Source organism: Hirundo rustica, chromosome 2, assembly GCF_015227805.2.
Source record: "Hirundo rustica isolate bHirRus1 chromosome 2, bHirRus1.pri.v3, whole genome shotgun sequence".
Taxonomy (NCBI): domain Eukaryota; kingdom Metazoa; phylum Chordata; class Aves; order Passeriformes; family Hirundinidae; genus Hirundo; species Hirundo rustica.
In genome coordinates, this window is record NC_053451.1 from 27,736,653 (window position 1) to 27,797,772 (window position 61,120).

General features: G+C 41.1%; 1 protein-coding gene across 1 annotated transcript; it reads right to left on the reverse strand.

Annotated features, from left to right (window-relative positions):
• Positions 1 to 13,042: 13,042 nt before the first annotated feature.
• On the reverse strand, positions 13,043 to 52,245 carry WARS2 (tryptophanyl tRNA synthetase 2, mitochondrial). The gene is made up of 6 exons (XM_040057329.1): positions 51,943 to 52,245; positions 31,669 to 31,926; positions 20,461 to 20,541; positions 18,801 to 18,886; positions 16,078 to 16,196; positions 13,043 to 14,057 (listed from the first exon to the last, which is right to left on the reverse strand). Exons 1-6 carry the CDS (start codon positions 52,243 to 52,245, stop codon positions 13,609 to 13,611), a joined length of 1,296 nt encoding a protein of 431 aa, XP_039913263.1. The 3' UTR covers positions 13,043 to 13,608.
• Between the last annotated feature and the right edge of the window lie 8,875 nt (positions 52,246 to 61,120).

A 61,120-nucleotide genomic window follows, 5' to 3' on the forward strand; every position in this document is an offset into this window, starting at 1 on the left:
CAAGCCCCAAAACCTCGCTGGAGAGAAGACACCTCGGCGGCACCACACGAAGCGTGAAAATCGAGTGTGTCACCAGGTCTTGGGAGCTTTACAGCACCGTCCCGTACGGTTTGCGGCCGTAAACCCGTGCGGAAACTGCAAGAAGAGCTCGACCCCTCCAGTCTTTGCGCATTCCCTGTAAATAATCATTGTAAAGAGCAAACTTTTCGGGGTCGGGATCTCAGCAGCTGCAGTTTCCCTCCTACACCGTTTCCCGGCTAAACGCCGAGAGGCTCGTCCTTTCGGAGAGCACCTTTTCGTCAGCGTATCGCCATATCCCAAAACATGTGTGTCTAGAAACAGAACTAGGTTGGCGGCATTAACTCTTCTGGTCCCCTAACCCTGATCCCAGATTTAGAAAATGCTCATCTCCCGTTTGCAATGGCAGATACATCACAGAATAGGGGGAAACCCCAGGGGGGAAAAATGATTTCAGAAATCAGTTCAGGATTATTTCCGGAGGAAAAGATCCCAAACAACAAATCAACCAACAATAAACCGGTGACCTATTTCAAATATGCCTATGAGATCAATGTTACCTCTTTTCACATAATCGGGGTTGACACCTCGTTTACACGCCGGCGCAGCTTGAAAGCTTTTTTGGGTGTGTTCGTTTATATAAATACAAATATATTTTCTTGAGAGAAACCCTCTGAATCTTGAGCACTGTGATTGGGTTTTGGTTTGGGGGGCCAAGGTGCTCAGGAGGGTGGTGAGACTTTCCTTGTCTAATTACTCAAATAAGAACGAATTCGCGGGAGAGGGAGGGTTGAGGGCAAACTCACCCCAAACAAACTGGACAGGACTGGACACATACTTGCCAATCCGACCTGGGTTGCCTCTCCCAGAAAGGTCAACCCCAAAGGAAGACAGACCGACAGATAGCTGGACAGACTGTCAGGAAGGGACAAGAACAGATTTTGCAAGTTAGAAAAGGAGCTTGAGTTCAGCCTGGAAAAGGGATGGCACAGTTCTGAGAGTGGAGTTCACTCGGATTTATTTGTTTGGATGGAAGTATACATCGCTTTTGCAGGCATTGCTTTGATCGAAACAAAACCGCACCTACACTTCCCTGTCAGGTTCAGAGGAAGAAGGAGAACGCGGAGTAAACTTTTCTTTTTCAGCTGAAGATAAAGACCACACTCCAGACTAGAGGGCCCGGCGGCTGAGACACAGCAGAAAGAGGGGTCACAACCAGGGGCTCATACTCACCCCCTCTGCTCTGCCAGCGGGTCCCGTGGACACCAGGGACAACACTTCTAGATGCCTTCAAACAGAAAGCAGGCACGGACGGGCAGCCCGGCGCTTCCACACACACAGAGAAGACGCTCCCCCACACCCACACCCACACATACACACACACAGCGACACACGCGGCATGGGAGGCGGGCGAGCCCCTGGGTGCAGGCTCCAGGCTGGGATAAGTTTTTCGGGAGCGGCGCGGGCAAGCCAGGCAGCCCCGCTGCTTTCCCGGGGCCGGGAAAGAGGGGAAGGTTGCAGGGACCCAATTTGTTTCGGCCGCGGGGTTCCCCAAAACGCCTCCCCAGGCAGGGAGTCGCCGGCTCCACCAGGGCTCCGAGGAGGCCGTACCTGGGGGTGGCTGCGGGCAGGCTGCCAGAAAATTCCCCCCCTCGCTTGCCCTCTGCCTTCACCCCTGCAGGGTACGCGCTGCACGCCAGACCCACGCCCACAGCTCTCCCGGCTCTGCACGCATCCAGCTGTCTAAGAGGCTCTACATGTACCTTCCTTCTATCTTTTCCCCCCATATATACATATATTCCCCCGCGCACACACGATCTTAGCTCTTATTCTTGATCCATTTGCCATGGCAATTGATGGCTCCGTGTTTAGTTTATTTTCAGCAACAGCAATAAAAATGTCCAGGGCATTCTTGGCTGTGTCTTAAGGGTAGACTTCTCCGCAATCGGCTTTAACAGTGCATTTGCCTAGACTTAGTTTAATCCCCCTGCCCAAACACATCTCCCAAACCATCCTGCACCGTTTCAGTGTATTAGAATGTGCAAGGAGTCAAATATGTGTAAATACGCCTTTCCCGGCTGAAAGTTGCCCAGCTCGCAGGAATCAGGGGGAAAAAACCTAAACCATATGTGTACAACGCCACATTCTGCATTGCACTATAAGATAAAGAGCTTTGCCGCATCGATTCAAATGGAAGTCAGTAAAAAGAAAGCCAGTGAAGATTATATCCGTGTTTGGGAAGAAAATGCTTGTTTAGAAAATTTATTTGGGATAGACAACGTCAGGTGAGAGTTTGCGAGGCGCTAGCAGAATTGGTGATGGATGAGGCTCAGTCGCCTGGAATAAGAGGTTGAGAAGATGCTCGGCGGAGCTGATCCCTGGGACCTCGGGAGAAGACGGGAACGGAGACTCCCCCGCTCGGGGTGAGCACCATGGGGGCAAGGAGAGAGACCCGCTGCTCCGAGACGCAGGAGTGATGTGCTACTCGCCCTCGGCACTGCCACGGGCTGCGAGACACGGAGCCTCCGGCGAAAACGCGGGGGATCGGCGGGACTCGCCGGGCTTTGCCGAGACGAGAACGAAAACCAGCAGCTGGATTTATCTAACGCACCCAACGCCGCACCCTCCAAGGAACGGTGCCGGACGCGCAAGGCTTTATTTCTCGAAACGTACCAACTCACTCACTAATTGTTTCTATTCTCTTTTCCCTCCTAACGCGGTTTTCGTTATATAGAAATTGCTGCAATTTTCCCCGCGGAGACGCTTGAAAAGAGCGAGCACTGCAGCCCGCCACTGTTGCTTCCCCCGCTTGCCCCACGCCCGTTGTCTCCGGGGCACTTCCACGTGAACCTGGAGTTTTGCCTCTAACTAATCCCGAAGTGCTCAAACTGTAGGCAGCAATACACGGCGGGGTGCTCGGGAACTCCCAGACTTACTCCCCGCCTCGGCAGAACACGCTGGCTTTGCCCGTACCAGGACGAAGGCGACCACTGCCTTCCTTTAAGCCCTCCCCGGCAGCCCGTGGATGGGAACAGAGGCGTGTAACTCTGCCCAGCCACGGGCTCGGAGCCCAAGGGGGACAGCAGATGCGAGGGGCTGCGGACTCGCCCCTCTGGTCCGTCACCTCTCTGCCTCGCCGGGGTCTGGCGACTTGCGGAGGCGAGGCGATGCAGGGCCAACGAGAGCTTTAACACCGCGCTGCAATTCTGAGAGAGGCTCAAGGTTGGGGTGCACGGCCGGGATCAGAAGCGGCTTTCCAAACCCCACGTCTCCGCTTTTATTTCGGAGGCAGCCCTAGCAGAGGTAGCGGGGAACGAATAAAAGAAAGAAAGACGAAAAGGTCGGGTATCGGAGCTCGTACTGCAGCAAAAGGCGGCGGGCAGACCTTTTTATCTGCCGGTGTGTCCATGCTGTTCTCTCTCCAGCTAGCAGCATCAGGTGTATTTTGCCCTGTCGCTCCTATTGCCGACTCTCGAAAACAAAATCATGAAAGCTTTCCCGGGCATCGTTAGCACGCTTCTCCCTCTTTCCCCACGTTATGGAGGTGACGGCTCGGGCCAGCCCTCGGCTCGCCTCGTATTTTCGGTGTTACAGGAAGCGGGGAGCGCTAAGTAAATAACCCCCGACAGCAGATCTGATCGCCCCTGCACAGTCCTCTCACGCATCCTTTTAAACCATTCGGTCACCGAAATCATCTCCAGCTTACGGCTCGCATGAGGGAAAGCGCTGGGGAATTATCGTCGGGAAAGGGACGGACCGAGCCAGCCTCCTTTTCCCTGCAGGGCTTCACTACCCCGCAAGTGGAGCAGGGACTGCCCCTGTTTCTGCTCTAAAATCTGTTTGAGGGAAAGAGCTCTCCGGGACTCAGAGAAGTCGGGATAGCCTTCAGTGCTGGGGCTGCATTCCGTGCAGCAAGGAAGCACCGCTCCAGAGCGAGGGAGAGAGAGGCTAAGGGGCTCAGAAAGGCCCTTGACGCTCCTGCTCCCTTTTAACCTTTGGGAGGATGCGGTGAGCGCCCAGAGTCTTACGAGGGGACACAGCCCCCGTACAGAGCCGCGCAGTATCGCGGCACAGGGCTCATGCAATGCTCCCGCACTCACCCCGCAATACGGGCTGAGCCGGGTTCCTTCCCGGGGGGACCGGTTCGAAAGTCTCCTTGAACCCGCAGAGCTCGGAGTCCACTCCCTCGTCCCGGTCAGCGCAGCGGGACACAGGCAAAAGCAGTTTCCGGCCCGGTGCCATGAGGAAGCAGGGCGTTGTGTGAAGCCGGGGAGCCCCAGGACGCTGTGCGAGGCCTCGGAGCGCTGGGCACCGAGCAGGGATGGGGAGCGGAGAACACCGGGCCGGGATGGGGTGCACAGGGCGCCGGGCAGGGATGGGGAGTGCAGAACACCGTGCCGGGATGGAGAGTGCAGGGCATCGGGCCGAGATGAGGAGTGCAGGGCACCTGGCAGGGATGGAATGCACAGGGCACCAGGCCGGGGTGGGGGGCGCAGGACACCGGGCCGAGATGGGGAGTGCAGAACACCGGGCGGGGATGGGGGGCCCAAAACACCGGGCAGGGATGGGGGGCGCAGGGCACCGGGCCGGGATGGGGGGCGCAGGGCACCGGGCCGGGATGGGGGGCGCAGGGCACCGGGCCGGGATGGGGAGTGCAGAACACCGGGCCGGGTTGGGGCGCGCAGGGCACCGGGCCGGGATGGGAAGCGGGGTCCGTTGCGGCGCGGGCGCCCCCCGGCCCGGCGCTGCCCCCTGGCGCCCGCCGCCGCGCACTGCGCCCCCGCCGCAGGGACCCCGCGCTCCCCCCGCGCTGGGGAAGCGCCTTCCCGCACACGGAGCCCGAGCAACGCTCCCCCACCGCCGCTTGGCTCCCGCGGCACCTTCCCAGCTCGCTCCACTGGCAGCTAAGTTTCGAGGTGGGGAGCGGGGAGAGGCCCGCAACAACAGGCAGGGATGTGCCGTCCTCGAGATCGTCCTCGAGATCCCCAGCAGCAGTGGGACGGGCAAGAACGGAGGGACCAGCTGCCTAAAAAAACCCCAAATGCCAACCCAAACTGTTTCCTGTTCAAGAAATCTAGTAATTATTTTTCCCCTCCCTGTAGCAGATTTACCTTTCTTTGGATATTAGATCCTTGAGAGGCCCTTGTGTTCACACTGCAAGGAAGAGACAAAGATTACGAGACATTTTCAAGTATTTTGCAGCACGACAAAGAGTATCAAGGTAGAAATCAACAGCCTACAGGTTTCTGCGAAGGACACAACTTGGATGCTTTCACTAAATGCGTGATTTATTACTCTATACTGAACTGTCTGCCCTTCAACACTTCTCACTGTTCACTTACACCACAAGCATCACTAAAAGAGCACTTCAGGAAGAAATACTATAACTCAGTGCCAAGTGAGGGCATCTTGAACTAGAAGGCTCAAAATGCTTGGTAAGTATTAGTTTAGCCTCCCAATACATGTGTAATGAAGTCTCCTATGCCTAATTTATAGTGAAGAAACGGAGGCAAAACATCTTGCTCAAACATCCTGCTCAAATGCACAAAGAAATAAAAAGTAAAACATGTTTTTAGATTTTCTTTGCTTAACCAAAGAGCAAAATTGATTTTGCAGAGAAAGTAGTATAGGAATAGAAAACTGCAAGGCAGACAACAAAGGCTCAAATCAGATTAAAGACAGTACACCAAAATGGCCTTGATGATGTACATTTTGCTGTTTTCTATGAAGCTGTAGCAAAACATTCAATAAAATCGATAGGGAATATTCAATATTCTCTATTTATTAAATTGTCATCTGCAACAACATTACACTTTAAAAAACAAACAAACAAACAAACAACACCACCATCCCCCCTTGCAACAAATGAACAACAACAACAACAACAACAACAACCAAAAAAAAAAAAAAAACCCCAAACCCAAAACCTGAAGAGAGATAAAACACACTCCCCAAAACCTTGCAGCGTCCATTAAATCTTCTCAGGCCACCCAGAGATCTCCCTTGACAAACCACTCATCATCCACAGAAATATCCTCATAAGCCATAAAGACAACATTCACATTCAAGCTAATCCACCTCCTCAAAAGCAAGCAGAAAGTAGAGAGAAGCCCTTTGGGTCAGAACCTGGTCAGCTTGAAGAAGTAAGCGGAGTTTCTACTCCTGCCAGAGTGTGATGCTGGTAAGCAAAGTGGATTAAAACAGCAGCAAATCTCATCACTTCAATTTTGTTGTTATGTTACACTGATATTTTGGAACTCTGAAGTTTACCTTAACAATATCTCTGCAGGAATTAGGCCCATTAGATATAGGTCACCCCCCAAAAAAGCACATTTAATCTTCAGGGGAGCCAGAACAACCCACATACAGATCAGCAACACATCTGAATCACAGAATGGGTCAGGTTGGTAGGGACCAGAGTGGATCAGCTCCTCCAACCTCCCTACTCAAGCAGGGGCCTCCCAGAGCACACGGCACAGGACTCTGTCCGTATGGTTCTGGAATATCTCCAGTGAGAGGGACTCTACAACATCTCTGGGCGATCTGTTCTGGTGCACCTGCACAGTAAAGAAGTTCTTTCTTGTTTTCAGATGGAACTTCCTGGGCATCAGTTTCTGTCTGTCGCCTCTTGTCCTAGTGCTTGGCACCACCAAGAAGAAGGGTGTGACTGGATGCCTGGCTCCATCCTCTTGACAGCCTCCCTGCAGATACTTCCAGACATTGATGAGCCCCCTCTCAGACATCTCAAGGCTGAACAGCCCCAACTCTCTCAGCCTTTCCTCATAAGAGATTTGAGATCTTCAGAATCCCAGGGGCATTTTGGCAATGTTTATTAGTGATCCTTTCCCAACGGGTCACACCAACATTACAGAACCTGCAGCACTCATGCGGTGTACACAGTAAATTCATGCACTTGACAGCTTCCTTCTAGGGGGGTTCACGTTGGTGAACTTAAGGTAGGAGTGTCTCAGTTTGGAGCAGCTCTCTCCATGGTGACAGGAGTAACCCTCTCCCAAGCAGCAAGGCCCTTTTTCCTCAGGGAAATGCCAATGTGCATGCGTAGCAAAGACACTAGCTCTGAGACAGAAATCGGTTTAGTCATTCACGTCCAGTGCTTTTTCCCCCCTGAATATCCACACAATTTCAACCTTGGGGATGTGCAAACAGATATATCACTAAGATAAAGTTAATGAGGACTGTCTAAAAATAATGGATGCCGCACTGCCACTCGCAGTTTACATTTGGCCTACAACTCTAAGGAGAAAATTTCTTTTTTTCCCATTCTTGCTGTAGGAACATCTGCCAGACAGGTCATGAAGGAGTAAGTGTGGGCAGAGCAAACCCCAACCCACTCACAGCTATTTCTTGGCTTAAATACTCAAGAAGCACTTATTGAAATCTTTGTTATTCATTCAACAAACACCACAAAGAGATTCTTCAAATATATTTGACGAACTGTTTCCAGTCACAATAAAAAGTCAGTCTCACAACATTCAACATACAGGTTTTACTTTACTGAGAGAGAGATGTGGCTTAGGGGAGGAAGCATGAAGGTAAACAGGGTGAATGAAGCCAGAAACCACCTACACCAGAAACTCTGGCAGAGAGTAGCCTTGTTTTGATAAGTTTTTTTCTTATTTGGCTTAACTATTTCTTTCTATAAATCCTGGGGCATCAGAGATAACTTTTCACCAAAGACAGTAGAGAACATACATCCAGTGTTTCAAACCAAAGTTCCATCAATTTCATCAGCATGTGACCGTCATTTCACATTGACGGATGACAATAAAGTCATGCCACACTGAGACTGGAGGAATTGCAGTCATAGATACAATAGCACGTGGGACAAGTGACGCTGTCCATGCAGCATCTTCTCTGTGCTGTGTCCCCACCTGAACTGTGAGCATCTGGTTTCAGAATGGTTTAGGACACAAGAGAGGTTTGGTACTACCTTGCTCTGCCATAAGCTATTATTTCCCACCTGCGAGGGTTAATCCAGTAACCCTTCAAATTAGACTCATACTGTCTTTACATTATTGTACTGAGGAAGCAGATGGCTTACCTTATGGCCACCATCACACTCAGCTCTGTGACTGCTCCTGTCAGCTCTCTGAGTAAGGCTAAGACCACACTATCCCAGGCTTTATAAGCCAAGCTTTACAAGCAGGCTCTTACTTCCAAACATTTAATAACTTTTAAGGATTTTTTGTTCTGCAGCTCTTGTCTTGACATTTCATCTTGCAGATACAGCAAATGTAGCACATCTGGAACTGATTGAGCCTTCTGGTGTGGCACAGATTTGCTCTGTTCCTGTCTCACAGCCATTTGGAATGCTGAGAGCACGACAGCACAACAGATGTTAAGCTCAGTGCTTAACTTTATGTCCACAGGCAGCGCGAGACCACTCCTGTAGGGGATAATCTCATCCTCAGTCATGGTGTTCTGTGACAGCAATTTACAACAGTGGCAGAATATCTTCCCAGGTGTTAAACTGCTTACTTTATCTGTGCAGGAGGTTGGCATTTTGTTTTAATATAAAATAGCTGCGACACCAAGGCTGCTGCCTGCAAGTGAAATGATCAGCGAATCTTCCATTTCCATAATGGGACTGTTGCAGGTAAAATGATTTCTTATTGACACAGAATAAATACTTACCTGTCAAACCTTCCACAACATGACCGCTAGCACAACCAACAGAATAACAGAAAAGACAGTAAGAATCAAAGCAGAATCTTCTGTGATAATACAGAGAATTTTTCATTACTTCAGATCTCAACTGGACAGGACTATGTTATAAAAAACTTGGTTAGGAATTCAATACTTAACAAGTCTTCTTTCACAGCCTAGTGAGGAAAACCAAAAACAAACAAACAAACAAACCCAAACCAAACCACAAAAGTTTAAGCAGATAAATTAATGTCACCTATGACTACAGTTTTGCTGCAGCATTTTTCCCAAAACTGGCTGTTAATGGTAAAGTCCCACTACATAAGAGACTTCAGAAAAGATGAGAGATGTTTGGGACCTTCCAAGGCTTTCGACTACACAATACATTGACATTCTTCTTGCAGCTACCCTCAAAGTTACCTAGAAAGAATGAACAGATCAAATAATTTAATGGAAATTAGACAGTCCAATACAGCAGAAAGAAGGGTTTTGTTTTCTTGTCAAGAACAGATAATACATTTTCTGAACAAAACTCCATTTCCACTAGACTTCCTACACCAGCTTGCTAGACTATTTCTTTCTGTGAAGCAGTCCATCAGTCATAAAAAAAACAGGTGGGCAGCATCCAGGAGCTTAAATGCTCAGATCAAAATGGTGAAAGACCCATCTGTTGTACTGAATGTAAATCTTACCAAGCTGGACTGCTGAAAGAACACACTTTCATCAGCAGTATTTACTGCTACACTGTTGTCAGGATCATGATGGCCCTAACCAAGGGTAAAAAAACATTTGCTTTGATAACCTACGGTTCCCAAAACATTTAGATGCAGGTCAGTCCCCAAGGATCCCATTTCACTGTCCTTCCTTAGACTTTCAGCTCACTTTTACGAATTCCCTAGCCTTTAAGGGATGCAGCCATAATGCTGCAAAGGAGCTTTGCTTGAATTGGTTGTAGATAAACACACACTGAATCAGAACTATGCAGAAAGCTTTCTGGGGAATCTGAGAAGCCAGGTCATGATGTTTGAAAACTAAGTATACTTCAACCACATCTTTAGGAGTTACAACTAAATTCCAGAATAATGTACAATATCCATGCACTCCGCCTGTTTGAGGCAGGGATGTATGCTGGAGCAGTCCCAGAGTTAATTTAAGGAGCCAACCATCATTTGGAATCTCTGCTGCAGAAAACATTGTTCCTGAATCTAAAATTCTCAGTAAACTCTATGCTCTAAACCGAAAGCACAGAGCTGAGACTCACAACGTGATATCATGACTTCCTAGGAACAACTAGCTGGAAAAATAAATATCTCAAGTGTATAAATGTTATATATGTAATTTTTTTTTCATTAGATTTTTGCAAGTAATTCACTGTGGAGTTGATGTTTCATCTCTAAAGGTGAGTGAGTCTTACCAGGAGATGCTATGCCCGATATATGTATAGTATAGTGTGTGTGTGTGTATATATATATATGTGTATATATATGTGTGTGTGTATATGTGTGTGTGTATATATACATGTGTGTATATATATGTGTGTGTGTGTGTGTGCATATGTGTGTGTATATATATATATATGATCTACAGGAGGTCAGGAGGCCAGGTGCACTAACATACAGGAATGGCAAAAGAGGAGATTTTGAGTCTAAGGCAGAAATCACCAACACATTCTAAATAAAGGATCATTGTTCCTGCTTCCTTTTGTTCAGTGAATAACACAGCAAGGGGTAAGGATATCTCCCCACCTTTTGACTCTTTTTACTTCAACTGGGAAAGATATATTTGGACCTTTTTCCCACCCTGTGCTGGAAGAACACCTTACAGCGACTTCCACAATACCACAGGGCATGTCCATACCACACTGCAGCTGGGATGAGGAGCGTGCTTCTGCAGAAACTCCCCACCAACTGCACTACAGCTGACATCACAGAGAAGCCTTAGAGAATGTGATTTGGATAAAAACAAACATGAAAATGTAGTACAGGAGTGCACCTACTGTGTTGCAAACAATTATTAAATCCCCAGCACTAGAGTTAGTGTGAAACAAATAATTATGAAACATAAAGTATCAAGTCTTCTGCAGCAATTAAAAACTGCTCTAACTCAACTGCACTTAGTAAACAGAACCCTATATAGAATGAGAGCTTATAAAACATTCCCAAGAGGAAACAGGGATGTAGAAGAGGAGAGAGCAGCTTGGAATCAACCCATTGCTTCAAGCTCAGCTAAACCACCTGGTTGCCAAGATGGTTAACTTTGGAGAAAAAAACATGCTCTAAGAAAACTGAAATAGGCAACAGATACCTGCAAACATCTACATTTGTTGTCTCCTTTCAAGGGATTCTAAAGATCATGGTTGTTAATGGAATTAGGATTATTTCACTGGGAAAACACATGTTATTTTGAGAATTTCTCCACAGGAGCAACGAAAATGAAAAGCTAACTCAACAATCAGTAGGTTAATATACTCATTTTACACAAGTTTAACTTTTTTGAAGATGAAAAAGACATGTATATTTCCTTATTTGAAGGAAATAGGACAGGCAAATACGACTTGTTTGGCTGACGGGAAAGGGAAGGGAAGAGAAAACCCCCAATGTATTATTGAATTAAAAAGAGGAAAATTAGTGAATTTGACTGAAACACAGCTAAATATGTAATGCCTTAAACCCCCACCCTAAAGAAAAAGCTAATTTGAAGGGTTTTTTTTTCCCTGCTTTACTTACATGATTTTCTGGAAAAGAATCTGAGTTTTGGAAAGATTGCTCAGAACAGTTTAAGTAACAAACCAAAATTACCTGTTGGTGTCAACCCCTCCCATGAATGCTTCTATTTTCCTTCCACTGCAGAGAAGGTGCATTGAATAGCAGCTCCACATTGTAAGTGATTTGAGTATCAGAAGTGTAAAGAGACCTTGAAACTCTGATGTGTCTTTTAAATATATGCTTCCATCTTTGCTAGAGAAAAAGAGGTATGGGTAGAAACTAGATACCCTAGTATTAAAGATTTTCAGAGTCTTCATGAGGACAGTGTTAGTTTCCCTCAAGGTACACACTGTGGGACCTTTGCAGAAATCAATCTATACTAAAAAGCGCCACAGCAAACATTTTATGCCAAGTCAGGAAGCAGCAGTAATTGTGTGCCTTAATTTTTCATCTTAGTGCCCTAATGCAGGTGTTAAACACTGACAAAAGTTTTGTAAAACTATGTAAATATGTACAATTATAATGTGTCTCTTCCTTATCCACAATAGCTTATTTAAAACCAGGGGCAATTTTGGAATGTACTTATTCTTTCCAGAGGACATTACCTTAGGCTTGTCTATACTGAGTTTGGTTGCAATAAGTCAGTCTCCATCCACTCTGCTTCTCTAGTCTTGATTAATTTTAGAAAATCTGTCATCATCAAGTTCTCGCATGGCAGTTCTCTTCTTCAGATCCCTAACAAATAAATGCAGGTCTCAGCACAGATCTGGAGACACTCAGTCCTCAGCTTTATGTTTTGGAAAATTAAATATTTCTTTGTGAATCAACTCACTATAATTAACTAAATTCTGCTTTTTAGAAAAACCCCAAAATAACCACCCAACCAACTGCACTATGTAGAAACACCATGCCCCCCTTCCCCTACCATGTTTTGTTAACTCAGTCATGTAAGACTGCAGTCCTTCATGACAAATGCCACAGGCATAGAGTGGTTATGAGCTGCCAGAGTACAGGATTAAATCAATTTACATTACAGTACAGCAATTTCAAACACAGCACCACGAAGTGTAACGACACAGTTAAATACGCTGGCACAGGACCAGTAGGGTTTTTGTTACTTTTTAACATGTACAGCTACCCCTCTTCAGAACATGGTGCCTCCTTTTGGCAATTCCCCTTTGCCACATATTCCCCAAGAAGTGCCACAATCCATGGGTCCAAGTCTGTGGATCTTGTGAGCCCCAAGATCAGGGCAGACTAACACTGTTCTCCCATCACTACACTTTCTCAAGGCTCAGTAGAGAAGAGTCTATAAAGATCTATTTAACTCTATTCTGGCTCTGACCTTGGCACAATTTTCTAGAGAAGCAATTTTGTAAACTTTACAGAAAGTTCTTTGATTCTCAGCCCAAGATTTATTTGATTCAGGATTATTTCTTCTCTTCCACACCTTTTTTAAAGCAATTCTAGACTTGATGCTGAACTGAAAATCCTGGAGCTCCCTGCTAAACAGAACAGCAGGTGAAATAGAAGCAGCTGAAGCACATGTCATTTCTCACTGAAGTACCTTAGACCTGTCCAGCAGGATGGCACAAATGGCAGAAGTGAAATTCACTTCATACAAATACAGAGATACAAAAAATCACACTGAATTTGAAGACACTAAAGGGAGAAGCAGGAAGTTTTCTCTTCATCACCCTGAGCATTTATTTTTAAGTCTCTGCTTTTATTCTGGTTATCCAAGAACATGTTCAATCACCGTATCAAAGCTGAATAACCCCCAACAGGATACACTGTCCATCTGTAACAAGATCACATACACAGCTAAGCATGTTCTTGAGAGGATAACAAATCTTCCTGCTAGATTCTGATCACCTTGCCTACACTTCAGCTTCTTGCAGCGGTCAATGGAAAAATCCAAAAACCCACCCAGGCAACCTCATAATTGCTTTTGCACAATTTCTTTGTGATTTGTGATTGTTTCTGTCCTCCCTCTTTGATTATCCAGGCAAGCTTAATGCTGGTCCCACTGGAAATACCTGGCTTCATGCACATTTTTTCATGCAATCACCTTCAACGTTCTCCTTGGATATTCCAGGAAAAAAAAAAAAGGTTGTTTTTTCAAACCAAAATGATTAATAATTAATAAATGATTTTGTTACAAATAACAAAATCTCTGTCCCATGATACAAAAGTCCTTGCAAGTACTCAGCAGCTTCTATTGAAATCCCACCAGCCTCCTTATTTCTCGATAGATAGGAGCAGCCAGTTCTTTGGCTTTCTCTGCTCCATCCTCTAAAACCTTTATCAGATGGGACTTGTCTTCCTGGAGTTTCTTGATTTCATTCCTGATAGGTGCAAATTTTTGGATAACTGACTCTGCTACCACCATTTTGTAGTGAGCAGTGTCGAGACCAGTGGCCTGGTGCAGCACTTCTTTGATGCTGAGCCCCGTTACTGCGGCGTGAATGGAGACCAGATTGGAGACACCGGGGCGAGCGGCGGGGTCGTAGGTCACCTCCGAGGTAAAGTCAGTCACAGCCTTGCGAAATTTCAGCACTATTTCATCAGGGCTGTCTGCTATGTTAACAGTAGCTAACTTCTGTGGGTCTGACTTGGACATCTTCACTGACGGATCTCTGAGGGACTTTATTTTCTTTGTTGTACCTTTAAAAAAAAAGGAAAGTTAGGAGCACAGACAACGGTTTCTTATGACAAATGCTAAGAACAATGTGCAGCTGTATGATGAAGCTGTTTTATCCTTGCTTAAAAATGAATTGTGAGCACGATCTTGTATGCTCTGTTTAGTCCTTCTCAGAAGCCACCTTTCTCCTCTCATAGACTGAATGAAGCCTGTTCCATCTCTCCCATCCTCACTAAGCAGTAACTTCTGCTGGAGCTACTCCTAGTATTTTATGTGGCTCACATGCTGATTTTCTTCCCCCCAAATTTCCCCTCCCTTCCATTACTTCACATTACTGAAAGGTTCTGAGCAGTGGAGAAACAGGTTAAGTCCGCTGGTAAGGGAAAAAAAAAAAAAAAAAAAAAAAAAAGAAGAATACCATAACAGTTAATCTCCTTATTTCAGGAAACTCTTCCACTCAAAATCTCTTGATCTCTTGGCAATTCTCCTAAATCTCAGTAAAAACAGTTCTTCAAATTCTCTAACTCAACACTGACCACGTCTGTTAGACGTAAAACACTGTTCAGATAAGAAAGGTGTGGGTATTGTACAAACTGCTAAGATACATGCATGTACATGAAATAGATTAGTAGCTTTAGGAGAATATCACAAAGTACTTTGACAGCATCAACCCACACTGTTTCCGTTTTTCACAAAGAAATACCATTCATGGAGCACATAAAGTATCACTTATCTACAAAGTACTCACACCAATTGTTTTTAGACACCTAATACAGCCAACTAAATTACCTGCATACTGCTCATAGAAGATCTATGTACTCAGTGAAAGGATAAAGATTCTTCCAGCATATAACCCAGATTGTCCCAGAAAGTGCTTTGTTCTGAAATCACCTTTTGGAAAAGTCTGTCCCCTTTCTGCAAAGTTGAAAGAGTCCAGGTAATTCCACTGTCTACAGCTAGTGAGTCTGAAAAGGTCACTACCTTCTCCATTCATCTAGGATATTTTAAGAAGGAATGCTTTTTGGGAGTAAAATGAAATTTTGTTGTTGTTGTTGTTGTATTTTGTTTTTTTTTCCAAATTGAGCTTTTTATTTAATGGTAAAAATGGTAAAAGTCTCACCTGCACCATAGGCTACAGTCAGCTCCCCTTTATAGTGCTTAGTACTCAATTAGAAACTGCAGAGTTTGCAATCCCTATTATTCTCAAAACTCCACTCTGGGTCTAACACCATTTTTGACACCGAGGCTTGAAAATTGAGAAAGGTTTATTGCTGCCTGTCTTTTCTAAGGTGAGAGCTCCTTGCCCTTTTGGGGGCGAAGGTCTCTGCTGTGCATTCCTCTACATTACTTACAACAAAGATGCAATGCTTCATCCTTGCCCAATTCTTCACGTTTCTTAACAAACATGCCATTTGTGCCATCTGACTCCTCCTCACCCCCCGGCCTATGACCTTACTGCTCAAAAATGGCTGAGAAGATTTTCCTTATAAGTCTTCCTGAGCCTAAGATCAAAACCGTAAAGTCTTAAGCTCTGTGACAGACACATATTGAAATATTCAAGCATATATTAAACACCCTTAAAAAAACCTGTAGCACTGTCCATATAAACCAACAGGCTGCTCAGCGTACTTAAAGTAAACATCTCCCACTCGGACACTGAAGAATTCTGCTTGCTAGAGGTCTCTTGCCCTGTTGCTTACATGTCTCCTGAATGAGCAACATGGAATAGAGACCCTACTCTTTTAAAAAGTCCAGTACTTAAAGAGCAAGGCTGACTGGCAGCAGTAGAGTGCATCTGGCCCCCTGGACTAGAATACCAGACGTCATGTACATTCCTCCACCATGGATTTCTAAAGCCTTGTGTCTATCTTGGGAGTTCACTTTCACAGCCTCTAGTCTCTTGTTGACAGTTTTTCATTTTCCACTCCCATAATATCAGTTTGCCCGCTTTTCTTGGTCCCTGAAACTACTTCCACAATACTTAAATCCACCTTCAACTTCGAAGTGTAGTTAAGGGAAAAAAAATAACCAAGACCAGCTCACTTAAAATGGCTTTGGGCACAGGAAAGAATTCTCCATATTTCTTGTTGAAATGTTGTGCTATATCTTGGGCTAGTTCCAGGTGCAGGACTTGATCTTCTCCAACAGGAACACGTGTTGACCTTTTAATAAAACACAGATACAGGAAACTCAGCAAAGCTCTCTGGTTCTGCTGAAATGTTACTCAAGACTGTCACAGCTTCTGCCATGACTGAGGGCCAGACTGAGACAAATACTCAGTCCCAGCTAGATGTAGGTGGAACAAGATCCCAAAATGAACATATTCAAGAATGACTCTGCTTTTTGTGCTGAACTGAAGCACACAACCAAGGGCAAAAATAGTCCTTTGTGAAGACATACATGGCTAAGATGCCTGTAAGAGCAACTCATTAAACTCAGCTCAAAGAAAGGTTTCTGTAGTTTCTCCTGCTGCCTCTTTAGAGATCAAAGGGCACATGCTGCAGTGTGCCAACAAAGTAAGAGAGATCTGCAAGGCATAAAGTGCAAGCACCTTGTCACATCAAGTCTCAGGAAAACATAACTGTTGTTGAGGAGTTAGTACTGAGGATGTATCAAGGGAAGGAAAGAAGAGAATGTTTCTTTCTCATCACAGTTGTATAAATCATGCGGTCCAGTGCCTCTATTGTCACTAGTGTTATTAGAGGATTAGAACTGCTAGATTCAAAGGATAATTTGATCTTCTGTATTGAATTCAATGGCTCAAACACGCTTCTGGAGGGAAACACAATTTGCATCCAAGGACACGAGGAGACGAAGAATCCATTATTCCCCTGGTGATCCTTTCCCACAGTTAATCATACTAGCTAAAAATGTATGATTCTTTTAGATGAGGCAGACTTGAAATCTTGCCAGCTTTTGATTATTCTCCCATCCCCCAGCAGGTTTTTTTTCCTAAGGCTTATGGGGTATTCAGCTATGAATACTGGACAAGTTCCAAAGTCAGGAAGTTCACTATGCATCTTTTAAGTTCCCAGAAAATTTCAGATCAACACAGTGCTCTTTCCTTCCGATTCTCAATTACTGGGCTGACATCCAGGAATCAATTTGTCCACCTTTATTCCCAGCCAGTCAGCAAGGTAACCTAAAAACAGTTACAGTAGTCAATAGGAAGTCACAGTGCCCTATAACTGAGAGAAAATCAGTTACCATAATCAATATGCTTTAAGCAGGTCGAAACAAATGTTTCCATATGCCAAAATGGTTCCATATTCACAAAGTTTGCCCCTAAACAGAAAACATTATCTCTGTAAAAGTCTCTGCATGATACCTTGCCCTTTTCCTTGCTGACTTTTTCTTTTTTTTTTTTTAAATATTTGTATTCTGGTGCTATTTTTACTCCTTTTTCCTGTGTATTTACCTTCTGTCCATTTTCCTGTCACTTTGAACCTTGGTTCATCTGAGCTAGTAATGTTTCTCTCCCTGCTCCAGCTCTAAATTCTACTTCATGACTGCTGTTCCCTTCTAAAGATATTAAGTCAAATTCTTCAAAGAGATATCGTTTCTCTTTCACTTCCTTGTTTTGTGCACTGTGTGGATAGCCTGCTGTTAGTACAGATAGTAGCCAACAAACCACTGGCTCTACTAAGGAAAGATGAAACACCTGATCTTTTTAGAGATGGAAGAGACAGAAATGGTTGAGCTCAAGCAAAACAATGTGATTTCTGATAATGTTGTCTAAATTTCACCCTTAAAAACTCAACACTCAAATCACTTAAATATTTGACAATCAAATGGGACTCTCTTAAAATAAAATCATGATAATATCAAATTAATTCTGACTTTTAATTGCTTCCTGTTATTTTTAGTTAAAATTTAGGTAAATTAGAAATACCATCTCTTGATCTTCTGATAGTCCTGTCTTCCCTACTGTGATCAATTAACATGAATTTTCTCTAGATACATTTTTCTGAATTCACAGCTGGTAAATCTTTGTTAGTCTGACCTGACATCCTTGTTCTCAGCCCTGTGTTACTTCTCTGTACCAACCAATACCCACAACCTCCTTCAGAACAGTGCCACAAAGTACATATGCTCTGAACATAAAAATTATTCATACGTGGTGTACTGTCTTTAAAATTTACTTACCGAGACAGTTTAAATCATACTATGAAATGCAACCAGTCATGACAATGCACTACAAATTCTATCAGTCAGGCTACAGACATAGGTATGCTGAGTCCCCAGTCCCTCAGTAGGGGCTATTTCCACTGCAGCACAGAGTACGACACCAAGAAATCTGAACCAGCCCAGGTACTGCAAGCTGCAGTCAGTAACTTACTCTTTTCCATCAGTATGAACTGGCCTACTCAGAATCCCCACTAATATTGGTATACTCCATACAGACAGTTTAAGTTCCTCTACAGCACGCTGCATAAAATACTACATTGTACATACACACTGCATTAATTACTTTTAAAAAAGCGTATGTGTGTGAACATGTAACATGTATAATTAAACGTCAGTCCGTTATCATTCTCCAAGAACTATTCTCACGTGACCAGACTTTGCTCTCCACTGCCCTGTCAGTAGCTTTTTAACCAGGCTAGGCTTCAACCAGCCACTTGAGAGTCTGTTATCCATTTCCAATCTTCTGATCTAATCACACCCAGCTCCACTGCTCAGCAAGTTAGTGTGTTGACCTGGCAAGAACTCATTCCAAAGTAGCTGAACAGACACTGCCCATGGGCTGGCATTCTGCCTCTTACTTGTACAGCAAAATATCTGCTGCTTGAAGCACAGGGTAAGTCAATAGACCAACAGTTCCTTCGCTGTTCTGGCTGGCACGCTTCATCTGTTTGGAAAAGAAAAACAGAGACAAATCACACTTTCGACTAATGGTATCAAAATCTGTGATTTTAATTAATTAGAATTATGAATAAATGAGTAATTTATTATGTAGCTCTACAGAAGACAGTGTCATGTAAAATCCAATCTTTATGAATATATTTTGGTACTTCCATATTACACATAAATCCTACTTTTTAAATAGTGTCTTCAGCAATAAATTTTTGAAACACTTCATAATGGAGGTACAAAAAGGTATTAAAACCCGTGTTAGAGATCAAGACACAGTGATCACTCACAGTCACCAGGACAGCCAGTGACAGCTGGGAAAATCCAGAACTACAGAGGGAGAGTCCAGTGTTGTCTCCATTAGTTCACACAATCCACCTAATGCATTCAAGTCCTCTACTGCTCCCTGATATGGATCACCTAGATCAAGACAGTCTACAAACACTAATTCTGTTCTAGCGCTGGCATATCTATGTTTTACTTTTAGCAATAGTTACATATACTAACCCCCTTGAAATCTGAATTATTTCATTAAGACTGTTCAAATATATTTAGACTTGTCTCACACTCTCCAACAGATCCTGCATTCAGTCTACATCTCTAAGTGCCTAGGGTTCAGGGAATGCAATTTGCAAAGCCTAGCACCTGTAACACCTATCTGTAGGTCTAGAAAGTCAATCCAGTCAAAGCAGGATTTAAGAGCTTAACTTTAGAACCTTGGGTTTGAAAAGGTTTGCTTTAATCTATGCCATGCATTAACACTGGTTGCTGTATTTAAGTTTTACTGGTTTTATTTAATTAAGAAGGAAAACAGGAAAAAAGAAAACATCTGGAGGTATTTAAGACTGCTCTGAACTCTGCAAGCCAAACTGCTCTTAAGCTGTTGGGTTTTTTCCCCTCTTTTCAGATACTTCTCTCTTCTTTTTCTGCTTACTAAATGTCAGAATAAAATACAAGGAAATTAAATGCAAGAACTCTGTTGATGCAGTCACGCTGATTCAACACCAAGATTGAGAAAGTGAACATTTGAAACTTGTAAAGGCAAGCATTTAAGATACAATATCACTCAGCACATTTCTAATATTCTTAATTTCTATACTCCTCTTCAAATATATGCCTCTTTTGAACACTATTCCATAAAATCTACAGAGCAGCCACTCTTTATAGCGGAAAAAGAAAAGCTGTTTATGGAACTCCTTAATCAGCAAGGCCCAAGATTTCCACCGCAGTATCTTCCATTACTTTTGCATTATTAAAAAAGCATTGAAATAACACTGAATGTTCTAGCAAAATCAGTTGAACAACAGTAAACAAACCTCTCATCTAGTACAGTGTTTCTGCAAGTCTGCCAAAACCAAGACTCTGTAGCTTCCAGCAGGAAACTCTTCACTAGGAGGAACAAACCTGGAGAGATATGTTCTCACCCTTCCACCACAGAACTACAGAATTGCTTAAACCTAAAGCATGAATAACCAAGGTACAGTTGGTACTTCATAGATAACAAGTATTTCCAGGACAACATTTCTACTGAATTCCCAAAAATTTCTTTTAAATTCACCAAACTGTCCATACCTTCCACTGGGGCAAGCGTAGCAGACGTGGCACATTAGTTAAGCATCCAAGAATCCAGGCAAGTTCTGCATGCTCAGGAACCTGAAAGTAGGAAGTCAGAATCTATTTAAATCTTCTTCTTTTATATGCATATTTTATCAAAGTCAATAAAAATAAATTGCACCAAAGACCAGAAAAACATTTATTTCTGTATATTACTTTTTCAGTAAGGTCAAGTGACAAGGTAATGGAAAGTTTTGGACACTGCCAGAATTGAATGCTCTACATTAAAATAGTATAAAAAGTTTCTTGATTATATCCACTCATATTCTAAACAAGAAAGAAAATGCTTTAGCAATAGCAGAGTTGAACACACATGTAAACTCCTTTTCTTGCATACTTGATTCACTCTTTGCAATATTGGCAGGTTTGAATCTTTAAGAGCATGCTAACTGTCTCAAAGATGTTCAATGCTTCATGCCTGCAACACGGTATAACAACCCAGACAGAAGGCAGTTAAAAAGCATTTGTTAACAAGTAAGAATTACTAGGATTATTAATTGCAATTCCTTTGTCGTCACATTTTAAATGTAGTAATTTCCTAGCTAGCAGTCACTGGGCTACTTTGGTCACCAATGTGTAAAAGTGTCCAACATCCAGACCACTGGTCAGTGGTTAGAAATATTTCAGGTTGATTCTTTCCTTTCTTTCTGCCTTTCCCACAGATTCAAGGTCTTATTAATTCCCTCATGCTTATTTGACCTGCAATCTTCTGGGCGCAAGACAAAGTGCAACAAAATACCGGAGTAAAATGAACTTCATGGAAAATACTAAGCATAAGACTCCTATTTCATCTAGAAGGAATCACCATCTGGTTCAAAGTGGTTTCTCATTTCTTTCTTCTAGTCACGGACGGAGAGGAGATGGTGCTCTGTTGCACTTGTGTTGACAAGAACCCTCTTTAAAAGCTATGCAGTCATTGATTCAGCTCTGTCAGATGTTGCTTTCGCGGCCAAGACTACACGTGCGTTTCACTGGATCAGCGGATTCGACATTACATCAGTCACCAAAACACCAAGTGATCTACACAGCATTTATTGGGTTAAATACACAGTTCTGGGTCTTACCAAGTTATGCTCATTTCCCGTCTTCAAACGCACAGTCCTTTCCTAAGTAAGAAAAGCACTGAATATGCTGAAGAAAAAGCCTGATAAAATGGGGACAAAATACGTAAAAGTATAGCAAAGGGTAGTGATTTCGGTTGGAATAAAATTCAGTTCCAGAGGCTAATGAGTCAGCATTCATCATCCACACTGCAGTAACTGACTGTATATTGGTGTGTGAACCAGGAGGTTAGAGGCTTAAACCACAAATCATTTGTCAGACTAAATCACGGTTTAAGCTACTGTGTTTAACTTGGCAAGAGGGGCAGGTAATTGCTGCCTTTGGTTGGTCATGGTGCATCTGCTCAAATGTCACTCATTTAGCTACAGTATTCCATCACACCGATTGCATCAATTTGATACAAAAAACTGGAAGACGTGATGATGTATATGACACCGGAAGAATGAAGGCTCAGTCCACTCTTCCTTTCACTGAGCAATGCCCATGGATCTCAATCAGGAGAAGCCATTCTCCCAGACAAACTCCATCAGCTTCTAGCGGCAGACCCACTTAAAACTGCAAACAAATGTCTTCATTAAACAATCAAAACAGAAGAATGTAAGAAATAACACTGTGCTGGATCACAACAAAGGCAATGCAGCCTCCTGCTCTGTCTCCAGGTGCAGCACTTGGGGCAAACACATGAGCCACTGCTTCCTACAGTATCTTCCCCTCATACTTCTCCAGCATCCACAACTGTTGCACTAGGGAATATCAGAAGGTATTATCCCTGGCCCAGTCCTGGTAATATATCCAGATTCCCCAGGAATGTGTCTAATCCCTTTTTGAACCAGCTGATATTGCCCACTTCACAACCACATGGAGAAGCAAGCTCCAGAGACTTAAACCTGATGTGTAAAGAAATAATTTAGCCACTAATGTATCCATGTTTGTTTACTGGTTTTGAATACCACGTTTCTTATATTGCACAATTTGGTGGACAATTCCACAACCAGTTTATTCAGTGTTTTTCTGATTTTGTAAACTTCGATAGCACATATGCCTCAGCCTTCTCCTCTTCAAACTCAAGCAACCCTGACTTCTGATATTTTCCTTCTTAAGGCAGGAATTTCCTTCTTCTGCTGCATGAATATCTTTTCTTTGTATCATACCTAATTCATTAGTTAATTCCGGAGATGTAGATTCTAAAACTTTACTCAATATTCAAAAAAAGGTCACACTAACGTTTTGTATGGTGGCAAAACATCATCTCTGTCTTAGTCACAATATCCTTTCTGGTGATGTGGTGATGATGACATATTATTCATTAGCTTTTATGAAAATTGCTTGTGCTGAGCCAATGATTTCAGAGAACTGCCAATGATGACTCCAGGACTTTCTTTCCTGCATTGTGTGAAGAAGGTGAAGAATACTTTTACCCAGATGTTTTAAAGTATTTAAAGCTCTTCTACCCCTTATTTGCCTGCCCACTCTGTTTTATGAGCTTTTTCGGAATTCCTTTCCTTGGCATAGCATTTGGTTTATAAGGACTTAGCATTGCCCATGAACTCCCTTCTACCTTCTTCAGGTCATGAAGGAATATGTTGACCAGAACTGCTCCCAGCAGCAAAAATTCCCAAGGAACATGACAGCTAACTGTGCCGTTTAAAAAAAAAAAAAAAAAAAAAAAAAAGTGAGCATTACAGCCTACAGCCTACATGGCTTTCAACAGTGAAACAAAAGGAAACAGGGAAGAAACATCTCATATTTGCATAAATCTACAAAACGATTTTCCATTGATTCCTATTGCGTTAGGTAGGGTCTGTTGTGCCATCACAAGGAAAACCTTGGTCAAAGAAGCATCGCTTTTCACACGTTTTCATTAAAAAGAGTAGGACTGTTAGAGAGTTGTTCTGCTTGCTTTTTATTATTTATTTTTAAGGAGGTTACCCAATAATCTAATTAGGATTTCAAGAAGTAAAAGTATAAGGAGTTCCAAATAATTCAGGCTATTCTGTGCATAATTTAACCAGTAAAGAACTCAATTTCTCTTGTATTTTAAAATCTGACAACAAACTACTGTCCAGAGCTACAAACTACTTCAGGAATTACCCAATTTTTCAAAAGAGAACAGATAATAATAAACTCAACTCTTTTCCAATAAAGACATAATCTTCTCAGCATGCCCTCTCCCCCAAATAAGTCAGAATAAAAATAATGCAAATGGTAGAAAACCAGAATTACATCTCCAATTAAAACTCACAACCAGTGACAGTTCCTGAACTGTATGTCAAACCAAACTCCAAGAATGTCAAGATCATTGGTAATTCTGAAAATTGCCTATCTAATCAATTAAATCCTTCAGGTCATCTTCAGCTACTTTTGTGTCCTGAAAAAACTGCAATAGCCTGTTTTCAGTATAAACATTATTTTCTTGGGAAATATTTCTTGCAGCCTTGCTGAAAATATTTCCAGGAATAACAGTCAAAAAAGTGCTCTATTTATTGTTTCCCTTTACAAAGTCAACTATTTCCCATTAAAAATTTTCCAAAAAATTTTAACCAGATCCATACAGCAATCTCCCCTTTTCAGACAGCCCAAATCCTACCCTTTGCACTTCTCAGTAAATATAACAAGTTTTTCTCTTTTTTCCTGCTCTGTGCTCTTGCTCATTTCAACAGTTTTCTTTCCCGATCTCATACAAGTCTGTAAAAACCATCAACGTTTCTCAAAGGGTTCTGATGGTCATCTCTATGCTATTACCAGGGACACATTTTCTCCTTCAATCTCCATCGCATTAAGCATTCCCCACAACCTGGCTTACTAATCAGTAATCAAGGAGCTATTTCCAGAGCAAACTACTTTTATTCCTTCCTTGTGGCCTGACAAGGCCAAGGCTGCATAGCCAGATTCCTTTTATTTTTTTAAAGCGCACGTATTTAACAGAGGTGACGACTTCCGAGTGATAATGAGCAGTTATCAAAAAGGCACAAACATTTCTGTTTCTTCGCCTGAGTGCCCTGCTCCTCCCTTTTTAAAGACCACTAGCTTCTTAATTATTTACTTGTGCAGCCATTTAAAGTTATTAAACTCAGGTCACAATTTATACTTGGATCATCTCTGGAGTTTTATGTGCCGAAGTACAACCTCAGGGCTTCTTCCTGCAGATCTGTTGTTTTGTCCTTGACCCTAGCTACTCCTTACCAAATTATTGCTGATATGGAAAACCAGTAGCTACTTTTAGTCCAAATAATTCTAGATCACTTTTTTATGATGAGACATGCAGCTGAGGAAGACAGCAAACCATGAGATTCAAGGAGAGTGGGAGAGGCATGAATACTGGAGGCAGATCTGAAAGCAGGCAAATCAGCAACACTCAGCTTTCTGACGTTATAATACAAAGTTGTGTGTTGGCAGCTGAAGTGGCTTTCTGCAAAAAGAGATGCAGTGTTTTATTTTCGAGATGGACTTCCTCAAGTTGCAACCTATAGCCCTTCTCTGTAAGGGGCTGCAAATGTGCTGCGGATCTGTCATGTGGAAACAGCTTTCCCTTGGCAGGGCAATCTCAATAAGGGCTACATTTTAAAGGGGCAGTAAATGTAAAAAAAATTGATTTTGATAGAGTAGACTACAAACACACAGTCTCAGGAGGTAATTTGGATACCTGTGTACTAAAAGAAATCGGAACAGAGAAGAGAAAGAGTCCTACATTTTAAAAAAATGAAACCTTTTTTTAGGACTTTTGTCTCTTCTAGAAGTACCAGTAAGAGCTTCTGCAAAATTCAAGAAGCCCTTTTTAAAAGCAAATGATGCTCACATTCTTCTTGAATGAGAGGAAAGGTTTTATTAATGTCTAAGGTTGCAGGCAATATGTTCAAGATATTTAGCAATGTGTAGCTCTATATTATACAGCTAAAGAAAAAAAGGCCATAAAGTAGACAAAATAAATAGACTACTCTTGAATCAAATGCACACAGTGCAGGTACTCTTATGACAGAAAATTTGCCACAGTATCCCAAATTCCTGTTCAAAGAAATAATTGATTTGGTAGAATAAGTTTATGGCTACGAAGGCAATAGCAGATTTAAAGAACACATTAAGCAACGTATTGAATAGGGGGGTGGTTATCTAGTTACTTCGGTAAATGTGTCAGTATCTACAGCTTTCACCTTTACCTTGGAACAATTTAGTCACCTAACCTTATTTATATTTGGCTAAAACATACAGAAATAAGATCTGTCTCTCCTTTCTGAAGAACCTGACCAAGAATATTACTACTGGAATCAAGCTTTACTGCTTACAAACCTGATAGACCACAGTAACTTGGCCAAAGCACCCTTTCCTCTCCTTTATTCATTATTAAATTAACTTATTTTCAGAAACATTCCCCTAACATAACCCACAATACTGTTTGAATAATTAGTTTGGTGTGTCCACGAGATTGGTGAAGAGAGGAAAATATAACAGCTACATAATAGTATGAGATGAATAAGGTAAATTAAAGCAGAAAAGAAAAAAAAAGAGAAATCCTAGTGAACCATGACTTTCCTTCCCACTGAGCTCTAGTTATGTCTAGTCCAGTCCATGAGAAAGAAAATAGAGGAATGAGAGAAGCAGAATAATTTTCTAAATTAAACAGTCACATACTTCCTCTTATGACAGGAAGTTTTCAATGGACCGTGTTAAATTAATGTACTTTAATGAATTTATAAGCTATGATGCAATGGAAGCTTTTCAGCCCCTCTGAAAATTGGACAAGGGGTAGCGTGAATCTATTCAAACTCTGCCCACAAAACAAAGCAGATGGATACTTCTGGAAAATAACAGCAGTGAAACAGTGCGCGCATTTATATTGTTGTATTTTGGCTTTTGGAGTTAAGGCTAAGACAAATTTGCAAATTCCCACCTCCCAGAGTTACTGCTTCAATTTGCTTGCACACTGCAAGAATACTGCAGCTGATTATACTCAGAAAATAAATCACCCTATCCAGAAGGATGAAAACTGCAATTTTCCGCCCAGAAACTGAACATTATGTTGTCCAGAAACTCACAGGACTCCTCAGAGAAGTGCTCATGCAGCGTATCAAGCGCTGCCTGCTGAATCAACCCTGATGGAATTTTAGTTTCTCTTGGGACATATAGCATGTGCCTACTACAATAGATAGGTGGACAGGAAGACCACATAAAAGCAAAATCAGTTTCTCATATTGTTTTGACTGTGAAGCAGATGAGATACAAGATGGTTATGGGTAAGAACTGAAATGTGTAGCATACCCACCACGAATCAGAGAAAATGGGTTATATCATATAAGTTTACCATGTGTGCAGATTGCATACTGTCCACCTTATTTACCCCCTCACAGTCCTTTTTGGTTTTAATAAAAGATCTAAGTTTTATGAAAGATGACTGTTACGGCTTTTATCAGTTATGGTACAATTTAAGGAATATATTTTTTGTTTCTTCTAACACTCTCATGGTATGTTGTCTAAGTCATTATTCCATAACATCTTTTTTATGCCCGGTAGGCAAAGGCAGCCAATTAAAGCATATCTGGACGCTATTTTCTCTAAGAGGGTTTCATACATCTTGCAGCTGTACTCCAAATAAAAATGCACTATTTCAAAACATGCATTCATTTTTATTTTTTACTAAAAATTGTCACTTTCCTATAACTTCCTACTTGAGAAAATATAATTAAACAAACTGTAAAGAAAGAGCTTCTCTCACTGGGAGGCCGTTTTACTGTCCAACATACACCACAATTGTTTTTCTAGATATTCTAATTAAATGTGCTTGTTTAAAACCCTTCACAGACAATGTGGTTCCAAATACTACCCTAATTATTCATCACCAGCCTTCTTGCTTCTAAATATTTTCAAGTTATCATCACTTGTTCTTTGTAGCCACTACTTCCCTAGGCTGGAATTCAAGTTTTTATATGGCAATGTAAGTGTGGGAGGTATTTGTTGAACTGCAATGTATTAAGACCAAATATACAGCCAGCCATTAACTTACTGTTTGTACATGTTTTAAAACAATATAATCTACAAATGGTAAATTCTGAAGCATGCAAAACTAATTTTCATCCAAATAACACTTTCCATTTATACATAATTTATCTGTATATCCAATACATAAGAACATAGGCTACATGCTCTCTAAACAATACAATAAAAATTTGTCTATGCAAAATTTCTGTCACTGTATTTATAGTTGAAAGGAGAGGACATCACTGAAATCTGTTCTGGGATTCCAAGTCAACTTCACCTGTATCCTTATCATAACAGCATCTTTTGGATCTAGTATAAGCACGAGAGGTATCTGTTCTCACCACACTTCCTCCCAGCAGTCACTCTGTGATTCATATTGTTCAGCCTTTTGTCTCTTGCTTGTATTGAAAAGGATGATAAAGTGTGTGAGCAGTCTGGAGGCAGGTATTCCAGATATCTCTGGATTAGAGATTTGAAAACAAGCCTAAGTAAGTAAAATAATGAAACCCTTACCAAATGGCACAGGCCTTCTGAGAAACCAAGCAGCATTATTTTTTGTCACATATGGCAAGCATATTCCAGAGAAGCAACATAAGCAGCAAAACACAAAAAGGGTAAGCCAAATAAACAAAGAACAAAAAAACCCCAAACAAAACCCTTTTCAGCAATTCTAGACCACTCTTGCCCAGTGTAATCCAGAGAAAGTGAGAGGACACAACAGCATTTACATGAATGGCTGCATGAGCAATTCTCTTAGTGTGGCTAACCATTACTAGCATACTTCTGTAGTGCAAGAATTTCATTCTGCCTTTACTCCTACAGAATCAGGGCACAGAAAAAGTCATTAGTTGTGGTGGGTTTTGGTGATTAAAACTAAAAGTTCATAAACAATAATTTTGTTGTATGATGTTTGTTTAAAAAAATGAACAGAAATGTCACAGGAGTAATTAAAGAAACATTTTTGTGATCTACAGATTTGGCAATTTTCTAGATAGAATTCAAAATACAACAATAATTACAGCATGATAAGCTACTGAGAATTCTCACTTAGCAGTTTGATCTGCTATTGAAAAAACCTACTCTGCCCATAACTAAATACCTAATCCAGTTCTCTATTTGTGGCTGGATTTTCACTGCTTTTCCTGCTGACCTCTGGAAGTACACACCCAATTTCAGTATACAATCAGTTTTGGTCACTTTGCTTTACACCTCAGCCAAATGTTTGTAAACAAAAGTGGGGCTTTTTTAGACCACCCTTGGAGACTTTTCCAGCGGCTGAAAAGGAGTCCAGCTCCTTTTTTTTTTTTTTTTTTTTTTTTTTTTTTTGAAATTTGAGAAATTTTCAATCAAAACCAAGCAATAAACTTTCTTGATTAGCAAGAGCTGCAATCCAACTTACACCTTCATTTTTAGGAACAATCATCTCGATATTATGACATTCCATAACGTACAATTTCATTATCATACTAAAACAATAATCACATTAGCAAGGTTCCTGTCTCCTTTCCTCACATCAACAGCTACACGCAGATACTCCTTTTAATTGCTTCCAGAGAAACATCTGGTGCTGCCTATGTAAATTTAACAGATCACAGTGCATCTCTGGGTATACCTGACCACTTCATACAGCTTGTACAGACTTGGTTTGGGGAAGATGACAAACCACTTCAGCCTGAACCAGTGCTGAAACAGTCTGTATTCACAAACAACTGTAATGGTTCTTCTGATTGCAGTGTGACAACAAACTTTCAAAAATACGCTAGAATCAGCCACTTCTGAAAGTTGTATGGATACTTGTGTGGTAAGTAGTGGTAAGAATAACAGTCAAGACATCAGACACGGCTCAAACTTTTAATCTAATGGTTTAGATTTAATAAGAAAAATGACCATTAGGTCTGGATAGATAAGGACACAGAAAAATTAAGATTAAAAAGGCAGTCTATTTAACTGAGGCCAGCCTAACCACCATAAGGAAAATCAGAATCGTATTTGGTGGAAACTTGCATTTGATAAAGCTGCACATGTTCAAGTTTAGCTGTCTTAGGTTTTCATTGGTTCTTGCCTGTTTTGGTATTGTAGAGGCACTGCACAAAGAGCCATCATTTCCTGAGTCTGACACTTTCTCTTTGGGAGTTCAAAGATTCAATCTCTGCACTACTATATTGTGAAAGATACAACATACTTTCTGTGGCTAAGTGCAATGTAAAATCCTCATGGATAATCTGCTGGCTTCAAGGGAAGCCTGAGTGTTGGTTTTAGCAAGACCTGGAATAGCAGGTTTAGCTTTTAGACCAGTTTAGCTGGTCTTTTAGAAAAGTTTAGCTTTTAGACCAGTCGGAACATAAGAAAAGCAACACTGGACCAGATCAAATATCCACCTGACAGCAACCAACGAAAAAAAAAGAACGTAAATGCAGAAAATCATGGATACTCTACCATCTGTGGTTTCACCACTTCCTGTAGAGGTGACTGCTCAGATATGCAACAGTCCCAAAGCAATTTTTCAGATTAATTTGTCGAGTCCCTTTCTGAATTCATATAAATTTCAGTATGCACATGTACACATGACATGCACTGTGTCAAGGGGTTTTGTAGCCCAACTGCGGATTTTGTGAAATGCAGCATTGTTATGCTCGTGTTGAATCTTCCAGGTTTTAACTGGTTTTGATATTTGTCAGTTCACATTCTTCAGTGGATAAAACAATTTTTCCATATCACTTGCTGTTTTATAAACCTTCACTTTATTCCCTTCTAACCATAACCTGCAAAGCATTTATCCTTCATGCTGAAGAGTCCTGTGTAGCTAGTCACTGATCCTGTGTTGTAACTAATTGAATTGTTCAGTTGCTTGAAAACAAGAGAAAAACCCCTCTAGACTGTTTTTACTGCATCATAGGCTTGTAACTCACCTTGCAATTATTCCAGCTAATGACTTCATCATTTTGAGGCTGACAAGTCAGAGTAGAGGAAAATTAAAACCCAAGCTGGTAACATATTTAAAATGATAAACAGATTTGAAAAAAAAAAAGAGGTGAATTTATTTAAACATATTTCCACTAGAGTTCTGAGCTCATCTATTTAGACTGGTTTTTAATACAGAGGAAAAGTGAAGCAGGAAGTATATCTGTCTTCATCAATTCATTATTCACCAGGGAAATAGAGCTATGATTGCCATTTGCAGTTTAACAGCCCCAGGAAACTCTTCCTGTAAAGAATTTTGTTGAAAGGGAGAATGCAACACCATTTCAGCTTGCACCGATAAAATTCAGATCCTGTGTGCACATCATTTTTGCACTTCTGATGCAAGGTGAACACCCCCTTATGGGTGTCTTCACATAACAGAAGCTGTGACACACCTGTGTCTGCGGAAATTACAGAAGTTTGCCAGTTTAGAGTCAGTAACAGAAAGTTAATTGAGCAAGAAACTAAGTTGTGTTCCAGGAAAATATAACATGTGGTAGCTATATGCCAAGTGGGAAGGTAAGCCCAGTACCCCTTGGGGTAGTCAAGAGAAGCACATGGTTTACATACCAACTACCAGATCAGATGGAAAAGTGTGCACATGAAAAGGAGGTTAGAGCAAACAAGGGAAAATAAGTCCCAGAGAAGATGTAACCCCTCAATGATCACGGTGGAACTGACGCAAAACGTACCATGTTAATCATCTGTGATTAACTGTGCAGATTATTTTGTGATTACCGTGCAGCTGGCAGAATAAGAGGCAAGAGCTGATACAAAATCATAGAAACACGTTTTCCTTACCTTTATGATTACACAGGCCACGTTTATGCATTTATGAGTTAACCTTTTGTGACTAAAGTGAGACTTACAGAGGCAAATTAGCGGTCTTCTAAGAGGTCTTTGAAGTATTTTACCCACAACCTGCACAAACTCCTAGCTCTGCTTCAGAAATTTACAGTGTACTTATCCCTAAATGGGTTTCTCAGTCACAGCTGCAGCCTTCAAAATTTCAAAACTGCAGCAAGGGGCAAGTTTAAAATCCAACACTGCTAACATTTTCTAGGACCACCAACCCTAACATGATAAAGGAGTTCAGCAATGCTACACTCATTCATGAAGATGTGTGGAAAGCCACTTAATCAGATCCAAGTCCAACCCAACAGGAGCACTCACCAGTGACTGCCGGAACAGGAAACACTTCTTTGGGTCAATCCCACAGGCAAGGACGGCAGCAGTGGTGTCCAGGATGTTCTGGCGCAGGACAGCTGGCTCCTTGGGCATGGTGAGAGAGTGCATGTCCATAATGCTGTAGAGCACTGAGCTGCACTTTTCCTGCAGGTTCACCCAGTTCTGAATGGCTCCAAGGTAGTTACCCAGATGAGGGGTCCCAGTTGGCTGGATACCAGAGAAAATCCGATCCACGACCGCACTCTGTGACAAAGCATTGGCAAAATTAACACACACTCTTTTTGTTGTTGTTGTTGTTGTTGTTTGCTTGTTTGTTTTTTGACAGATTTTTTTATATTTTAAAGTAATTTGAAAAGCCTCATTTATGCCTGTCTCTTCTCCTCTCCTGTCAGCATGTTAATGTATAAATGACCTCAGAACAGATAATTGCAGTAAGTCAGTTAAAATACTCTATCTTACAGCAGAGAGACTGACAACTAAAATAATTTCAAGCTGGCAGACTTCGCATATGCAAAAAAATACAGATGTAAACAAGATCAGCAAAAAGTCGCTCTGAGAAACCAAGTGGTAGATTCTTTCATCATCTTTTGCACCAAAGCTGGATGTTTCTCTTTAGTTTCTATATCTACACTTCAGTTTCTATATCCACTTTGATACAGAAACTTAGGGTCACAGTTTATGAGAAATTCAAACATTTTTGTTGTAAACTCATGCCACGTCCCAGTAGATTGCCATCCTAACTCCCATGAACACTGAAGTCTTATTTTTCTAGCTGCAAAGAACATTTTGAGCAGTTCCTGAAAGAAACTTCTTGACCTAAAGGTCAAAGAATAATGAAAGAGATCATCAAAATTCTGAAATTCCCCATTTTGGCAGCAATAGAATTTCTCGAAGAGCTCTACAAAGAAATTCGGCTACAGCTCAAGATCACACCTGGAATACCATCCATGCATCAGGACCACTAAAATGTCAACATCGGAAAAGAGTACACAGAGTAACAGCAAAACCAAAAAAAGACTAAGAAGCTGAGGTTGTGAGCAAAGATTAAAAAGCTTGAAACATGTATAGCTTGGCTAAGTGACAGTTACCATCTTAGAAAGTTTGTTTTCCTGCATCCCAGCCCTCCATCTGACCATTTTCTCAGAGCCCCGAGCTGTCAGCATATGATCAATTACCTCCCTGAGCTTCCCAAAGAATTCCACCATATTCAGAAGTAGCTCAGCAATGTTTTATGTGAAAATGCTTCTTACATGCCAAGTTGTAAGAGCATGCAAGACCACTCAACTTTTAAATGAGGGTTCCCCCCACCACAGCAAGCTGTACAATACAAATTCTCAGACTCAGTTTTGTGGCAGGATCATCAACTTCATTACGCCTGTGGCCGCACGATTTTTTTCCTGCTAACTTTTATGAGCAACATCTACAACTTAGCAGGAAGAATTTATTTACTGATGTAGTCTGTTTTCTTTTCTGTGAATCTCTTAGAAATGTGTGTGGGAGAAAAAAAGTCATACAACTATTAAACCACACAAAATGGCAGTAAAAGTCAAGGCCAAGTACCATTATTTTGAACTATTAAAAAAAGGACTTCAAATTGACTTAATTCTTTTTGACTCAGACTTGAGAAAAATTATTGAGAAAGTGTTTCCAAGTGGAATTAAGACTTTTTAACTTTTAAGCATGATCTATAGTTTAGAAAAACCTAGACTACTTCTTTCTAAATTTGCTGAAAAATTCTCTTTTCTTTTAAAGTAAGTTTGTTTTTCAGATCAAGACAACTTTCTTACCCAACATTTAAGCGTTTGTGCTGACAGACAAGAGCAGCTTTGGGCTAGCTGCCACACTAATTTCTCCTGCTCACATAAATGCCTACACATTTATGTCTTGATGGCAACCCCTTCACCCCATCCCAAATACCTTCTTGACTTCTAGTGTATTCCTGAGTCGGTTTCTAAGTGCTCTTGGAGAACCTCCAGCACAGGGCTTCAAAGTAGTCACTTGAAGCAATGAAAAGCACACCACTTCTTCCAACAGCAATTCCAGCTTCCAGCCCTTGTGTTCCAGTCCTCGACCACCCATGTGCCTCCATTCTTCATTACACAAAAATGGAGTTACGATACTCAATCTCTCACTCAGCATTTGATTCCTTGTTTTCCTAGGAACCTACATCAGAGCATTTCTCACCACTCACAGAATCCACTCACCTCCCACTGAGCTACTACCTGGCCCAGGACTGCAGCCAGCTTCCTGTTAACGCTGAGAAGGGCCAGGTTCTCTCCTACAGAAGGAGGCATTCAACATTCCAAAGTGTATAAATTAGATGAAGTCTTATAGAAACTCCGTATTCACTAGCCTTCAGGGCTGTACTTCTAGTACTACAGGCCTAGAGCAGCTGCTAGGCAATGCAACAGGTACTTTACAGGCATAACGTTTGTCTTTCGCTTTCTATGTTTCTTAACCAAGACAACAAGAAGTCAGGAAGGAAATAGTTGACCACTAACATGGTGTTCTACCCCTACTGGGATCCCAGAACAGCGGGTTGTTTGTCAAAGCACATAACCTTTTTTCATGTCCACGTCTCCCTCCACTAAGTTCAAATCCTGATGCTCTTTCCCACAATTATTTCTCCCCACAGTACTGCTTGTTTTCTGGTGCCCATTTTTATGCCTGTTTAACAACACTCTTCTTCACAGACCATACTTCTTACAGCCCTACTCTTCATTTCCTTACAGACAATTTCATCCCTCCTGTATTCTTTTCTTCCTCCACTTGTGCTTTGCACCCCTTGCTTCCCCAAAGAGCTCTTACATACAGCTCTTGATATACAGCTCTTACTGTGTATCAAGACAGTAAGAAGGCACAGAGAATGCCTTGTTATGGTTATTATTATTATTACTAATTAAGCTATTGCTGCCTTGACTCCAGTGACTTTATATAAAATAAGCTTTCTACCTGCACAGTTGTAAAAGCTAAGAAATTTATCAAGTGCCAGAAATCCACTACGGACCCACATCAACTAAAATATTTTAGGACTACCAAGTTAAAGCATAGTGCAGAAATTTGCACATCTTCCAACTTCACTCTAGTAAAAGACAGCATCCACTGACATCTCCTGATATTTCTGCTTCTTTTCCGCAGGACCCTGAAGCTAGTACTATTTCAGTGCAGGAGCAGCTCTACCCACTGGGGTACCTGTGTGATATACCAGGGCACAGGAATTTCTGTGCAGTCAGCACAGATCAGCTCATGTGCAAATACCTAGACCCAAAAATTGCTGACACCCTGAGCCTGTGGAGAACGGTTCCGTCTAGAAACTTTGCCGGTCCCCAGGTCAGGCAGACTCTACTCCCTTGCAGCTGCAGTCCTTGCTTTGTATGCTTCCCATAACGTGTTCATTATCTGCCTTTTCAACTTCTGGGATCACTGTCCAGTCTGTAGATAATGTTACTATGAACATACTGGATGTATTGGCAAAATTGTATCCCTTAATGTGAGTACAATACACCCAATACATAAAAATGCAATAGTGACATTTAAACAGGCAGTTTAAAAACGTCTTTCACCAAGAAAATACAAGACATCAGCATCTCGGCATAAACTGTATGTTCAAATACTGTACTAACTCCAAATATTCAAAGGCTAGCAATGAGCTAATGAAAGGTAGGTTTGTTGTAAAATTACATAAGTTAGCATCTGGTGACACACTACATGTTAAAAAGAAAACACACAGTGTACAATGTCAAACGGACAGAGTTTCATATAAAGAAAGAACCAAGCTCTCTATCCATTAAAGAGAATACCTGTGAAGGCAAGCATAACATCTTTAATGGTGCTTTGTATGTTCAAATGGTAAACAAATACTTACAAAAGGTTTGTTCAGCATAAGGGCAATAAATAGCAAGTGAAACATTAGAAACAAACAGTAGCAGTATTATATTCAGTCTAAGCTCAGCAATTACTTAACCTGAAGCAGAGAATTCACAGAAATAAGTAAATCCAATAATGAAAACTGAGCTAGGCTGAACCTGAGTAAAGCATTAGCAAATCCATTACAAAGAACAAACCCATACTGGCTCCCAGCTGAGGGACCAGTTGACTAGAAGTCTTTCATCTTTAACTCCTTTGATTCCATTTAACAACATAAAGCATGAGAAGTTACAGCAAACAGGGTGGCATGAAATATTCCATTGTGTTAGCAGAAGTCTATATTAAAAAAAGCCCACACAAAACACCCTCAAATGAATCTTGGATTTCTTGCACTAAAAATATACAGAGAACATTGCTCCTTTGGAGAGAGTTTATGTTCCCTGTTTGTTCACTCCGTGAGAAGCAGCGGGCAGCATAGCAGCGTGGCAGGGGACTTCTGCCTGGTACCATGAAATCATGGGGCTGGAATGCACTTCAATGGAGCTGTTAGGTCAGGGGATGGGAGCTGTGTGCTCCAAAGTACTGGAGCTGGAAAAGGATAAAAACAAAAGGAGTGAGGACTTCCCAACGGAGCAGAGTGAAAGCCACAAGACATGCAGCTCCAGCCCACAGGCACTCACTCATTCAGACATCTGTAGCAAGCGCAGTGTGAGCCTGCTGTTCGCGCGTTTAACTCTGTGTGGTGTGTGCACCTACACCAGCAGTGCTGCACGTTAACCCTCGTGCCTGTTAAGAGCGCAGTATCTGACAGATGACTTAGCATCTACTATTGGTTTTCTCTCTAGAAGACCTCTGCATGGCAGTTCTAAACAGCACAGTGCATTTCTCAGCTGCATTACCGAATGAAGCTTGGCCCCAAACCCATTAAGATTCGGGTGTCCTCTCACCTAACCTCTATTTTGAGGTAAACTGCCACTTCTTAGACTGAAAAAATATCAACATCCAAATGCTCTCAAATAATCAGGAATAAGCATTACATGCTTATCCCAGAGGAGGATGGCTAAAGTCTGGTCCTGCTGTCCTGTAGCATGGTCATATCCTTTTTCAATGCAAATCAGGAAAGATGACAGCCTCCAAAAATCCAGTTCTGCTCTCTTGGACCAAAGCAGAGCATTTCCCTGTATGGAGGGAAAACTACAACTGTCAAGGGTTCAATTCAGCAGTCAAAACCACAATCATTCCCTCTCCTGAGACAGATGTGCCAGAACTGGAAGACGCACCAAAGCTGATAAAGGAGAAGATCCATGCAGATCCAAGCATCCCATGTTACAGCCAATACTTGGCATCCTGGTTATACATTCCATGTTTAGCTTTATGCATTCTGTGACTGCTGAACACAAGAATTTATTTACCTGTTGAATATAGGTATTTGCCTGGTACAGTCAAGAAAAAGCTGCATCTCAAATATGTAGTAAAATCAGTCATAAAACAGTTCCCCCTTTAAAAAGAGTTACAGAAACAAAATCAATTCACAAGACTTAAGTTTTCAGAATCTCTCTTTGCAACTCCATATAAATATTGCCATCACACACTTGAAATGACAGCAGACAAGCTACAATTATAAGGTAACTTTAAGCCTATGCTTTAATCTCTTTCGGGTTTTAAAAACAGAGAAACGTAGCACCCATCCAAGGAGGTAGGAATAAGCTTCCAGAAGACACACAATTCTCAGGATAGTTTTCTCCTTTTATTTTGGCATAGGCACGTTACAAAATTACGTAAAAGTATACATAAAAATGTGGCTGGTTGGAGTCCAGTTGAGACACATTTTTTAACATAACAAACCATTAAATGATCACATTAATCCTGCCCTAGAAGTACAGAGGCGGTGTCTGTCAGCTTCTCAATCTACCCAGCCATGGGGGACACAGTCACATCCTCAAAATCAAATTCCAAGGACGCTTCTGCTAATTATATCCTTGGAGTGACTGAAGGTAAGGACAAAGCTTTGGACTAACTAGTTTCTTTGGACTTTGTTCATGACTTTATCCCAGCAGCGTAACAGATGAAAGATAGGCTTATGCCTCCATCTATAATATATCTTATAAATATTTTAATTTCTAATTAGTAAAAAGACTGACTCACAAACTCACCCTGGGCTGAAACAAAGGCAAGAGATTTTAGACTCAAACCCCACAATGTTACAGAAAATTATGACAGCATTACAAGAGCAGCTGCAACAGAGATCACCCCCCAAGCCACAGCGGTGCTTACTATTCACATGCTATAGCATTTAGCTGCTCTGCTTTATTTTAACAGCCATTTTCTCGGGGCAAGAACAGGTGAAGAGCCAAGCGAGATCCGCAGCATCAGAGCTAATTCTAAACACAGGTGGTGGGCACGACACAGAGAGAGCAGGAAGTCGACAGGAGAATCACTGCTGACATGTAGGACAGGGAAGATTGATGGCTTCCCTCTCTAGTTTTCCCCACTGTGTAGGCACGCAGGGGGTGGGGGAAAGGGACGGAGAAGCTGCTGTGCTGGCGACATAACACACCACAAGCCTCCACAGCCCCAGCGCTGATTAATGACACTGGAACGACTCAGGAAACAGCAAAGGATCATTCGCAGACTTTGCTCTTCTTGTTATAATTTTATTCGCGGGGATTCATTTTGCCCCAGCTGTCCCAAGCTGAAGCAAGTTCAAATTTGCCAGACGAAAAGAAAATGTGGAAGTCAAAGGGAAGAAAGAGCAGCATAAGCAAACACAGACATGCATAAAACACAAATTTTGGAAAATTTGAAATTTCATACAGGGAGATCCTCTCAACAGGGATCAAAAAGGGAAGAAAAATAAAACCAAAACAACACAAGCAAAAACTTGCTCCAGCCTCAGAGACAAAAGAAATTCTTTGGCTGACAAAAGTCACCAACTACTGCATCTTTTGCATCTGTCCACAAATTTTTTATTTCCCTTATTAATACTTTGCAACTTCAAAGCTCTGGTTGCTAAAATAATATGCTCGTCTGTTAACACTGGCTTAGCAAAACCTGTCTTGAGACAGTTATTAAGCAACAAAATGAAGGGAAGCCAGACTAGTCAGATTTTACTAGCTAAAGCATAAATTTTAAAGCCTAATTGGGACAATTTGAGTATTAATGTTGTTACAGAAAGAAAAAAATGAAGGAAAAGGGAAACTTAGGAGCAGTGCATGTATTGCATACTTTGTTTCATTTTTTGCTTTTAATGCAATTACTTCTCCGCGGACTTACTGTCGAAACTTTTAAACATGTTTATTTTGATCCGATAATTCAGTATGTCCAGTTCATCTGGTACAAACGCTCTTTCAACATGCTTAATTCTTAAAACGAGAGACTAAAGATCTAACACTAAATTAGAAAGAAACGTATTTATACCAGAGCAAGTTTTCAGATAAACAGCTTCTGAGAAAAGATTAACCCATTGCCCGGAAGCTGAAGTAAATTAAGATTTAAACAGCACTGCCGAGTATCCCTTTCTTGAACGGCAAATGCACTCAAACTTCAGTAGGACTTTAATATTTATATTTCAAATGAGAAACACATTTGAAGGAGGAACATTTACGGCACATGCTAACCCCACCCTATAAATTTAACTCTGCCCTCTAGGGCCAGCAGCAGAGCTCAGCGCGGCTGCGGCTGGCTTAGGCTGCCCTCTCACGCTGCCTCGGTACGGGTGACTCAGCACACGGCTCCTTTCATGTGGCTCGCTGCATCCCGCAAGTGGATTCTCTCATTTGCTTTATGAGCCCCACGTGCCGCTCGGGGTGCTAATGACAGCCGCACTGACAGAGGCCAGCATTATCTACGGCAGGCTGCCGCAGCTCCTGCCGCCACACGCCGCAAGGTTCCTCCGGACCTGAGGCAGCCGCGGACCCTTCCCTCCTCCCGTGTGGAGCGGAACAGGGATACGACCGCTGGTCAGGGGCCTGGGGGCAGCCAGCAGCCTCCTGGCTCAGAAGAGCTGGCTCCAGCCCTCTGCAGAGGCCTCGGACCAGAACCTGCGCTAACATTTTTGCAGAGCTGGTGAAGGGACCAAGCACTGGGTCTGCGTGCGGCCAACAGCGGTCACCAAACTCACCCTTAACCACAATGCCTTCCCTAGCAAGGACACAGCCACTGGTGGTTTTTATTTTTTGTGCTGTGCTCCTTACAGCTCTCCACATCAACTTGAAGGACAGCATGTTAGAGCCGCTGCTCAAAGCTGAGCCATGACCCAGCTACAGAGCGGGTCCAACGCACACTGAAACACGCACTGCTTCTACACCTGCGTCTCAAAGGTGTGCACAGGACTGCAATTAATGGCCTCAGATGCTGCAACCTCAACCCCGATTAACGATTCTCAAACCATTTACCTGCCTTTTTAAAGCTTGGGCAATAAAGTTTCTCAGGTCAAACTATCTAACCATAGACATTAACTGCAGGTCCTTACAGTCCATTTCACCCAGGGCAGGTGAAAGGCAAAAGGAATTTATAATAATATTTTTTAAGAATTACCACATATGGCAGGTAATTAGTGCCTCACTGACAGGAAGCTGCAGCAGGAGCTAAGCCTGAACTATCAGCAGTAACACTCTGGCCAGAGAGGCAAGGCAGGAAGGTACGGACAGATCCGTACACGCTGCTTCCAAAACCTTCAGATGATGCACTCAATGCCCAAAAGCTGAAAATTTGACAGTTCCAGTACTGCAGGCACTGCTTGGAAGAGGCGGCACCACAGAAAAGGAGAGGGAGAAGCAGGACAACCTTTGTTACGCTGTGAAGAACACCTCTAAGATAGAAATCCATATAAAAAGTAGTTTACTGCCCATTGAAGAATGTGGTTGAACCACCAACAACTACAGTTTTCAGGCACAGGTGCCTCCTGGAAACAGCTCCCCAAAGCACCCATCAGGTCTGGCTTCTTTCTCATCCATATGCTGCCCCACAAAGCACACTGGCATGGAAGCACTGGGCAAGGGAGCTCACAGAGAACCCCGTTCCACTCTGTGACCTCAGAGAGTTACTCTGTATCAGCCAGCTCAACTTCAGTTCCCGGAAAAATACAGGAACAAGTAACGAACTTTCAAAAAATTAACAGAAATAACAGAAGACAGCAGTATTTCTCAAAAACTAGTACCTTTCAAAAACTCTGATTGCCTCTAGCACATGAGATGCTAGAATGGAGAAGAAATACTAAAGGTTATATCCTGATTTTCATTAAGTTCCAATACTACCTCAGCTTCCAACGAGCTAGAGAAATAACACCTTGAATACAATATTATATGCTGGGGGTGAAACCAGAGAGATCAAAAAAAATGCTGAAAACAGCACTTATTGATGGCTTACAGTGGTTGGAGAAAGATGTATCAAACAGAGTTTTTCAGGGTTTTGTGCCGGGTCCAGTATCATTTGATATTTTCATCTCCAAATACAAAATCTAGATGATGAAATGGAGTATTCATTAAATCTGCAAACAAAACAAAGTTGGAAGGATGATAAGGGCTCAAAATAATCCTGACAAAGCAAAGAAATGGTCTGAAAAAACAGAATGCTGTTTACCAGGCAAAAGTACACAGATTTGTACAGAAAAGTCTACTCAATCACACAAACACAGGAAGGAGAACAGCTGTCCAGGCAACAACTACAGAACAGGGTCTGGGGAGTTTGTGATATTTTAAAAGGTGAGCATGAATCAATATCATGCAGCTGCAAAACCACCACATTTACGAACTACACCAAAAATTGGTCAGGAATACATGAATAGGATAAAAATCCAGTAGATAGGAAACAATTTTCTCATTTTACTCAGGATGAGGATGGCCTCAAGCCACAGAAGTTGGGTAGTTTTAGGTCCTCTATTTCAAAACAGAGGTAGAAAGAGACCACAGAAGCTGAACCAAGTCCAATGAGTGACCTGAATAAAAAAAGACTACAGAGGAAAGCCCAAAGTGTTTTTAGTCCAGCAGAAGGAAGACTGTGAAAGTAAAAGGTGTTAAACAATGAGCCTAAGATGAAGTAAGAAAGATTTCAGATCAGCTGTAAAGAAAAGTTTACAAGAGTAAGAAAAAAACATTTCAGAAGAGTGCTTAGTTTTTTTTATTATAAACAAACAAACAAACAAGTGATGTGTTGATAAAGATGTAAGGGCACTTAATGTTTATTTTGGGCCAGAGGAAATACCAGATCACCCCAAACAGAGTCTGTTGTAGTTCTCTCTGTATGTTACATAGGCATGATTAAAGTCAAAGTGCGATGACCAAAGAGGATGGAAAAGGAATCGGAATTCCATTTAGGTAGATCTCACGGCATTTCAAAATTCAAGTCCTTCTACCTGCATTCAACAAAAATGTAAGAATTGAGGCCTTTTCACTGATAGCAGCTGAACACTGACAAGCTTTGAAAAACCATTCCATGTTGTTGAAAAATGGGAAACAGAAGTTAGCATTTAACACTTGTAAACTGGTACATGCCCACATTTAGAAATGTACATTGCTCAACAGACTAAATGTAATGGCAACAAGTGAACAATTAGCATTTATTTTGCTACAAGATAGACGTGGAACTGTCAAAATGCAGTGAAAAGTGTAATATATTTCTAAATTATAGACTATTTGATATATGAAAGGTTGCTGTGATTTTAACACATTACACTATTCTAAGTACCAAAACCTTAACAGTCTTGATGCAAAACAAAACAGAAGGCTAAAGAATGCCCCCACAACTAAATATTTCCCTCATAGAGAAATTAGAGAAGTTTTATGGTTTTGATCACAGTAGTGATCCAAATCTCTTGAAACCATCTGATTGCTCTTGCTCTTTCTCTGACCTCTAGCTGAAAGAGATTTTATTGTATTATTTTATATATTTTCTTCAAGTGAGGAGTCAGCTTGCTACTAAGATTGCCCTATGGGATATAAACAAAGAATATCAACTTACATCTAGAGGGATGCTTTTTAAAAAATACTTTTTTGTTTGGAATTACTATGTTTCTTCAGAATATTGTCCTAGAAACTCAAAGAGTAGTTCATTTCCTCTCCATTATTTTATTTGGCAATTTCCTGTAGCAAGAAAAAGTTGGCTTCATTTCACATGGGGCCAAAATTAACACAGCTGTTCAAAAACTTTCACCTTGTGGTCACAGCATGAAATTCATCTCAGGTGACTAGAAAAGTTTTAAAACCACCTGATGATGTTGAGAGGTCTTAGAATGTGGAAATCCTAGTAAATTCCCTAATGATGCACACATGCACAATGAAAATGCTGGTCCTCCTTGTCTAATCTGGGGAGAATTCTGTGAATTTAGGTATTAGAGACATAATAATCACACTTGTATAAGGGGCTTCTAGAGAATTTAAAAAACTTTTTTTGGAGCTAGACAATACTTACAGACTACATTTAAACTGTTGTTATCAGTGCAGGCTGGTCCTGAAATCACCAGGCTGGGCTGTTTCCACAGAAATGACAGATGAGCAATGGATGAGGGGGACAAACACAAGTGTTCATTTGTGTTCAGGTCAGGAGGATGCAGCCAAGTGAGCTGGTGAGATGAGAATGGTGACAGCAAACTGTGACTTGCTTATTAGACAGCTTGAGCCCAGAAACATCAAATGAAAAGTTCTCTAGTTGGTGTGTGACACTCACTGCTTTGCTTGTCCTAAAGAGATGTTCCTTGCTAACTTACCTGTATTATTCAAACTGCCCCACAGAAAGTCAGGCAAATTGCCAACTCTTGGTTTGGATGTACCCTGTGGAGTATATCAGTGTAAAAAAAGCTGTGTTATTACTGTTAGTATCCAGAGATGTACAATACTCCATTTTCTTTGGGTACTGGCAAGTATTCTGAGTACTGGAGACTCACAATGTTGCATGGTCAGCTGTGAAGATGTCACTCTGGAGGGAGTGAGACCACCTGTAGCTGTTGTGACCTGGCCTAATGCTTGATGAACAACAGTCAGAGCATTGACATTGCTTCAACTCTGCAAAGATCTAAAATGTAGATATTGTAAAAAAAATACCCAACAAAATACTCCGGTGGAAGTGCACGAAGAGCAGAATGTGAACTTGACTGCAGAAATTACATGGGGTAGTTTGTTGCCAGCAGAGATGCAAAATGAGATTCGGTCAGGAATTCAGAGGCCTGGACCCCTCATTCCCTTTACATAAGCAACAAAGAGACTTTGAAATGTTTGGAACTGTTTTGTTCCTCCATACAAATGGAAAGCACCCTATGAATGCCTATTAAGTCAAGTCTTTCCACACCTTGGCAAGTATGTGATTTCAAGAAAAATATTTTCAAATGGATAACCCAATTCAAGAAGAAGTCAAAGACCACCTTTGAAAAAAACTTTGATGTGGCTATAAAAAGATTATATTTAGGAAGGATATCATAACGTGGTTCTGTTGTTAAAAGTTTGTACCTCCCCATATTTCTCTGCTGTTTTTCATGTAAAAAGCAATGCTGGTAAGCAGAGAAGTGAATGCCTATGAGACACAGGATTAAGGCAGAATCCCTGAAAAGAACTGCTCCTGACTGTTCGGTAAAGACAAAACAAGCCATTTAGCAATCTCACTGCCAAAGGACAGGGATATTGGAGCACCCACAAGTGTGAAAGCAAATGACAAAAATAGTTGCTATGTGAATCTTAGGTGAGATCATCAGGAAGCCTGGAGTCTTTTATTAACATGGAAACGCTGCTATATCTTTCCCAAGGTAAAGCTATCACACACAGATTTCAAAGTCAGAACCATGCATCTGGTAAAAGGAAAAGATGATGGTGAGACTAGGAAGTTGTGAAGACATTTGCAATTCACTTTTTTTTTTTTTTTTTTTAATGCTATCCAACAACCTCCAAATGAGATTAACAGGTCAGCCAGACTCTGAGAACGACATTACGCAGACCAATATACAATAATTTATTGTCACTGAGTGTATGTGATCAGAAACAACGATAGGATTCAGAACAACACATGTTCCATCTGTCAGAATGGAGAATGCATACAATTTCATCTCCTTTCAGCTTCTGAATACTTCTGGGAATTGGAAAGATCTTACAGAAGCTCTGAACTTCAAAAATGGAAATATAGGACGATCCAGCTCTAGGATCTTTCTGCACAGGAACGTAAATATTGACCCACCTACAAAAGTGAAGGAGATGGGCTTACTGCACTTAGAAATACCAATAAGAAGCATTTAATTCACCTTCTGATCTTACTGTAAGGCTCCAAACCACTTATCCATAAACTATACAGGTAGTCAAAACAGAAAGAAGTTCCTTGTCTGAACGGTTATGGAAGTGTCATCTAAATACAGATGAAGCATAGAAGGGTTTTATCTGCCTGTTAGAAAGGTAACATCCTTGCAGTAGTTTACAACACGAACTACATGAAAACATTACCATGAAAACTGAGGAAACCTCTATTTTTAAACTTCACACAAGACTTATTCTTCATTCAGTTTTTGTGCAGGCTTCACTGAAGCAACTGGGTCAACTTCACCACTCTACTGCTTTGGCCAGCTCCAAGGAGCAGATGCATGCCCTGGCATAATTCAAAGAACCTGAAGCTCAAAGTAAAAGCAGGCATTTCATTTCTGGTAGCAGTCAGCATATTTCAGCACAAGAATGAGGGAAATGAAAAAGTAAGTATACAGCTTTCACTGTTTATTTTTGTGGGCATACATACATACAAATATGTATCTATTTCCTCTCCCATGCAGCAAGAACTTCAGTGCACTCTCAAGGTGGATATCTAACTCAGGGAGCAAAAATATATTTAATCCTGTCCAATGGATATGTAGATTTGCCTGATACAGCAGAAAATTATAAAATCTGCTATGTGATTTGTCTGAGCTGGGGACTCCAAGCATGATACAGACGCTCCAAGAATGTTAGTCAAGGGCTCAAATAATCAAAGGGAAAACAATTTAATTCACTGATTACAAACACAGCAAAACTCAAAAAATATATGCTCTAAGGTGACTAAACTGATTTGGACTTTTTTTCACTTCAACCTCTGATCCTGCTGCAATTTGAGTCAGTTCCACACAATGTTTGTTCATCTAACCCTAGAGTCGCATCACAAACCACAACTTGTGTCATGGAAAAAGTAATTGTCAAGTGTCTAGAACAGCACTTTCTGTATTAGTAAATGGAAATTTTATCTGCCAATGAAGCAGCATTAAATGGGACCCCGGCCTGTGCCTAGAGACGGAGGTGATGTGCTACAGACTGACTCACAATGCTTGTTCAGCATATGCACTGGAGAAATTCACACAAAACTTCAACATCCACGATGGCCAGAGTAGCAACTTTCATTAAACCCACTGTACAGAAACACGTTAATAAAAACAGAAGTCCCTCAAGAGAAAAAACAGGCTTAGTCAAGACACTGAAAGCAAGGGCCAGAGGGGGAAAGAATGGTGGGACTCCACCCAAGCCCTGCCAAGATGCCAGAATAAAGAGCTGTTTCCTGCTAAAACAATCTATGTTTGCCAGATTTTATTGTTGGAACTCCATTATGGAAATGAATAGAACCCGTTCACGCCTCAAAGATCCTTCATTTCTGTCTACAGTGGGGGCTCTCTCTGTGCAGCTACAACAGTGGTCAAAATCCACTACAGACAAGGCACTGAGCAAGGCAAATTACAAGAAATCTCCCTACAACTGGAAGTCTAATAAATCTGTGTGGAAACCTGAGATCTCTCAAATCCAGTGAAAGCCCAAGAAAGGGATATTTTCTCACTGTATACTAACTTGCGTTCTGCTCTGAAAATGATACAAAAGCTAATGATTTCATCCTTGCATAAAGGACTATTCCACTGCTTTATTTGAAAGATAAGCCCAGTTTACCTAGAGGATTAAAAATATTGTTTAGTTATTATTTACCTATTTATTTAGTTAGTTGTTTAGTGATTAGAATAAAAACAAGTGACAGATTAGGAAAAACTTCCATTCCAACATGAACAGAAGACACCAGAGGTTTAATCCAAAGGCTGGCATGTTACTATATCTAGGTGATTTCATAAGGATCTGGGTAACTAAATGACTTTCAGTATCTGTGCCAAATAACAACAGTATAAAATGTTAAAATTCAGGAAAATAGGATTTTTTTTTTTTTTTTTTTTTTTTTTTTTTTTTAAGGCACCAATTTCTACATATGAATCCACATGGAGGCTACCTTAATCAGAAAGAATTTCTCAAATGACTTGTATGTTTCCTAAAGGTCCTGTATATCACAATATACTGAACCAGCCCATACTGATCACCAGGAAACCTCGTGATCTTTGCTGCCTAACAGGTATTTGCATTTCCAGCCTTTTTTCCTCGGTCAAAAGCACTTTGCTACTCCCAACCTTCATGTTCTCTAGAAGAAAGGGATGCAACACAGGGGACTGTCACAATCATAAACACAGGGCAGGCACTTAAAAATCTGCCTGTTCATCCATCAATTTTAGCACACAGGTGTCTGGACAGGCATTCTGAAGTTGACCCGCTGCAGTAACCTGTGTATGTGCGCAGCTTGTTACATGCACCTGGGGACTCATTTCATTAATGGTTAACAAAGTGACCCCTATGTGACAACAAATTCAGGATGGGAACATGGATGCTTTTAAATTGTTTGCATTTCATTCATAACATGTGTCAATGATACTGAAAATTGAGCCGTAGTTTTAACTACAATCTTTGAAATCCTTAAGGATTAGGGTCTGGTAATTTCAGTTACTTCCTTTCTCTGGAGCCCATATGGTAACTATAGCTAAAAATTTTGGAGATTTTATTTGCAATCTGGGAAAAAGCATTTTAATGGTCTTCTCCAAAACAACCCTTCAATTTTTACCTAACTGCCTTTGTCACAGCCATCTTTGTTAAAAATTATGAAAAATTACCAGTTATTAACATGAACAGCGCAGTAACAACAGAGTGATCAGGTGGCCTGAATACAGAAGGAACAATATTCCCTTAAAAAAAGTAAATCAAATTTCATCAGACCCGAACAATCTGAAGATCTCATCTTAAAGTACTGACAATACTGGCCAGAATCACTGAGGTTGGTTCACAGAGGCCCAGCAAAGTATCAGAAGACCAAAAAAGGAAAAATGGCATTCCCATCTTCAAAAATACAGGAAAAGAGGAGCAGTCCAGGAGGTAGTCTGCTTAGCATCAATACTCAGTGAACAAAACCCATCTTTTGCAATTCCCTAGAAGATAACTAGAGGAAAACAACTGCAAATGTGGATTTGTTAAGAGCAAAGCATGCTGGATTAACTGGCCTTGAGACTCATTAGGCTGCCAGAGCAGGGGAAGATGCAGTAAGTGCCTCCTGATTTTAGCACCACCTTTGGTCATGAACTGTAAAGCACATCAGAGAAACTACATTCAGGGATCTATACTGTGGTATTTTTTAAAAGATATTGACTTAGGTAAAGAAACAGATACATTCCTAAATGAGCTGCTAAGATTATCACTATATTGGTTAAGATTCCTTGGATTTGAAGATCCTGTACTTGCAGAGGTCCTGACTAAACATTCTCCAGAGATATTTTCTGTGCAACACTTACCAAAAGGTAGAAAAAACATCCTTGGAACAGTGGAACTCAAACCAGTTTTCTCTTTGTATGATGTGAACTGCATGCGCTAGGGTCAGTGGCCTCAGTTTCATTACAGCAAATCTAACTTGGAGTGCCAGGAAAAAAAGACAAAATTCTAGCACCAAAGAGGAAAGGATTTTGTGTTAAAAAACATCAACCCTTAAGGCTGGAAGAATGCAGCTCTGTACCAGATAAAGCTAAAAGAGAATCCACTTCCTGATGCATCAATGCTGTGAAAGTTGACGAGAGATGAAGGTTGTAGGACACCAAAATGCACAGCTTAGCAACAATAATACAGCCACTGTAACAGATCATGTATAAGGGCCAGGCAAGGCTTTTCAACGAAAGAGGAAGACTAGGGTAGGAGAAGAGGCAACAAAATGAGAAGTTCTTGTTTTCTTTAGAAGATATTCTCAGGAAGAAAAGCAATACAGGTGTTAGAGTATCCTTATAGTAACTGTATTAGTGATAGCTACTTTGATACTAGAAAAGAAAAATGATGCCAAAGACTCCTGACTTCTTGAAGGCAAATAACATCTAAGTGTATTCTTCCAGCTAAGTGTCTGGAAAGTCATCTAGTGATGCATGAGACCATTAAAAGCAAGATCTTGCCGTTCTTCAACTTCCCCTTCACAGCCAGGACTAAGCCTAATTCATGTTTCATCAGGACATACACCAACAACTGACTGACTCACTTAGATTAAGTTTTCCTACTGACGGGTTATGCCATAGTTGGATTTCTCATGATTTTATCAGTAATTCCCTCGAGTATCTGTAGCTGCCATTTTTGAGAGTGTCTCATCAAAGAAACAGACTTGATGAAATGACTTTCTATAACCCTGGCTTAGAGAGCACTGAAGAACAGTAAATCAGAGAATTTGAAAATACGGTCTTAAAAGTCAAGATACCCCAAATACAATGAATCTCTCCAAAAAAAACCACTACTTTCTTCTTAACCACATTTATTATGCCTACAAATTTTAGTTGTGTGCAAGAAATATGTACAACAAAGTGTACAGAGCAACTTTTCCATGGCACAGTAAATCCAGCATAGTGATGAACTGTGCACTACAGTGCAATAAAGCTGAAGCCACATAAATTATGTCTTCTAGTGGCTAGTGGCTATGACTGCATTATTGAACAATTAAACATCAAAACTATCAGGGTGCCAGTAGACACACTGCTCAAGCTTGAAGGCAAATACTTTTCCAGCTTGAAATTTGAATATTCCTCATCAGCAGGTAGCAAATACATGATCTGTTCCAAACTGTCTACCACAGCAGCTGAACCACTCCCGAGTCCAGTCTGGCAACAGGAACAGCATAAATAAGGAAACCACTTTTTCCCCCTCAATTCTTTTGAAGGTGCAGCGTAAGTACCACTCCAATTCCAGTGCAATTCTTTCCAGATAGACATAAGAGGGTAAAGTGGGAGAGAAAAGTGACAAAATCCCACAACACACTGGACTCGCAAATTTAACACCAGAGGAACACCTTAAATTACTGCTGTTACCGGAGGGTGGGTGATCTGAAACTACACAAAATTGGTCAGAGCACGGTGCTAGTAACACCAGGGTTGTGGGTTCAATCCCCATAGAGGGGTTTTACTTAAGAGCTGAAATATATGATCCTTGTGGGCTCCTTCCAACTCAGAATATTCTGTGAATCTGTGAACCAACATTAACTTTGTGTTTCTTTTTATTTATTTATTTTTAAAAACGTTTAAAGAATAACAGTAAGGAAGCACATTCTCAGACCTATCACACCTTTGAGACATCATGGCAACAGCAACCAGGTGATAAAGCATCTGGTAAGTAATCCTGACCTGACAGGTGACTCAGAGGTGGCAAAGAAATGCACATCAGAGTAAATATTAAAATACAACATGAGCCGTGTTCACTCAGAGCAGATTTCTTTATTATACAAGAGTATTCAGATTTCTTTGCTGAAGGAATAAAAGCAGGGGAGGGCATCTGTCGTGAGACTGAACAGAGCCAAAAGAGTCACCATGTGCATCAGGAAAGATAAGCATATTCAAATCCTTTCAATATTTTTCAAGGAACTTTTGAGTGCTAAAAATAATGAGTGGTTTGAGGTATCTTTGCAAGACCTGCTTTGGCAACCTATTACAGGGACAGTGTAACAGTTCAAATTTTAATTGTTAGAAACTTAGGAAGATTTAGGCACATGTAAATGAAATTAAATCAAAGCACCTCAAGTCATGGAAACATCCAACATGCTTATTGAGCATTCCATATTTGGATTCTTTAGCTCTTCTATGTTGTTACAATTCCACACAGTCTTATATATAAATGAATTATGAAACAAAAAATACAAGCAGAAAACTTACTTCTGCCTCACACTAACAACTAGTAGCAAGAATAGAGTTACTAAGTAAAATACCACTTATCAAAGCTTCATATGGCATAACAAGTTCTTCCTCTCCTGCTTTCACTCTACCTCCTCTATAGAAAGGGCAGAATCAAGGTCTTGGCATTGGCTGTCTTAGAACGTAATGAAATATGCCTCGACTTCTTAATTCTAAGAATCCTGGTTCTGAAATAGTCTTGCAACGTGTAGTTTACCCAGATTCACCACCATATACACCAACTCTTGGTGCATTAATGTCTTACAGCTTGTTGTGCTCAAAATATCAACTCCATAGCTAAGGGTAACAGAACTCACTGCAAAATCACAGACAATACAGATTACAGCAGGAAGCTGAAATGAATTTATGATCTTCTACTTGCCCTATTCTCACAAGTAACATGAGACATATCTACCCTGGCAAGCATTCTGAATAATGTGTTCCATGATTGAAACATACCATACCATCCAGGATGTGGATGACATGCAAAAAGCAAGATTTTAATGAAAACGCTAATTGTCCAACTAAGGGAAACATTCTCTACAATGATGCAATGTTAGTATTACTGTCATCAAATTCTTCCATTTTAAAAACAAGGCTACAAGTTCTAAGGCAAGCCATTCATAGACAAAAAACTTTACAAAAGAGGCTGCCTACAAACACAAGGTCACTGAGTATGTACCAACCTGACTTGGCTGATTGCTTAGGGTTATCCTCCAAAATACAATCCAAGCAATCAGGTGTTCCTTTATTTCAATTTTTCATTAGAATGGGAGGGAGTAAGGGATGGGAAGCTCTTGATGGTTACAATGAAAATCCCAAATGTATTAAAGGAATTTAAACACTACACCCCACTGAGGTCGCGTAAGTAGCAAGGGGAGGGGCTGACACATATCCATTCGGACACTTAGGAGGTTTGTTTTTTTTCCTTCCTACTGGAGAAGACAAGATCCTGTTTGTAGCCAGTAGGCGCACTTAAAATCGAAAGGGAAGAAGCAAAGACCAACGCTGAAACCTCGCACAGCCCCAGCGGAACCTCGGCGCTTGAACGACCGCCAGGACGCCGGCACTTGCCGGCTCAGGCCTCCCTCTCTCCCGCTCCCCGAGCGCCCCGCGGAGTCAAAGCCCCTGCGGCTGGGCGGAACCAGCGAGAACCAGCCATGACGCGGGCGGGATGAGCCGGGAAGGGGGAAGGATGAGCCGGGAAGGACGGGCGGAGCAGCGGGAAGGACGCGCGGCGAGCGCCATTCCCTGCGGGGCGGCAGGAGCCGGCCCCGCCCCGCCCCGCGCCCTCAGCCCGGCGCATGCGCGGAGCCGGCCCGCGGCGCGGGGCGCGATGGCGGCCGGGCCCGGAGCGCGGGCCCGTCCCACAGCGGGCACAGCGGGAAGAGACGGGGGAGATGCCCCAGGCCGGTTACCTGGCCGAGGGTCCCGCGGTGCAGGGCCCGGATCAGGCCACTCGGTGTCGCCATGGCAAAGGCGGGAAGGAAGAGGCGGGGGGGAGGGAAACAGGGCAGGAGCCCGGCAGGGTTCGCGCATGTCCCGCAGGCGCGGTGCCGGGGCGGCCGCTGGTGGGGCGCGGTCACCGGGAAGGGGCGGCGCTGGCGTCGGCATTGGCACAGGGTCTTGTCGGGGTGCGGGGGTTCGCTTCCAGTTTTCCGTGGCTTCTGCCTCACCCGTGGGATGCCTTTGAAACGGCGCTTGTCAGCAGCGCGCCCCATCCGAGGTCTCCTCCGTCGCTGCATCCTTCCGCCCGCCTGGCCTTGCCCACGGCAGCTCTTCCACGAAAAACAAGCACGGCTGCCCGTCTTGTAAAAGTAACTAAAGTCAGCCCCCGCAGAAACCCCCAAAAAGCTGCTTTCTGATCTCAGTGTGCTCTGCTCTGCCCGAAGGCTGAGGCAGAAGCAGCTCTCGTCCAGCACCTCAGACACAGCGTGTCCCCAAATCCGGTCTTTGTGGCCGTGTCTCCTCCATTGCACCAGGTAACAGAACAGAAGCAAGAAACACTGAAGTTACTAATGAGGTTTGACAAGCTTCCGAATGAGTTATACATCAACCCCTCCTGTCAGCTCCTCTGCAAAAGATGTCTGATTTCTCCCCAGTTCCATTCCCAAACTGGGAAGCCACAAAACGCTTGGTACCAGTGTTTAGATGATGCGAACCTGAGCTCATCTGCAGGTTTGCAGACACCGGGGACAGTGACTGTGGCAATCTGCTATTGCAGGCTCCAGGAAAACAAACCAGTGATCAGGAAAGGAGGTGCACTTGTAGGTCTGTTACCAGTGGCACTGTGCATTGGACCGGAGATTATTTCCAGTAACCCACTCCAGCCCTGGCACTGAGGATATTATTATGGAATGTTCCCAACTCTAAAATCGGGGTTTACTAGTTAAACCCATTGTTAATTTACGTAATTGTTTATTTATTTTCACGTTGATGCATTGGAGCAATTTTTATATTTTACAACCATGTATGAAGAGTGCTTAGTACATGAGAGCATAGTCCTAATTTACTTTCCCTAATTTACTTTCACTGCTGTGATACAAATTGTAAAAACTTTACTTCGATCTTTTAAGAACTTTAACTTGAACCCAGAAATCATGCATACAATGTTTTTCATCATTTGCATCATAACTATAAATATTTTTTATAGTTTGAGCTGCAAACTTCTATGTGTGATGTTCATCATGTTTTTATTCTGTTTTTGCTGAAAAGCAAAAATGTGTCAGCCATTATTGAGAACATAACGAGGCAAAAATGACGTGAAGCTTGATGTGGGAAACATCAGGAAAAAAGATGAAAAACTGAATATGTTTTGAGATTTTTCTAGTTCTAAGACCAAAAAAAGATTGGACAAAAGCCTGTGGCTGCTCCAGTAATGTGAGACTGTGATCTGAGTGGAGCATCAGGCAATACCTCTGATGGTGGGAGGAATGGGCAGCTGCCCTACCCCCTGCCTCCCAGCTAGAACTGTTCTCTTTTGGAGACTAAATGGAGCAAGTAGAGCTGTCTTAAACTAATGCCTAAACTAATAATGAAGAGCAGGATGCTGGAGACAAATGGAATATAAACTTCAAAAAGTTGCAAAGAAAACTGGTGTAATGTGATAAGAAAACGTTAAGACAGTTTTTCAGTTGCAAATAATTTAAACCAAAAAAAACTTTTCTGGTATGTTTACCAGGGAGAAAGCTTTCAGCATCTAATAAATATCAATGTTATAATGTGGTTATAAATCAGTAAGTTAAATATTGGTTTGAGTCAAAATGATGAAGAAAAAAGCTATGTAGAATTCAGCAATAAAAAACTAAAGAATGAAGATGAAGTTAATACTACTGAAAAAGCATTAGTGCTCACTTTCAAGGTTGTTAGAATTTAAGTTAATAAAAGGAACAGTAAAGCATGATACTTTTTAGACTTTTGTAGTACCTTTGACTAAATATCACAGAGAATTCTGATAAACATACATGAAATGGCTGAGGGCTGATGAGATGATAGGTCTTCAAAAGTTGCTGTTATGGTAGAGTTTTATGGTGACTTGTGCTTTTTCCTTATCAATACTGCTGCTGGTAATCTGGAAACAGATTCTGAATAATTTATGTTGAAATGTGCTGTTGATGCAAATATTAACAGACTTGTAAATAACAGTAAAAACATCATGATCATACAGACTGTAGGAATCTACTAAAGCAAAACGTGTTTTAAAATCAAATTGAAACTGAAGTAAAAAATTGAAGTAAAAAATTGAAGTTGGATTTTTTTTCTTTAAGCAGAACTGAGCCTGTGTTATTACTTTTAAGTCTTTATTTAACCCAAATTTAGGCTGGTCAAAAAAGAAAATCAATACAATATTTACAACTCTTTAACACAAGAAGACTCCACTGCTATGGCAGAAATCTAGCAGGGGCAGAAGAATAAGCGTGGGATGTTCTTGGTGCAGGAAGAGAAAGGTGTGAATGTGCAAGGCAGGTGAGATGAGGAAGAGGTTGGCTTGAGAATCCCAGAGAAGATGACACAGCTTGAGTCCTCAGAGACAGCCAAATTAGGAGAGGAGAAGGATTCACTGCGAATATTTATCGTCCTCTGAAATCTGCTGCTGCTGCCAAAACACCTCTGACCTCTCTCGTGTATTATTCCTAGACACTTTCCCCCTACCCTTATTATTCCAATACACATTATGAATCCATTCACGACTGTTGAGATATGAGGAATTTGCTACTGAGCACAACCTAGGAAAAATTGATAAACAGAACTCAGTCAAAATATCGCCAGTGCAATTTGCTGTTTTTAATTCCACCAAGCTGACAGTGGACTTAGAAACAAAAGTTTTAAACCAAATTTTTCAGACCAGCGTGTGTCCCGTGGGACATGGTGATTTTGCAAGAGAGCTGGAGAGTGTGTTGGTCAAGTAAATCTATTTGCTAATGCTGTCCTACAGCTCATATAGTCAAGTTTTTAGTACTGAGGTACCAGTCAGAAATTGCTAAGTCCACTTCGGGTTTCCATGCTTAAAAAGAGATACTGCAAAATCAGGGAAATAACTGTACACAATAGCTGTAAAATTACTTAAGAAAAGATTAGGCACATGCACAGTTAAGTAATTAGTGAAGATGCAGGAAGTCCTAGAAGCAGAACAGAAAGCCTGTGATTCTTTTTTTCCAGGTAAAATCTCTGTAGCTGGGCTACAGCTCACAAAACTTTTATTTTCATGAAGCCTTCAAGAGACAGTGCGTTACATAGGAGCATCCTATGATGTGAACAAGGTTCTGGGGATCAGTTAGGGTTGTGTAGAAAGTTTTTATGCACAGCCTTCTTGTCTAACCTAACATAGAAGTTAGAAGTTTGGGTTTTGGCAGCAGAGTGTAAAATGGAAGAATTGTTCAAAAAGCTGAATAAATTTTGAAAACCTGGCTTTATTCCTTGCCACTGTGAAAAATTATGTGCACTAAAATGTTTTTTGTTCCTCACCTGAAAAAATATCAGACATTCTGTGCACTCCTAGCTAAAAGATATTTTTTTTACTGTGCTTCCAATGTACTCTATGCTAGAAACATGAAATAGTATAAAATACTAGAACCTGTCTGTTAATTTAACATGTAAGATTTATGTTTTGTGCTTAATCTATTTATGCTTTATCTCCCATCTTTAAGATAGAGTAACAGCTATTCAAGTCAGCATTGTCAAAATAATTTCACTAATACTCTTGAATCATTCACATCCTCTGATAAAAGTAACAAAAAACTGTAGAAGGAAATTAGTAACTTTCTACTCAGTGAAGGAATTATGGCAGGAAATCCTCTGGTAAGAAAGATTTGGACACTATTTTGGATTAAAAAAAAATTTAAAAAAATTAACAATACTCAGTGAAGTAATGAAGCAAGACCTTTGCAGAAAAAGTAGAGTACTATGATATAGCTAGAGACGGTATCATTATATTTATACAGAAGAAAAGAGGGAAATTAATTAAATCACATCACAGGGTTGATGCTATCATTTCTCAGTTTCTGAGTGATCATGTATTTTAATGTAGCTTGTGGGAGGGGTAATTATAACTATAATTGTTTTTATTGTTTGCTACAGCATTGCTCAGATACTGTCTAAAATAGAATGCCTTTGTGCTGTGCATTACTCAAGCACGCACCAGATGACAGCTCCTGCTCCAAATAGCTCACAGTCAGAAAAAAAAAAGCGCATGCAGATCAAAGAGTGCATGAGACACAGGGTGGTAAATGAAATTGCAGAAATCAATATGCAAATACTGTTGTTTCTCAAGTACTACAAGGTACTACTTGAATGAAAGAGCAAGGAAAAGGGATTTAGGCAAACTGAAGAAGGCAGAGAAGGGAGACCAGGGAGGTTGTGCTGTGAAGAAGAGTGAGAGGAGAAGTTTGAGCAGACAACCAAACAGCACAGGAAAGAGCCCATTCAAACTTTTCACACTGTCATACACAAAGAACTTCACTTTAGATGTGTAGGTAGGTGTAGTTTAAAAAGCACATCTTCAAAATTCTTGAGAGCCTAGAGGTTAGCAGCAAGATCGGCTGAAGAGGGTGAATCAGTTACTCTTACCTGTTTCATTTTGTATTTTACACATGCTATGGAAGAATCTTTTGGCCATTTTTATACATCTGTCTGTTCAGTGAAGCTCTAGCAGGGTAGTCACTTGGAAGTGCTGAAGATATGGCAGAGAGCAGGAAGAAGAGTTCTACTCTTCTTGTCTCTTGTATGTTGAAACTGTTGGTAGTATCAAAGCATTGCTGAGAGCTATATCCTCTGAAGTTACTGGAAAAACACTGTGTTGGTAGCCACTGAAAAATAAAAACACCTAGAATCTTCTGAAATCTGTAAACCTTTTCTCCCTATAATATGTTGGGAAAAAGAAATCTTTCCTACGTGTTCTTTTGTATTATCATCAGTTATGGTGACTGTGTTCTTTACATTCATTTTGAATCTGTGTTTCCTGTCATGAGCAGATTAAAAACAGAAGAGAGTGGAGTGAAAGTTTTCTATTGCAAACATCTGTTTCTGAAAAAGGATTGTATTTCCATGTCCTGGAACATCAAGGGGAAAAGCTTGCCCTCCTCAGACACACACCTTTGGTTTGCAGCAATAAGGAGTTTATAGGCAAGGTTGCTTTACTACAGTAAACAGAAAACCCATTTCTGCTATTATTTCCGGTGGGTAATACAGCTTGGATGTCTGAGAAGACCTTCAATTGTTCCCAGCAGAGAGCTATCTTATTCTATATCCTTAAAATGCTTAACAAATTTTTTGGGCGTAACATAAACAATGCTTTTAATAACTCCTGTCTTTTGTATCTGAAATTGCATTTTATATGCAAATATTGCTGTCCAGATAAGTGTTCTTGAGAAGCGTCATTAGAAGTGGTGACTGGACATACTTACCCCATATAAGTCAAATGAAATCCACAGAAAAAAACCCCAAAACTACAGTGCCAAGAGACTTCACAAAGAAAAAAAAAATCTGCTGATGTATTGTCCTCATCTGTCTACTTTTAAATAGCACAAGGCTGGAAAAGGAGAGAAAAGATGTAAGAAGCACTTGGGGCCAGATATACAATACTTTCTCATACTTTTTGGTATTCTTACAGGAATTTAGCCCTTGAAAGTAGGAAATGTATTTGTTTGGAAGCAGGGACCTTCCTATCTCCTGTATAAATGTCCTCCTTTTAAAACTTCAGTATACTAATATGCATCAGTGTAAATATCACCAAAAATATATTGCCCTGGATTCATGTACTCCCTCACCCCATTGGGCCCAGAGATCTGTTGTTTGCAAAACTGGAACAAATTTGGGAAACAGTTTGATAGAACCATCATCTGGACTGGTTCTTCATTTGTAATTGTCTGGGCACTGAGGAGGCTTTTGCTTGGATGCAGCAGTGATTTTTTGCTTTCTAAAATGGAAGCACATCTTCAAGTAATAGTTTTACTTGGGGCAGCATTCTTAGTAAGGATGGTCTTTTGTCTCCTAATAATTTCCCTCATCTGCCAAACCTCCTTCATGTTTACACAACTGATGGTGATATTTCCATATCTGTGAACATATTAAAAACTCAAGTCTTCAAATATTAATACTAGAATTAATAGGAAAAAAATTATGAAAACGTAAAACTTTAAAGTTTCAAAACAAGCTTGGCAAAAGTAAGAACTTGCTTGTTAGAAAATTCTTGTAAGCAAAAAGATTTGGAAAATTCAGGAATGGGTAGGAATTCACAGTCTGAATCTGTGCTTTGTAACTCTGCTCAGTTTAGTAAGGGAACACGCAGTTGGCTGTTTACAGTGGCAATTAATATGACATCTCTCTCACTTTCTCTAGAGGATATATTACAGTGTGAACATCTGCCTGTGACTTCCATGGCTGTCCAAGATACTCAGAAGACATCTAGAAAGAATAATCTAGAAAGAATAAAGAAGTGAATCCTTCATCCTGCTTGGTGGAATAAGGATCCTGAAGATGTGAAAGTACGGTACAGAGAGATCGGCTCGTCTAATTTGCATTTAAATTGGGGGTCATTAGGCACCAGACACATAAAGACATTGATGTAAACTCTATTATTTATTTTCATAAACAGTTCCAATTTCTATTAAGTATACTCTATTTCCAATATAAATTAGACCAATTTTACTTTCCAGTTTTAGATTGTGTAACCTCATAGCCCTTTAAGCTAAAACACATTTTAGTTTTAGAAATCTCTCCTTATAATGAAAGAATGGTTTTATTTTTGTTTCTTAAAGAAACAGCATGGACTTTTTTTTTCTCCCAACACTGTTGTAAAATAGGCTTTACACATTTTAAATTACAATTGTGACTCCTTAATTTTTTCAGCTTTTCAAGCTCTTCTATTCAGGGCAAGTACCAAAATGTGCTGCAATACTATTGCTATTCTCATTATCATTCATCTGCTTCTACTCAACCATTTGCTAAAAAAAAATAGAAACTTTACTGAGAAAGCTTGCAGATGATGCACAGATTGATAGAACAATAAATAGCACTTATGTATTTGAGAATAGGTTTAGCTGCTGCACAAAACTGAGCTCAAAATTTTTAATCTAATCTCTATCAATTTCAATGTCAATGTTTTCCACAATCCCACAATTTGTAAGGGTGACAAGTATTTTAGTTTCCAGCTATGTGACCTTGCCCATTTATGTATTCAGACTCACTGCTTGAATGAGTTCCCCTTCCTACCAAACAACCCAGCTGTGTATAACTAGCTCAATGCAGTTTATCATTCCACTAAGCTATGTATCATCTGCAAACTTTATTAGCAGTACTTTCCTCTTTTCTTCCTTGTGGTTAATAAAAATGCTAATTGCTAAAATGAGATCAGGGGCTTAACACCTGTTGAACTGGTAATGATTTAACATCCAGTTAATGCACAATTCAATATACACTTTACTGATTATTTTATATTAATCTAAAAATAAGACTATCATGAGGTACCAAAATAAACTCTTTTCAAAAAAATGTAACTATGGCACAGCCAAGTGTATTTCTAGAAAGAATGAAGTACATAAAATGCGGAGTTGTTATAATTATCTCTAAAAAGATCACTCGCACATGAGTCTTTAATAACATTCCTAGACAAAGTTTTTCAAAGTTGTTTTGTTTTTTTATTTACCTTTTATATGCACTTTTGTGGCTATTCTCTGACTATTGTGTTCCCATCTGGGGACTGCAAACCACCTATGGTTTATGGGACACTTTGACTGGGTATACAGCTGCTTTGTTTCATCAGAGCAATGAAAGGCTGGTGAAACAGATTCTAGCACCCTTTGCTTTCTGCACTCCAAATTCCTCCTGATTTGTCACCCCCCACCACCAATTACTCTTCATACCCCTTTGTTTGCATTCCCTTATCTTGACTTTAACCTGTGAATATGAGGAATTCCCCTGGCTCACATGATTCTTCTCTCCTTGTATGCCAAACTGGTACTTAATTCTGGTGGAGTGACCAGCTGCTGAGAGCACCAGGTTTGTTGGGGGTGACAGCAAAACCTGCCTGCTCTGCCACCTTCTTATCTCTCTCAGAGAGCACACATGTCCACTTTCCTCTTCATCACTTCTTCAGGGAGAGGACTTCTGGTTTCCCCATTGGCGCAGAAGACAAGCATGATGCCTCCCACCTTCCTCTCAGCTTGCCTGAAAAGAGGGACAGGCACAATAGGTGCTTTCCCCCCACAGGCTTCAAATGAACGACCATACTTGCTCTTGGTTTTTGTAACTAAAAGTTGTTTTGTTGTTGTTGTCTTCCTCCCATGCAGAGTTGTTCCCTTTTGGACTGGCCACCATCATCCATTGTTCTCCATGAAACAGAAACTGCCGTTGCCCTCGGGGGAGATAGTGTCTGCCTATATTGTGAGGCATCATAAAACACAGACCCCGTTGGGAACAATGGGGAAAAGCCTTCTCAACGTGGCCACCAGCTGAGGCCCACACTGAGCACTGGGGAGCAGCAGCCATGCTGAGGGGAGGCAGTGGTTCACCAAGGAGCCTCTTGGCCCTGCCTGAGGGAAAACGGGATTACATGCAACAGGAAAAATATCCAAACCAAACCAGCTTAATTACAAGAAGCAAGTGAAATAAAATCTTTGTGCAAGGTTACAAAGAGTTCTACTTCTGTGTGAGCTGGCAGAACTCTTAGCCAGTTTTGTAGGGGAGGTTGAAGTTCTTTTTGCTGCGTTCTCTTTTGGATGCCTTGACTCCCTCTTAAAAACTAAATGAACAAAATTCTGATTAGGCAACAATTTTTGTCACAGAATAATAAGCAATTTGTCTATGAAAATATGATATTTTTCCACCCTCCCTCCTTTTTTACTGAGCAGCCTTCTTCCTCATAAACTCTTGGCTCTTTGGAGTACATATTATTTTTTAACAAGATCAGAGATAAAGAACGGTCTAATAATGGATGGTTCATTTTCGATCTCTAAGTAAATCAATATATTCAAATACATCTTTCAAGTTACTGTAAAATTTGTAACCAAACTGTATGCATTGTGCTGCTAAGGAGAGTACACTGTATTTTTTTCATGTAGAGTAAGAAATCAACAAAGCATGCCTGAGTCTGAAAATTCT

Bases quoted from the DNA above. Each gene is read 5' to 3' on its own strand.
- WARS2 (XM_040057329.1), bottom strand. From the start codon at position 52,245: ATGGGGCGCGCTGCTGACAAGCGCCGTTTCAAAGGCATCCCACGGGTG. The intron at 20,542-31,668 runs GTGAGTGCTCCT...TCCTACTTTCAG, and splicing joins TCCTGTTCCGGCAGTCACTG to GTTCCTGAGCATGCAGAACT. The intron at 14,058-16,077 runs GTGAGCTGGTCT...TTTTTTTTAAAG, and splicing joins TGTGCCCAAAGCCATTTTAA to GTACAACAAAGAAAATAAAG.